This window comes from Crassostrea angulata, chromosome 3, assembly GCF_025612915.1.
Source record: "Crassostrea angulata isolate pt1a10 chromosome 3, ASM2561291v2, whole genome shotgun sequence".
Taxonomy (NCBI): Eukaryota; Metazoa; Mollusca; class Bivalvia; order Ostreida; family Ostreidae; genus Magallana; species Magallana angulata.
The window spans coordinates 25812775-25884863 of NC_069113.1; the positions used below are offsets into that span (position 1 = coordinate 25812775).

A 72089-nucleotide genomic window follows, 5' to 3' on the forward strand; every position below is an offset into this window, starting at 1 on the left:
TATGTCTCCTGGTTTTGGAAGACATATGAATCTTCTAACAATCTAAAATAACATGGAAGCAAACCTCTATTGCAGAAAATGAATAAATAAAAAATAAAAATCTGTGACAGCCAACTCCTGGTATTGTTTAAGTCAATAAAAATAAAAAAACCAGTCACAATATGTGCAATCCACAAGTAAGCTATTTTGGTTCAAGTAAATTTAAAAAAAAAATTACGCGAGAAAAATATAATGGTATAAATGTTAAAAGTAATGTAGACTTTCGTAAAAATGGGTGGAGTCGAAATTCGCATTTCTCCAGAGACTGAACTTACCATATACGTACGCCACAGGGCAAATTACGTTGGGATATAAGAGTCGTTATGACATCATCTTTTTACCTGTCAAACTTTCCTACTGTCAGGTTTTGCAGAGATGCATAATCATAGAATATATTAAAAACCCAAGTATATATTAACAATTCGAGCGAGATACGAGAGGAAAACATTTCAGCAATATCACCGGTCATGGCGGCTCTAAGATTTTTTCTCGTTTTGGCCATTTTCTTTACACAATGCATGTGTCAGAATAATATTTTAGAAATGTACATAAGAACAACCATTAATAATGCTTTCATGAACTGTCGTTCAATGGTCAATCCGGGACTTGCTGTGTCCGTAGTGAAAGATGGAAAGGTCGTCTTCACCCATGCACTCGGGGTCAAGAATAGAAACGTTCCGAGTATGCCGGTCACCACGAATACCATGTTTGGAATAGGGGCACTTTCTCAGGCCTTTGCAAATGTGTTGACCCTTGCTACTATGAATAGGAGCGAGAAGTTACGGTAAGTCTTTTTTGAAACGATGCGCCAAAATATCCGAAAAAAAATTGATTGGATGTTGGGATTAGTTATCTCAATATGTTCCGACCCAATTATAAAAAATCTACTTTGGGCTTAAGAATATTTTAAAAGGACACCTTATATTGATCGTATACAGTTTTACGAAATACTTAATGATAAAAAAGAATAGAAACATTTTAATGGGACCTTGGACTTTCGGTAGGACGAAATTATATATTTCTTGCATCAAAACAAGTTAAAAATGAAGCTGGTTTCGAGTTAATATTGCGTAGTCTTAGCCCAAAAGCCAAGAATATATAGTTGATTTCAAAGAGCCATGGTTAAGTGGCCAGCAATGAAATAGACAGGCCTCTCTCACATTGACACCACTGCCCAAAGTGATTAAACATGTTATATCATGTTGTGCTTTTCTGTTTAGGACCCAGTTTAAACCTATTTATTTTAGATTTTAAAGACACCCAATCTTGCATTATAAAAATTCTAATAAAGCAACTGATTATACTTCGTCGGTATCAGTTGGGTATTACATTTACAGAAAAAATCGTTTTATCATGCAATTTTATTTGCAATGTCTGCAACCGTTCAATATCTATGAACAAACAAGCTTTGCACCCTTTTGATTAATTTTTAAAAATCATATACACGTTGAGAAAAGAACGTGAATTACTATATAATCTTGGTGATTGAAAGCCAGAATGCTTTTGATCCCGGACACATTTTAAAGTATTGCCATATAATGCAGTTGACATGGCAATTTTTGAATTTTATGCCCGTTTTATCCTTAGTGACAGTTTTTTTTATTACCCTCTGATGTTTTAACCTCTTAATAAAAACTGTAAACATTTAGAGAAAAAATACTTCATCAATTGGTATATATGTATTATTTTTTATCTGCTTAAAAAATAACAGTAAATATACAGATCCTTTTAGAGCTGAACTGTTTCGGTTTAAACTTTTAAAATCGTAAAAACAAAGTAAGTTATAAGAACTTGGGTTCGAACCATTTGCATATATTTATGCAATGAAACATGTTCAAACCAAACTTTTAAAACTTGATTTTTCCATCAAAGCATAGAATATCAAAAATTTAATATGCTAATCCATTAATAATTTTTCATGTCTTTACTTATTTTGAATTGTTCATTACAAACTTACTTTATCAAATTAATGTAGAATTGCATTTATTTACTTAAAATTATCATTCAATACTTTTCTTTTCATCTAATTTATCATTGTTAAAACAGTTTTGAATTTGTCAACACTGAATAAATTAGATTTTTTGTCGAAGCTAAAATATAAATATATGTTTTTTTCCCTTGAAGTTAAGTCATTTCTTATGTTAAGATATTGATGCACTGTCTGAATAAAAAATTTCGGCGCCTTTTGTTTTTCTAAAGGATATGTTTTTTTTCTCACATGTTTTAAAAAAAAATGTTTGTAGACCTCTAACTTCCTATGTTTGACCCTCTTTGTTCAAATATACAATACGCCTTAAAGCGATTGTATAATGCCGTGTCGAAATGAAGCCGTTTTGGAAGATTCGTAATTAATTCAACACGACAGCTGAACATTAATGGACATTTATCTTTCACGCAATTACCATCTTGTTCGTTTAAAGAAAATGGCTCGCTTGTTCTCGCTAGTCTCTTTCTTCCATCTCATAAGTTTTCTCTTTTGCAGCATTATAAAACTTTCTTCCATCTATATGGTTGAAATATATGTATGCGTGTATGCTTACTCTGAATAAATCATTAAAGTTTTTACTTGTCACTGACGTCATATAAAAAAGTCACTGTGCCAAACAAATAAGGCCATTGCAAGTTTTTTCTTTGTTTAGCGTTCACCCAAAACTCAAAAACCTGTCTTTCTATCAGGAAAAAAACACAAACCTTAGAAAAAAACACAACTTTAAAGGTTCAACAAAATAAAATTTGTTATATACTTTGAAGTATTTTCTTCATTTTGTAACAAAAATATAAAAATAACAAATACCTACTATATGATTTCCATTTTTAATGTTTTTATATTTGATTTCTGATCCGGATTTTGAAATGCGATCCTGAGCCCGACATATGAAAAAGCGATCTAATTTTAGGAACAGCAATTGTGTTTTTTTTTTTTATTTTTACACCTCAAAACCAATCCGTCCGAGGACGCTAAACATAGAAAAAACTTTAAGGCATATGTGACAGTAAAAAGAAAATACACCCCTTCCTCGAAATTAAATAAGCAACAACAATCCCCCAACCCGTCGTGTAAAAAAAGTTCAGGGCAAACAAAATAAAGAAAAATAGATTAAATTCTATTCATCTATTTTTTTCATACAGGCAAAAGGGCATTGACACAACATTAAGAGACTTATTCAATCACAAAGCACTTTTCAAACACTCATACCTGCGATCCAGATATGCCACACTTTTGGATCTGATGACGCACAGAATGGGATTCGAAAACCATAAATATCTTCGTCTGGACAACTCTACGACACCAGATCAACTCATGGTGTATGTTCCACATTCACGAATTTGGTTTCAATTTTTTTTTTGCATGCGTATTTCGTATTCAACATTTTTTATATCGATTATTGTTGTTGATGTTTTACAGCTGCAAAGAAATCAACATCTTCTATCTGCAGGTGTTAAAATGCCAAAAAAATATTACAATACACAATACATGTACTCTCTGATTTGTAGCGACATACATGCATGTAAGAAAAAACACTGAAAATGTAAAATACCGGCAGGAAAATTAATGGAAAGCTAAACAAAAATATACATGTTTACATATTTACGTATTTCAGGAGAGTGCACCAAATTGATCCCAAAGGAAGGTTCCGCGATAGTTACTACTACAACGATTTAATGTATGGAATCATTGCCAAACTGACCGAGGACATCAGCGGCAGCCAGTGGGAGACTCTGGTCACCGCAGAGATACTTAATCGGCTCGGAATGACATCCACCAGCTTTTTCACATCCCCAGCCTTTAATCCGTTCTTACAGGACGTGGCCCAGGGATACGTTAAAGACAACGCAGCTCTGTACCCCGTTTCATATGAGTTTTTAAAGTGAGAGTTTGCACTTGTAATTCATATAAAAAACCGCCCGACCCTTCTTCCCCAACAAAAATTGAGGGGAAGGGGGGGGGGGGGGTATTAGGTTTGCTTCGTTGACTGATGGATGTTGAATATACATGTTCTCTCATAACTGTATGGGAAAGGCAAAGCAAAACGCGACATGTAATCTATTTTTTTAAATTGTAAAAGAAGGCGATATTTTTAGGATTTTTTGAAAACTGTCTTTTGAATTGTGAGTATTTAAATGATAAAAGCTGTGCTCTTTTTCAGGGAATGGACCCGGTTCTGTGGAGATTCTTGTGTCTTAAGCAGTGCTAACGACATGGCCAGGTTCATGATATTCTTATTAGGAAACGGAACTGCCCCAGGATCAATGATACCTCTTGTTTCTGACGACGAATTTTCAAACATGTTTAAACCTTGGAACAGACTTCAATCACCCAGCATAGAAGAATATTTCTCAAAGGCACAGGGAGTACCGGTTTCCCGCACTCATTCCGGCGTCGCTCTTGGTTTCAAAACTGGACAGTATAGAGGTAGAGTATACTTGCACATGCGGGGATGAAGAGGGGTGGGGGATCGGGGTCCAAGAAGAAAATTTAAAATTCACATCGTTAAACTATAAAAAAAAAAACACGCTTTGGGCTCTCTTGGCAAACAAATTTATCCCTCAGAACCCCAACCCCGAAAACATTTTTCGGATCTACGTACGTTGTAATTCATTATCACAGATTAAAGGCGCCTAATAGGCGGAACAACATTTAATTGTGTAATTTAACACAACAATTCTTTAATACAATGACATTTCAGGCTGGAACATTCTGGAACAGACCGGGGACCTGTTTGGCTACAGCACAATGATGACCCTGTTCCCACAAACAAAACTAGGAATTTTCATTGCCATGACAGGCGAAGACGATAAGGACTTTTTCCGGACTACCCTTAGTTCCTACATTGCCGACATATACCACAAAGAAACACCCTGGTTGAATTCTACCCTCCTCTGTGCATTCCCACTTCCTTGGAAAGCAGCCCCTGTACCGAAACCAGAACCTGTGATAACAGAAGTCCCTCTTACAAGACCAATTAGCGATTTCGTTGGACAGTATGTAAATAACTTATACGGCACAGTATATGTTGTAGACAATATGGGACAACTCGAGTTACACTACGGATTTGTAAAATTTATTTTAAAGCGAAAGGAATCCTCGAAGCCAAGATTTTACATGATTCCTACAGGAGCTGCAGAACATCTAATCGACATAGACACGTTGAAATTTAGCGAACAAAGAATTACTAACCTTATTGATGGTGTCAATATAGACAAGTTTGAAGATTCTGATTTCAAAAAAGTGGGCGTACCCGCTCCTCCGAGCGTTCCCACAATATAATTGGGCAGCCCACCGCCACGGCTTTAAAGAGACTATGATATTGCTGAAATTGTTGTTGAGAGTGATTTAATTATATGAATAAAGTACATGTTGTCAATTTTACTTAACTAAAAATGTGGGTTGTAAACAACTCTTTAAAAAAAATATGGAGAACATAAGGAACAGTATCTTTTAAAAGTGTTGTTTCTTTGGGTATACTTTAACCATAGGTATTGGTTAAAAACAGGTCAAGGTTGCATAAAATGATGATACTGGAGTATACATATATGTATCTGTAGTGTCCCGATAATTTCTAATTGGGCGAGTTTTTTTTGGTTTTTTTAATTTTTTTTTTTTATTTTTTTTTTGGGGGGGGGGGCTCAATATGTGGAAAGCAGATTGATGGATAAAACATTTACCGAATTGAGAATGTAGTTGCATGTATCCAGTCAGTGTTTTGAATCCACAAGTGGACATCGAGACAGTTTCTGTGTTGAGGCTAAAAAATTTGATACTTAAATCAAATTTGTATTTTTTTCAATGGCACTGTCCACTTTGCAACATACATAGGATTCCATTGATGATAACTGTGTAATGACATCTAGAATAAGAATTGAAATGAATTTATTGGACGATGATTATCTTGTTTAATGTGAAATAAAAATACCAGGTCACAACTATATTTCTACTGTTCCAATAACTTTTTTTTATCAAACATGAGTCTGTTTACGTTGTATTATTTGAACTTAAAAATGTTTTATAGAAAATGCATGTATTTTTATATTATGAAAACACGTTTGGCCCAACATTTCTCAATTTTCTTAATGATGTGTTTTATATAGAACAGTATGAAAGTGGATAACAGAAAGTGAATAAGTTCATCTGCATACAAATGATTTGTGTTTAATGATGCAAAAACCAAGAGAAATTCACGTACGTGAATCAATATCATCCCTCACAAGCTCGACATCATCTAAATAAATACAGTACATAGGTAAATATTCACCCCCGTTTTATTTTCGCACCTTCCGCTTATCCGCCTTCATTGTCAGGGGCGAATTTAAGACTGGGCGAATTCCGATGTCTCATAATATCTATCGTTATACACAACTGTGTCTGTGCGAATTCAAGACGGGTAGAAAATATTACCAAGTGTAGAATAAAGTGTAAAATAACACTATATACAGTATCTAGAAGTCAAACATTAAGCTGTAATTAAACGACTCTTATTCCACGTGTCAAATTTTTGACACAAGGTTTGTAATTGTTCCTTGGATACTGTAACATATTCAAGATTTTATGAAATAATTGAATGTTGTTACGATTATTGAAAAATTTCCCCTAGTCTTTTATATGTCCGGAATGATACTGTACCGTTTTAAAATTTGCGAATAATAGCACAGTTTTTCTTAGCATAAGAGTAAGTGATCTTACTGAATTATCCCATTTCAATTGTAACGAATTTTTATTTTAAGTTAAAGGAGAACGCCATATACAATACCATATACATGTACATAGATAAGTTATGAATGCAACCAACACAATACCGATGACAGCTGAATGTTGGCCGAAAATTATCCTTTCGCGTACACGATTAAAATAAAAAACAACAACATCACATTGCACGTTTATAGCATCTTCTTGACGTGTTTAAACTACTTAAATGTGTATAACAGAATACTTGTATTGATATCTTATAGACTCTATTCCAAACTTTATAATTATTTACTGCATCGAAATGTCAAATATTTTCAAAACGGCTCAGACTTATGTCCACTTTGTATAGAAGGTGGATTCTGGGTATGTTGCTTGATGAAATCTCCAACTGTTTGATGTTCTAATCGACCATTGCCTACAATGTATGTCACTTGATGCTATTTTCAACTTTTGCCTATAAAAAAGCCTACGGTGGTTTCGAAATAACTCCAAAATAAGTAACACCCAAAGAAGAAACTGAAATTATAAGATTGTCCATCCAACAATCTTTAATGTTGTTACTAAACTGGGCAATAATAATAATCCTTTCTGTCGAAAAATATCAATAAAAAGCATTTTGGTGACAATAAAAGTGTCATCACGTACGTTTACAAGAACAGCAATAAACATCAATTTTGGTCCCTGTCAAATTAAGGTACACAGATAAAATTAGGTTTAGTGCAATTGTCAATTCTAAATTGAACTAAGCGCAACAGTACAGGTTTTATTATCAGGACAATAAACTGTCAGATCCTGTTAAATAGAGCTTTATGTAATCCCCGTGTCAACCATTCTTCATCGGCGATACTGAAAAAAATTTTTCTAGAAAAAAAAATAATTAAAAAGTCTACGTGTTCATGTCAGAGTTATTTGTTTAAAGGTAATAAAATCTAAGACGTAACAATGAGAAGAGTCACGTTGTTGCGGTCATTTCCATGAAGCCGCAAAAGCAATTAAATTTTAATCTACATAAAATTACAATATACTAAGTAATGAAAACAGAACCATTAGCGCTCTCTATGTCCGCTCAAGCTTCTTTTGCAGTTCTTAAATATAACCTCTTAATTTTATAAAAATTCATTTAAGAGTGATTTTCGGAACACTGTAAAGTTTGATTACCGGTATATTACATAACTTTGTCTAGATGAATTAATTTTGACAGCCGTTCTAAATTCGAACATGGTGCATGAATAAGAAGAATTAACTTGACATAATGGTGTATCGAAAAAATGACGTAAATATGCAAAATATTCAGATTAATCGCACATCACACACACACACTGATGACTTCCTTACAATCATTAAAACAATACATAACGGTAAATTAATCAAAAGGGAATACACTATTTTTTAACATTATGAGGATTTTATTCTTGTTTCTAACTGTTTCTTTTACGGCAGTAGTCGCAGAAAACTACAACAAGACGAAAATCCATTACACTTTAGGATCCGCCTATAAAAAATGTCGGCAGGCAAAAAATCCAGGAATGGTAGCATTCGTGGTGAAAGATGGACAGGTAGTGTTTTCAGAAGCATTTGGTGTAAAGAATCTCGAAACCAACCAACCGATGACCACCAGTGCACAGTTTGGAATCGGGTCACTGACCAAGATCTTCGCCAACTTGCTAATCCAGAAGTACTTCGGCGAGGATTCCAGGTAATGCGTGAGAGAGACAGTTCAAATACAGAAAGTTAAAACATTATGATAATTTGCAAAGAAATACATATTTTAAAATCACATGTTATACAGTTTTTAAGAATACAATTATATTCTCTGTGAGCTGGCTCTATGTCTGCAAATTCCATTCGAGCCTTTTTAACAAGACCTTGGGATTTCAGTAGAATGTAACAATCCATTTCTTGCGTCAAAACAAGTTAAAATGACGCTGGTTTCAAGCGAAATATACACTGATTGCGTAATCTTCGCTAAAAAGTCAGACAAATCCTGTTGATTTCAAAGAGCCATTACTGAGTGGCCTACAATGAAATAGACAGGCCTACGTCACATTGCCGTTTGACACAACTACCTAAAGTCAAAGCTCTTGTTAAAATGGTTCTCAAAGGATGGGAAAATACACAAGTTTTGGCGAAGAGAAAAATATAAAGTTTAACACAAAATGTATCTTGATGTTATTTTGATCGGTTCACTTATACCGATGGCTTATATGTGTATGTGACATCATATCTTGATAAAAGTAATTAAAACAAAATAAAGTAGACGTATATTACAACACATGTGCTATACATTTCTTTAAAGTGATATATGTAGTGACCTTGATGATGTCTCAATTATCATGCACATGTATATCAATTATTGATTTTTTTGTCTTGTTTGTAATAAGCATGTGTTTTGCAGATATAGCCTGATTACAACATTGAGGCTTCTTTTCGGTAAAAATAACTTATTCGAAAATTCCGAACTGCGTACACACTTTTCGAACACGCTCGATTTGATGGCTCACAGAATGGGGTTCCGAAGTCACAATTACCTACGACTGGACGATTCGCTGCACCGGGGGAACGTTTTAGAGTGAGTTTAATTAAAATCTTTTCAACTTATCAACAAGCCCAAACATTGCTATGAAAAGGAAGATAACTCTCAAATGTTGTTACATGTTTAAAACATTTGGGAAGATCTGTAAGTCCAACTAAATATGCATGTAAAAATGCGGGGAAGGGGAATGGGGTGGGTCAAACGCAATTTTGGTGAAAAGAGTCCAATTATTTTCCCAAAAAACTCTAGACTATACAAAATGTATGCCCTCTCAGAACTTTACTACACTAGGTCCAGCAAAATCTTTGATATCATTTGAAATTTAATTTTAAGCCCTTTCAGATAATAGCATAAATAAAGTGTCCCGGGGCTTTTATAGGTCAATCTTGCAGTTGTTTGTAACTGACGCTCTACATAAAAAAATCAACCCTAACCCCTACAATTTTATCTAGTGTTTTTATATTATTTAAAATATTCCCCGATTACAACATTTATTTTTAAAACTGGTATTTTTACTTCAAAATGAGATTTCAGCCAATTGCGTAACGCTTACCCATTTATTCCTAAGTGTTCATTATCTTTTCTCCGGTGTTGACATCCGGTGTTTAATTTGGGACTCTCGTTCCCATATTTTGTTTATGTCTGATGTAAAGAAGATTGAAAATCACACATTTTAGTGTTTTGTTTTGTTTTTTGTTTTTTTTTTCCGATGCAGCATTTGTTTCTGTTCAATTCTAGTAGTATTCTGTGTATCAACAAGTTTTATGGCTAATTTTTGAAAATTTAATTGGAATATTTTTGATCGCTAAAATCGGTATATGCTGAAATGGGGATTTAAAACAAATAAGCTGATACATATCTCACTCTAAAGTATAAATTATTTATGCAAGTACATCGTAATCATTATTTTTTCTATAATTTTGATTTTAGCCGGATACGAAAATTCCATCCTCGTGGAGGATTCCGGGATAGCTTTTACTACAATAACGTACTGTACGGACTTCTGACTGATATTGGTGAACGGCTCGGTGGAAAGTCCTGGGAAGAACTAGTCCAACAAGAGTTCTACAGTCCCACTGGAATGAACAACTCCTCTTTCTTTACGACACTAGATCCAAACTCAATAAATATCGCCACGGGATACAAAGATGACAATGGCGATCTTTACCCGACATCATTTGAGTTGCTAAGGTAATTAACACGGCTTGTGGGTTTCTTCGTTTCGCGTTTCTTATTCTAAGACATCCTTCAAAAACTGTCAGAATAGAATCTTGTTTAAGCTTTGGTGTTTTATTGGTTTTCAGGAAATGGACGGAACTATGTGGTGCTGCATGTATTACAACCAGCGCAGACGACATGGGTCAATTCATGAAACTCCTGTTGAATGATGGCGTCACGGAGTCCGGCAAACGGCTGGTCGGACATGAGGAAATGAAGGACATGTTCCGGTCTTGGAACATCCCACGTTCATCAAAGCTTGATAAATACTTCTCTGTTATAAAGGGAGTGCCGTTTTCAAGAGAGTACACTGGATATGCTCTGGGATTGAAGACAGGTTTCTATAGAGGTATGAACATTTGTTTTCCCTGCTGATTCAAAATAAATCTGATTTGTTTTAACAGTATGGACAGTTACTTTGTTTTCACATGTAAACTGCAATCAAATTCGATAATGTCGTATTATCTACATATTATGTATGTTAACATAGCGCTGTATGAGGCGTAGGAAGGTATTACAGTTGTCAATTGATATTCAAAGTGAATATATAATGACGGTTTTCTTATTAATCATAATTGATATTGTGAATGCTTTGACCGCGGTGGTATAAGAGGCGGTTGTACATGTACCATTAACATCATTGAAAACAGTGGCATTTAATAAGAGTTTTTTGGTTTTGTTTTTTAAGATCGCAGAATACTTGAGGAAACGGGCGACATATTTGGATACAGTTCTATACTCACACTCTTTCCAGACGAAAACCTCGGAATCTTCGTCGCCATGTCGGGCGAAGATGACGATGAATTGTTCCGAATTACAGCTAGCTCTTACATGGCTGACGTCGTGAATGGTCAAGAGCCATGGTTGAACGCCTCTTCTTTGTGTACTTTCCCAGAACCGTTCATGAAACCAAAAACTAAAAAAGGAAAACGTGCAATCAAAGAAGTTTCACTCGGTCGACCGGCAAATGACTTCGCTGGAATATATCGCAACGACTTGTATGGGGACATAGCAATCGCAGAAAATAACGGCTCACTTCAGTTACAATATGGATACGTGGTATTTGACTTAATTAGGAGAGGTTCTAAGTCTTATAGATTTTACATGATAAGTACAGGAATTGCAGCACATGCTTTTAAAAGACGATCTCTAGAATTTAAAGCCAGTGACCCGGAGAAACCAAACTCTATCGACATTGCCAGTCTCCCACATTTTGAGGACAGTGACTTCATACGACAACCACACCTCACTGTTGGTATGTTTGTAAGTACTTTGCGCATTCAGCGACAGTTATATGTGAAATAATGTCAGTTTCAACCTTAACAGCTTAATCAAATACACAGGTATTTTCAAAAACAATCTCAATTCAGGTAATATTTCTTTTGTGAAACAAAAACTCTTTCAAGTTTCTATAAATTAAAGTCGCTTAAACTCCCGATTCAATTATCGTAGTATTCTATATAGTATGGTTTCAGCAATAATACATGTATTAGATCCCTATATCCTTTTTCCCCCCTCAACTAATAATTTTTGTAGCTGTATCCCAATAAATTGATTAACTCTTGCATGCACGAGAGGTAATGCATGTAAGTAGTGTGGATTACACTGGACACACTGGGCATATTTAAAGATGGTTTTTTTTTAACAAAGCAAAGGTTGTGGAAGATAAAACAACCAGAGAAGGGATTCTGGACAGCACTCTAAGGACCACCTTTAAATCTTGTCGGTGGAACCAGAACCCCAGCATGGCGGTAACCGTGGTCAAGGACGGGAAACAAGTCTTCTCCCAGGCGTACGGCCACAAAGACATTGAATCCAGGGAACCAGTAATCAACACAACCATGTTCGGAATAGGGTCACTGACCAAAGTATTCGCCAACCTCCTTGTTCAAAAGTTTATGAGCAACTTTTCTAGGTAGTACTTACGTTGTATTTCCCCTGCGACCCATGCATGAACTTTGATACAAAATTACTGGGTTTTTTTTTAAATGCGTGAACATTATAGCCACCCCTCTCCAAGGTCATTTGCATCGGTAATTGTGTTGTCAATTTTTAAACTGAAATTTACAAAATTATTATACATGTAGATATATAGTTTCTAATAAATTGATGACAACCTGTTCGAATTAGAATTTTTCGACTCTTGTATGAATGCACCAATCTTTTTAAACACCAGACATTTCTTAAGTGTAAAAGATGTACCAAGTAACGTCTTTCCTGCATTAGGTACAGTATTTTCACTCAATAGGTACGACATGAACACCACTCTCCGGCACCTGTTCGGCAACAAGGAGATGTTCAAGCACTCCTTCCTGTTGTCCCAGTTCGTGAACACCCTGGATCTGATGTCTCACAGAACCGGACTTCCGGCCTACAACTACCTCCGGCTGGACGATAAACTCCGGCGAGACAACATAATGGAGTATGATCGGAGTTATTCTCTTGTTCGTTATGCCATTTCAATAAGATTTTACAGTTCTCATTTTTTTTTAGAAAGTATAATCAGTAATTTATTCAATAAACCGATGTTAAATGTACATGTACATTCCCCGTCCATCTATTTTGCCATTTTTGCATTTAGACACAATATATAACAGTTGTACTAAACCGAAATCTTCAAAGGTGGATTTGGTTAAAGGGATAAACGCCGTGTATGATTAACTTTTTCGTTTTTAATTTACATTTCTCATAATCTACATTCCAATGCATAATTTATGCCAGTTTTCTCTCAGTTCGTCAAAGTTGCAATTAAACCTTCTCAAGAAATAGTTTTATCTCAAAATTGCATTAGAATGATCGAAGGATTTTAAACTTATATGATGTTTGCTTCTATTGCATGTCGTTATTTCAGACGAATTCAACTTCTTAAGGAGGGGGGTGGATTTCGGGAGCAGTTTAAAGTAAACAACCTTATGTATGGTATCATCACTTTCATGGCCGAAAGAATTGGCGGAAGTTCATGGGAGAAGTTGATCAAAAAGGAATTGTTAGATCCAATTGGAATGAACAATACGTCATTTTTTACACTGCTAGAACCAATGGCTGAAAACATCGCAACAGGCTACATACAGGATGAGGGTGTGTTGCGGCCAGTGTCCTTTGAATTTCTACGGTAAATCTCCGGAAAAGAAATTCTATAAAAGTTTGGAGTTTTAGTTTGAAATAGATAAGTTTGTCTTGAAATATTCAATGCATGACAAAAATTTCACTTTCGTATACATTGTAGTAGGATCACATTTAAATTGCAAATGAATATTCTTCATTGGTTTTTTTTTTGCAAGTTCTTACAAAAATTGGAACGATAATAATAATTACAATGCGTCTTCCTGTATATTTCAGACGGTGGACTGAATTGTGTGGTGCGGCATGTATAATAGCTAGCGCTGACGACATGGCAAAATTTATGAACTTCTTGTTGAACGGTGGAAAGACGGAATCGGGCCTCAGGCTGGTGGACGAAGAAAAGATAAAAGAGCTTTTCTTGCCATGGATACACCTACAGAAGTCGGATATACAGGAATATTTCGAAAAGTCCCGAGGTGTTCCATTCTCCAGAAAGTATTACGGATATGGCTTAGGATTCAATATTGGAACGTATCGAGGTTACTTATTTTATTTTGTTGGATTTTTTGTTTTATACTTGGTATTCATACAGTACCCTGCAGCGAAGCGAGCAGAAATTTCTCTGTACTTGGCTGAAGTTAATTCTTTCCTTCTTGGCACCTCTTTTCCTTAACATGAGATTATGAAAAATACATGACATTTCCATTTATTTGTGTTGTTGGATGGTATGCCACTGCATGGTACCTAATGCATACATATTTTTATTGATGTGTTAAAAGGTCAGGTTATTTATAGTTTTCTCACTATACACAAGATGCACGATTGCCAACACTTTTATGTGAATCAAATCTAATTTCAGATCATCGTATCCTAGAAGAAACGGGAAACATTTTCGGTTATCGTTCTTTGATGACTCTTTTTCCTGATAAAAACCTGGGTATATTTATTTCCACGACGGGTGAAGACGACGACGAATTGTTCCGTATTTCCGTCAGTTCCTACATTGCTGACCTTTACAACGAGGAAGAACCGTGGCTCAATTCCACCCTACTGTGTAGCTTTCCCCGGCCCTTTATGGCTCACTCCCCAAAAAGACGTTCACGTTACCTCCCAAGCGATGTTCCTCTAGGTCGGCCGATAGGGGACTATACAGGAACATATCATGACGAAGTATTCCGTGACATTACGGTCACAACAGAAAATAACCAATTAAAATTGACTTACGGTTACGTGACATTTGAATTACGAAAAAGGGCGGGAAAATCTGAAAAATTCTATATGATAGCAGAAGGATCGGCTCAATATGCTCTAAAACCAAGGACAGTGGAATTCCGGGAAACCGATGCCAACAGAACAGGGTACATTAACGTACTCTTTATTAAGAGCTTTGAGGATAGTGAATTCTTTAAAGTACCGGAAATTGATACGACGTCCATTGGAATATGGCGGTGATGAAATTTTTCAATGACATTACATGTGATTCTTTTGTCATATTTCGTCAACACCTTAAAGCATTCAATTTTATATGCATATATAAATTCAAATTGTTTTTATCACGGTTGAAGATAAACAAAAACTATGAGCAGGTTAACTTAGGTAGTGTGAAAATCATAAACATTTTCATGATATGTTAGATATTTTATATGTTTTAAGAGGATATAGCATAGGCTATTACAATTCAATTTCTTTTAATTATTTACTGATTTTGCATTTATTTGCCCCCCCCCCCCAAAAAAAAAAAAAAATTCCTCCTCCAACACCCTCTGAACATTTATTTACTTATCAGACTCGAGTCCATTTCAAAAGACATATATCACACAAATGTATATACATGTAAAGTTGGTGTATTTTGTATAGAAGAGTTATACATGCGTTTTAATAAATACCCTAAATTACAACTTTCTGTGAATAATAATTATTCTAGATCTTCTTGTTTGCCAGACATACTCATTATATTACAAGCTACCTTTAATTACTGCCCATTTGTTGTTGTTTTGTTTTTTTTTGGTTTGTGTAAATAAACCTTTCATTTTGAATTAGTGTGTAAATAGACAGCCGTATAAGTGTTTTTCGAAGGTAGGTGGGGAAAACTCGACTTTAACTACGACCCCCCCCCCCCCCTCCTTTTCCAAGACAAATTGTCACCGGCAATTTATAAAACATGTATGTTGCAAATGTCTATTTAGAAGCTAATATGTTTTGCGATTAATCTTTTATAAATAGGCTTTTTCAATTGAAATTATTGCACAAACAACTTTAAAAAAAAAACGTTTGAAAAATAAGTTTGATAACACTGAGCAGTACTTTGACCGAGGTAAAAATCACAAAGACCGTCTCATGCATTACATGAACTCTGTGACCCAAATATTTTCCTGTTTATACACATTGTATATAAAACTGTCCTCAAAGTTTAATGGACCTGTCAAACGTCCATTTAGATGCCGGGCCGTTCACATGCTTGAAAGAACAACAACAAAATACCAGTATAAGAGAGAGAGAGAGAGAGAGAGAGAGAGAGAGAGAGAGAGAGAGAGAGAGAGTAACTGTGTACCAATTGAAAAACTAATACTACCCTAATTATTTATCATCCTTCAAGATGTATAATAAATCAAGGAGTAGTTTTAGCGAATGCGGTAAACAATACAAACTTACTAAGACTTTCCGAATTTTATTAGCATCACGAGAGTGAGAGAGAGAGAGAGAGAGAGAGAGGCGTTTATAAGTCACTGTAATCTGCACGTCTGCACATTCAAAGAACATCTGTACAAACTATGACGACTGTCTGAAAGTCTTCATCGGTCACTCACCATGCCAGCAGTTACACAGACCCTGGAGGACCCCCACAGCTTGTTTATACAACGACTCCCAAATGATGCGCTAACAATAGAGGGTAATTTACCTCGGCGATGGGAAATTTACACGGGTTATCAAATAAACCATCCAAAATGCTGATGATATTTTGATTTCCTTCTGTATATCGTTTTCGGGTCGAGATACCGCGAGATGAGGTGATCATGTGAACATATGAATACTACAGACATAAAAAAAAAACCTCATCGTGACGCTGCATACGTCCTTACCGTGACTCCAGAACATACCTATTTACAAGATGAAGGAATGCGCTGATTTTTTGGTAGACAAATAACGATCTTATTGGGTCGGAAGAAGGTAACGAATCTTGCGATATATCTCTCATACTTGGAATCACTGACTGCAGTCGTTGCCTATCAGACGGTACAAAGGTCGGAGGGAGAGGTGAACCGAGATAAAGAACTTAAAAAAAAAATGCATGTGCGTTCTCTATTCTAAGGACATTCAGCACCAAGATGTTCGGGTACTCGTTCCTGGTTTTAATTGTTCTCTGCACAACCAATGCACGTGCGCGCGCTGACAGTAATGCGCTTTCGAACGAAATTACTGAAATAATTGAAAACACTATGAAATGTCGGAACAACCCCGCTCTTGCCATTTCTGTTGTCAAAGATGGGAGTGTTGTGTATTCTCGCGGATTTGGTTCCAGGGATTTGGATCATCAAGTAAACGTGACCAGCTCTACAGTGTTTGGGGTGGCTTCTTTGTCCAAAGCATTTGCCGCCACCTTGATACTAAAGTTACTGAAGGAAAATCGCAAGTACGATTTTTTTTAGTACGATTTTTAAAATATATCAGAAATGTACATACGCGTGCATAAAATTGATTAGTTTACACGTTTATTAATTATAGAAACTTAAAACATTTTTATGAATTATTAACTGAATTGTAGCAAAGGGAACTAAAGAATGAACAGTTTCTAACGTGTATCAAATTTTATTAATCTTGCAGTACTCTTTCTGTAGTGTTTATTATATATTGTATATATTGCTTGCAGGTCCATTCTGATAGGACTACATATTTTTATTATCAAGTAACCTCATTATATCACGTGTTTGTTGACAGTAGAAGACAATTTGTTATTTCCCAACCCACGGCCAACCACCAACCCCAAACACGTGAATGCATATGAACGCGCACAATACTGCAACTAATGAATGGGGGTGATAAAAATCAGCGAAATTGAAGACAATTTTGTAAAGTAATGGATACGGGTCATTTCAGGCCGAATATAATTAGCGATTGAAATACTTGGATGTTTCATCGGGCACGTTATGTACAAGGCTAGAAAACGTTTATCAGCATCGTGTGCGACAATCAATACTTAAGCGTTGATTTAACCTTGACGAAGATTGATGAGTTTGGATGGAAATCCGAATATTAATATTATTCCAAAGATTGTGCAGTTTCCTTCGATATGAAAAGACACATTAGTCATAAATGTAATATATTATTTTTATCATGTTCACTGGCAAGTTAATATATTTATAAATATAAAAAAATTATATAAATAAATAAATTAATGAATAAATATAAATAGTTCGATATCAATAGTGATCTCTGTTAAATGCAGTATACATATTTCAATTTATATTCTTACCACACGAGGTTTTTTTTTAAAGGAATTACAATTCATTGAATTTTATCTGTTAAAACTTCTTTGTTTTTCAGCTTCGAAATTCCAACATATTGATTCATGCATAAATTGACTGTAAAGTAGCCTTTTGGTAGATCTATATCTACACAGTTTTTGATAAGCGGTGCACTAGATCAATCGTCCTCTACATATACTGACCAAAGTCGACCCCTTGGTTTGTTATGCTATAGCTTCTTGCTATCTTATCTTTTTTTTTTCACCTAATGAACTTTGCAGAATAAATATCCAAAAGTAAAGATTGTCAGAAAATTATCTGTAAGACATACATTCTTTGAACCCATAGCTTTAGCCTCCAAAGGCGATAACATGAGAGATAGTGGGGGGGGGGGGGTACTACATGTGAAAATCTCCATAGATTTAGCAAAATACAGCGTGAATTATAAAATTTTCGTAATATCAATTTCTAAGGGATCGATTTAAAAAATAATGAAATTAATTTAAGAGTTGATTTCTTTGATAAAACTACAAATTGAAGTACTCGGCGTAAAAGTAAACGTTGTATTGCGAAACATAGTAAGAGAGTCTATTAAATGTATTTGAGACGTAAAATTTTAACGGAAATCAACGTTAAAATGGATAACACCAAGATAAAATATTTGAACAGCGCAAAACATATTTGGATCCCTTCAATTTTCTGTGACTATTTTCGGAGGAAAGCACACTTTTTCAATCACCTTAACCTATTTCCTATCTAGCCCACGATTAAACTATGCAACGCTAAATTACCTCTTGATGCTCTTTCGACGACCGCCAAAATAACCGCATGGGGTTTCAACGTGAATGCTATCCCACTCCTATTTTACAAGTACCCCTTCGTCATCTAAAATACATATCTCTCTAGTACCGGCATTGCTCGCAAGAAAATAATTTGCTCGAATGTTTTAAAATTTACCATTGTTATTTAGTGTGTGTGTGTGTGTGTGTGTGTGTGTGTGTGTGTGTGTGTGTGTGTGTATATATATATATATATATATATATATATATATATATATATATATATATATATATATATATATATATATATATATATATCAACTTCATAATGTCAAAAATTAACAAGGTATATTTAAAACAGCTGAAAAACACTCTCTGGTTAAAAACGCTTTTACTACGGTTATGTCATGGATACAAAGTGGCCCTTTATTTCTTTTAAAAGATCATCACGGATGTTTTATAGTTGTGTACATGGAACATGTATACGTTTACCATGTTTATTCGAAGAGATATCAAATCGTTATCGTTACCCGAAATTAAAACTTTGAGATACTCAAAAGCGTTATTGTTTTCAGACGATGCAGAACTTGCACGTATTGCGAACTGTATGGACTTTTGCATGAAAAAAACTCTTCCTTCGAAATATATATGTACAGGAAATTTTCTGAATATTATAGGTACAATGTGGACACACCACTTCGTGTCGTGTTTAACGATGATAACTTGTTCAAAGACGATCTTCTTTCCCGGCATGCCACTATCCGGGATTTGCTATCTCACCGCATGGGGATCCCTGGTAACAACGCCATTCGATTGGATACCAATTTAACCCGGGAAAATTTAATTCAGTAAGATTTGTAGATGATGTAACTGATACTGAATTCTCAGTCAAGCCATCAATGTATGTTAAAAGCACAAGTTAAAAGAAATAAATAGACATATTTATATTTACTGCATATAGTACTAGTTTTGGAGGAAAAACACAAGAGTTTTTATTTTGTGATCTCGAACACATTTTATTTCTAAAAATTCCTTTAAATGAAAAGTTGCTCTACACATGTTCATGAAATAAATTGTCATATATATCATAAACGGTAACAGAATATTATTGTTGTTTACGTATATGATTTTAAAATATATGAATCATTGACGGTATTATGAATATTTCAGGAGGTTAAAATATCTGGAGAACACAGGCAGGTTTAGAGACAGTTTTTACTACAGTAATCTTATGTACGGACTATTGACCCGGATAGCCGAGATGATTGGCGGGAAACAATGGGAAGTGTTGGTCAAAGAGCACATCTTTGACCCGCTAGAAATGACGTCATCAAACTTTGCAACAACTGCAGATCCTGAAAAACTTGAACTAGCCATAGGCTATAATGATGACTATGGTGACCTAAAAAAAGTGCCCTGGCAGTTATCCAAGTATGATCTACCTGTAATATTGTAAATCTGTGCATTAAGAGATGGAATTTAATCTGATATACATGTATTGCTTAGTTTAAATGACTATATGTAACGCGATAGATATTTGCATGTTTGATTATTCAGGCCTCAAAATTATGGTAATCGGACCATTCTGAATTTGAACTCTAAATTATTTTGACTAATGATTAAATAATACATATTAGGTACAATGTATTAGTTGCACAAATGAGATACCGTCCTTTTCATTGGGCCATGCAATAGAAAGATATACTTGTATAAACGTATAATTTGGTTAAGTTGATGACAAGATCTTAATTTCGAATTTCATCTTTTTTCCTATTGTGCGAAAATTCTCATGGTGATACATTTTATTCATGCATGATACATCGTATGTTTTATTGACAATTCATATAAGAACTTTAAAACTGCATCAATAGAAGTCTATAATATAATAGCACTTTTGCAGATTCTGGGGACATTTGTGTGGGTCGGGTTGTGTTCTGAGTACAGCAGATGATATGGCAAAATGGATGCTGTTTCATCTGAATGGTGGCAAAACTAAAAACGGAAGACAACTCCTACCGAAAAGTGCACTGTCTGTGTCGCATTCCCCGCAGCTAAGAGTATCTGGCAGCACAATATCAAAATATTACACTCGACCAATGACCCCAGTTACCTTAAGTGAAGACTCTTATGGAATGGGTTGGAAAATGGGATACTACAGAGGTAGGATGTAGTGATATATCACAGAATTGCGTTAAAAAAGTGTGTAACAGTGCTTAAGGGTTGAGTTTTTTAAATCTCATACGTGTGTTGTATCGGCAAGCCTTGCGAATTTATCTATATGATTTCAATACGTTGATGAAAGCAAAATATAAAATCACACAATATACTAGTATATAGTCGATTAATACACGTGCACGTGGTTAATTAAAGGATCTTACTGCTCGATTTAGACCGAAAGCATTAGAAAAGTAATGTTAGATATAATGTAATGTTGGATACATGTACCAGCTGTTAATTAGAATCAATCTTAACAACTGGCACCAAAAGGACGAAAAAGCAGTACCATGCTGAATGTTCTGTCATGCTGAATATTAACAAGAACCAACTTTTTATTATTGCTTTGAATGCTTTCAGTACAACTCGTAGCGTTCAGAAAGCCCGACCATCACAGTTGATACAATTTTGAACACACCTTCAGATTAAAACCCGGAAGCACATTTTATTAGTACCTGAAGGAAAAGGGGTTTAATTAATTCACTGTTGATTGATGTTTTAATAATCCTGGTACCGGCTAATGCTATCTGAACATGTTTTGAAAAAAATTACAATTGTATTCGGAACTGAAAAGATTTTTAAAAATATAATTCTTACAAGTAGAATTTCAATTTTTTTATTATAATTTTTTTTTGCATAGGATACAAAATTCTCTCTCATACCGGAAGTACATACGGATACAAGGCCAAACTCACGCTGTTTCCGGACAAAGATTTTGGTGTCTTCATTGCAATGACCGGAGATGATCCAAGTTACCTATACCGGTCAAATATCCACAGCCTTGTCTCAGACTTGTACTTGGGCGAGAAACCCTGGCTGAATGCTACGATAATATGCTCATATCCAGAACCGTTCCGCACCAAATCAATTTCATCCAGACCCCAAATTGACACAACTCGAACCCCTGCTCGGAACAGCAGTGACTATTTAGGCGTGTACAAGAACACGCCTTATGGTTATGTAACGGTCACGAAGGACAACAATCAACTCAAGTTAAACTACGGGTTAGGTCAATTTGACCTGTATGCTAAAACAACCAAGGACGAATTCTATATTCATTCTGTCGGTCTGTCTTTTGGAATGTATAATTATAAAAATCTAAAGTTCATCCAATCATCAGATGGAACTATATCTGCCGTTGAGATCTCGGCTTTCGAGTATAGAAGTCCTCCGGTTTTTACAAGAATTTCTGACTCACCGGTCAATAGTGCATTTTCGCTCAATATATGTTTCGCATCTTTATTCCATCATGTTTTGATAGTTTTTATCTCTATTATTGTATTTTGACGCTTTTAAAAGCGCGTTCTTCTGTAGTTATTTTATCAGAGAACTTTTGAGAGAGAAAAAATGAAATTAACTCGCGTATCCTTTAGTTTTGCATTGTTCAAATCATCGGTTCGGATTATTATCTGGAGTCGACATACCTGTAGATGGGAGAGGGTTTGGGACGATGACTTTTAAAGCGTTACATTCATATTTAGCCTACATGACTGTCTCTTCTGTGAAGAGTGGTATAGCAGGTTCTTTTAAAATAAAATACATGTATTCGAAGTCGTTTTTTTGGTTCTCTTTTAATCTCTATTAATAAAAGTATAACTGGTTTATATATATTTACATATTCCGAGTATGATAACTTTGATTTCCTTTATTTCTAACGAAAACATTATATAAATAGTGCCTGTTTGGGAGGGTAACAGTTGAAATTGACACCCCTAGAAAACCATCGACAATGGTTTTCGAGGGGTGTCGATTTCAACTGTTATCCTCCCAAACAGGCACTATTTATTTTGTTATACTGATTGTCTTAATTTTTACGAAAATTTTACTGCTTTTATAATAGGAATAACGTGAATTCTACAGCGAACCGTACGCGCATAATTTTCGCGCATGTAACAATTTTTAATGTTACCCGTTGCTAAGTGTGTTGCTAGCACTGAGGGTAATAGAACGGATTATGAACTGCGTCTTAACCAATCAGATTTCAGTATTTAACATGAAAGTATAACAATATTATCTTATAGCTCTATAAAAACAAACAGGACTGAAATCTACACGCCTCGTTTATCGATTGATCGAAACTTACAGTGACTCAAGACAAATAACGGACTGTATGAAATAATCATGATAATGTCGGACTCAAATTCCAAAAGAAGACGATTTGGCTGTTTCATATAGCTAATGTACTGATGTATATTAACAGTAATGTAGTGAATTTTACTTATTTTTTACAATCAATTTATTAATTTGTTAAAAAAAGATGTAAATATAAACAATAAAATGCTTTCTTTGATGACTCATACGGCTTCTGACGGTAGCGTTCATTTCAGGAAAAAATGACATAACCCGCTATCACTTAAAGGGACTTGGACATGATTTTTTTTTTCAAAATTTATTTTTTCATTTTAATGTCTAAAATGGTCAATATGGATGTTTTAATTGCTTAGTCAAATTTTGAAAGTCAAAATATCGAGTTACAAGCAAGTTACAGAGGTTAGAATTCTTTGTTCTGTAAACAAAGCTCTTGACCTGTTAATGTTTACATGTGTATTGTATTGGTATAAGTTTCAATCTAATGTTGTTTTTTGTTGTAGATAAAATTATTTATGAACATATTGAATCAGTTTATCTTGTTTTCCTCAAGTTATTTTGTCAATTTTTACATTATTTTTAAAGAAATATGACTCGAGCTTTGTTTACAAAATAGCAACTTCTTTCTCTGTATCTCACTTGTAACTTGATTTCTAAAATTGATTTTTTGTAAATCGTCTAAAAAACACAAATTAATCATTTTAAACATAAGAATTAAAAATATATTTTTTTCATCTCAAATCGTGTCTAGGCCCCTTTAATTACTAAAAAATTGTTACATGTAATACTTTTTGATCTAGTAAGTAAATATATACATTCATTGCTAACGGATTTTTTTTCTCGAATAAAAACAACATACATTCTTCTACAGTAAATACATGCAAGAAGGATAATTTATTATTAAAAAGAATGATTTGTAGGTATAAAATATGTACACCATTGTAACAGAAACATATCACTTCTTATACATGTTACATCAACTCATTAGCAACCACTGAAAAAACATTTACCCCCCCCCCTCGCTCTCTCTCTCTCTCTCTCTCTCTCTCTCTCTCTCTCTGGTTTGAGAACATCTCATCCGCCTTTTTTATTTACAGTCTAGCACTGATTTCCATCGTTTGCTTGAATACACATCCTTTGTGCTTTTTGTTGCTGCAATCTCTAATTGAACCAGTTGGTTATTGTCCAAGACATATTGAGCAAGTGGGTATACATAATATGTATTATACATGCGTGTTGTAAATCACTGCGATCGCCTTGCATATATTGTTTTGACGTCCGGACATTCGGACAGGCATGCGTTTTCTCCGACAATCGTCGCTTTGCAGGAAAGTTGAGGTTTCAAAATCCTTTAAAACGTAGGAGAGTTTTAAGGCACCCCCTTGAAAGGCAGTTCGTATCTCATCTTAGACCAGAAGAACTTGTCGTCTGGACAGAGCACGCGTTTACCCTCCATTCGAGACTTCCATGGGTCCAATTTTATTTTTTCTCGCACGCTCTCGTTCCATAACAAATATATGACACGTCCATGCAGATTGTCGCTCGCTCGATGTTCTATTTCTGCTTGATCTGCCTCAAAGATATTCTTTTCATCATTGAAAAAATCATTAGTTAGTATAAACACTATTCGTCTGCATTGTTTCATATGGGTGACTAATTCATCGTACATATCTGTACCAGCATTGAGATCTCGCTCGAAATAAAAGACTTTGAACTTTCTTTTTTGATTTTCTTCCAGTTTGCGAAGGAACTTTGATTTCACCCATTGTCTAGCCTGTAAGTCGTGTTCGTAATGAGATACATAGATGTCGTATTGACGTGGTTCTTCCAAATCCACGCGATACTTGTCGGCAGGGTGCACTCCGAAGAGTCGAAACATCAGAACCTTTGTCTCGTACGGACACCGTCTGGCCGTGACGACTGCCCCGATGATTATTGCGATGAGGATGCCAACGACGACACTGATTATAATGATGAGGTTCTCAAAGCTGCATTTGAGCAAAGAATCGGTGATGTCGCGTATAAAATAACGCTCGCTGCCGTCATCGTATTCACACTGGGCATTGTAAGCAGGAGCGTTTGAATCCAGATTTAACCACTGGGCCATCCAAGTCATGTTGCAGTTACACTCAAAGCGATTGGAACCGATGCGAACCTTATCCGTCTTGAAATACTGGATTTCTTTCGGCACATATTTGAGATAATTATGTGAGAGATCTAGATATTGTCTGTCAGACATGGACGTGAGAGCTTTTGGATCAATATGTACTAGTTTGTTGAAGGAGAGAGTTAGATTTACGAGTTGTGGAAGGTAATCCCTTTGTTCTAGTAACACGATGTAGTGTCCATCCAGATGTAAGGATATCTTGCCGTTCTTGGACGTTGGAAGAGTTAAAGGGAGTGTGTTCATTGGTTGTTGGTTAGAACCGTACATGAAACTACAGTTCACGTGAAGATATCCATAATAAGGCCGCTCCTGACAGATACAGCCGTCGGGACAGTTTTCGGTGACGTTACACACAAACTGCTCAAGGGGAATATCATGAAGGAAATCTTCTTGAGACAAGGAATCAGGAGAGTTACACCGGTATCGGAACTCTTCCACTCTATAGAAATAAAACAGCGAATCGCGCAAATAAGATGCAAACGGATATACATTACAGTCACAGAAAAAAGGGTTTTCAGAAGCATTGATTTTAAAAGACAAGTATTCTACGAATGTATTTCCTTGGAAACCCGGATTGTATATATGTACAACATCATCAATATGAATGTTTGTTATGTTGTTAAAACTTAACTTGACGTCGTACTCAAAGGGCGAAACCAGATCGTATGTCCAGTTAGGCGAGTTCCGGAATTCCGATATATGATTGTATTCGAGGTCAAACACCAAATCCTCGCCGTCCGTTGGGTCCGTTTCCGGTATAAATGGCCATGGTTCTCCGTATGTTAGAGCATTATGGGAAACGTTTACAGTTTGTAAAACTCGGAGGTTCCTTGAGAAAGCGTCTGGTCCGATAAAGGAAATGTTGTTAAACTGGAGCTCAATTACCTTTACGTTGTCCAGATATTCAAAAGTTCCGTCCTCAATACGTTCGAGACGATTATTTGCGATGTTGAAAGACTCCAACCCTCTTTTGTATTCCAGTAAAAATGGTGACAGCACGGAAATATAATTCCCTGATAACGATAAAGATTTCAGGTTATAGAAATCTTCTAATGCATTGTGGGAAACCTCTTCTATTCCTAAGTCATCCATTAAGAGATGGTGAACACTTTTGTCGCAATTGCTCAACGTGTCGTTTGAAACAATCTTCATCCTTGTAAGAAATTTCAGAGTTGTTTCATTGTTTCCTGTCCACTGTGGGACGGGACACATGTCACATAAACCAAATAGAAACATCAACATTAAGAATACAGATAGGCTAGAAAGCATCGATATTCCTATCCGCATCATGGTGAAGTGTCAAACGTGGAACACCTAATTGAAAGGGAATATGTATTTTCATGTTTTTAAATACCCAGCGCTGGGTTTTTTTTGTCAGACTTGGGGGAATTCCCAAAAGTTCCAACATTGATCTTAATTGGTTACTGTTAGCACTAATACTCTTTTTGAATTTAAAGTTCATGTCTACACATTTAAAAGACTTTACAAATAACACGAAAACAGTTCTTGGTGTCGAATTATACGATTTTAAATAAAATGGGACCAATTTACATAAATTAATTTATGTCAGGTATGTAGTGAATAGACAATATTCCTTCTTAACGTATATGTTTCGCAATATAAATGGGAATGCTGACTCTTGGGTAAGAGAAACCTCTGAAATCCACAACTTGCCCCAACCCGATATTTTGAATACAATATAAGTACATGTAGCTACCCGCTATAGCCCCCTGTTAACCATGTCTTTCACTAAGAAAGGATAGTGATCTATAACATCATTCTTCCTTATGAATTCGAATATACCTTTATGTGCGCTTAATAAGTTATGCATTAAGTTTTAGATAAATATGCCTAAACTTACTGGTGTTAAATGAACTAAATAACGGTTATTTTATCCCCCCAATCCTCATTTTTTCTCTCAAGTTTTACACTGGGAGACACGGCGTATGGATAGTGTCGTGTGTAAATACATGTAGACGTTATCACTCGAAATATACCACGCGTAGTGGTGTAATCACTTCCTAATAAAAGTTGCAATTATAAAAATAAGGAACAATCAGAGCCTCATATTTACACTCAGTTATTTTTAAAAAAAGATTTTGATCTGTATATCAGCATACGATGGTTATAAATTGGTTTTCATAACTACATTGTAAGATGAAAAAATTTATGGATTGAGAGCACTCTGCTTTAAATATCCAACAAAAAACAAAAAAAATCTCTGAGATTCTTTTAAACATTTTACTTAGAACTCAATTTTTTTTGCTGCTTTGTGTTTGTAATTCAACTATTTACAGCTGAATGTGTTTTAGAAGTTTTTCCTTAAAGTTTCGTCACTCGTGAAATTTAAATAAGTTTGTAGTTGACAAACTAGATCATTCCGATTATAAATTTTAGAATTCCCAAATGTCTATTTTTAGATTGATTAAACCATTGGCTATTGATTGAGTCTTTGGTATACTATGAAAAGCTCTCCGAGTTAATCAGAGATATACATTGTATGATTAAATTTTAAATGAATTTTCATTGGCTCTTGTGAATTGGCCTGTTGATTTATCCGTTTAGTATACATCTTCACAATTCTTTAATAAAACAATACATTCTAAAATTTCTCGACTCGTATAAATGAATATTAACATATTACCAAGGCTTATAGACACGTGCACAAAACGTGACATCAATCTTCATCAGAGGTATCAAATTATTCACATCTTTCAAAGATTGTCTTTTATATTACGTGTCAATGTGAAATTGGTCTCATTACTTGAACTTTAAATTTCAAATTCTGCCGACAAGTCCCATTCTCCTATATCTCAGGTCTCCTTTGTTGTTCAAACAACCTTAGTCAATATACATTTATTGCATGATGATGAGAGCGATCTATTCCCTAAAGGAAAGTGATATTTCCCGAAGGCATTGTTCTGGCGGAACAAATCTTCATATATCCCAAACAATTATTAAATTAACTAACTAATTAATTCAAATAAATTGTTCATAACACCAAACGACATAACGTTAATACAACATAATTCGCGTTCAACTATAATAATTTAACTCTAAACACGCCAAAACGTCGTGCATGGTTAACTTTCTATGTTATTTTCCCCTTTTTCGTTCAAAAATGTATTTGAATTTGTTTTCTGATAAACTGATGAAAAATTTAGATTTAAGTGTGTGCATTAACGTTGTATGCCCAATCCTCGCTTTTTTATTCCAATAAAATGAAGAAAAAACTCCCGAAATTTTCAAAGGGTTGGAATAAGATATTTATTCCCCGGAAGACACATGACGTTTTGCTCACTCTGTCACGGGACTGTCTAGACCAATCAAATAGTGCGTTATAAAGAAATATTATAATGAGATATATATCTAATAATAAGTTTTGTTCCACAGAGAGTTTGATATCGTGTATTTAAAGTAATCAAAAACTTGCAAGACTTGGGAAAAAGACGGTTAGATCTTAATAAACAAGATGGAGTCACCGAAATTGATGACAACGAGAAATTATAAAGCATCTAGAAAATTTAAAACTTTCAGCATAACAAGAAAACTAACTTTTAATTTTTAATAACGAGTTAAGATTCAGTTTATCTTCTACAATTGATTTGGCAATCGTGAATTGAAGTTTATACGACTTCACAGACTCCAACCCTTACTTTAACGGAAACCCTGTCCTTTTTAAATAAATATTTCATGGTTATTTGTGTATATATGATACTTAGAGTAAAAAAAAAATGTTACCATTCTGCGTTTTACAATTAACTCCATATTCTCCAAGGAAAATCAAAAATTGTTTTTAAGTGTGCATCCAACTTATAGATTCTAAGAGATTGTTTTGTATCTATTGAGCAAATGAAATCGATCAAACTTAGTTTTCATTGAAAAACCAAAGTCGGTTTTTATTATTAGAACATGAAGTGGTTGCAGAGATAACTTTCACAGAAAAATTCTATCATTAGACACTTAAAGACCTTTTTTCATCGGTCAATCTGTAAGAAAAATTAAAATCAAAGTTTGTTTAATATGTAACCAATCTTTTCTGGAGAAGAATACGCTTTGTTTAAGGCAAAAGCATTTGTTTAAAACAATCTTCAATTTTAGGATTCAAGACGTCAGTCTTTACAAAACGCAACACATATACCTGTGATACTTTTCTTTCAGACAGTAATTATAAATGCAGACACATGGAACGGAAATACATTCAATTGGGGTTTCATTTAATATAAACACCAACTAAGTATGAACGCTTCTTTAAAACATAAATCATTTGCTTTGGTACATGTATTAAAAGTTTTTTTTTAAACAAAGTTTTGCTAACAATTTTTTATATCATTTTTTTAAAAATATTTATGAGGTAAGAGAAGCCTGACCGACCGTGGGATTCCGATGATGACTTTTCTTTTGCTTGTAAATACCCGCCGCTAGTTTCGGGGGGATTTCTTGTTTTAACATTGTTTATTTCAATTGTTTTTCCCTTAGAACTAATAATTATTCGAAGTCTAAGTTCTTGTTCAGTAATGATATTCACGTTGAAAAGACTATACAAATAACAAAAAACATTGCTTTTCTTCTTAATATGAACATATTTTTGTTTGTCAAAAACAACCATAGATGCGTTTGAAGCAAAAAGCAATTAACTAAAATTATGTCTTTCAAACTAAACAAAAATAACTTTCTTTAAGATAATAAGATTATATCTGAGGCTAGAAAAGCAACTGGCATGAAATTTGAACCATGAATTTCAGTAAGTGATTAGTTGATCGCCTGATAAAAACAATAAGTGCTGAATTACAATTGTTGAATTTTTTTGTCTAGAAACAATAATAATTTCTTGCCCTTGATTTTTATTAAGTTGGACCTTGGGAGGTCAGTGGTTTTCTGTAGGATTTTCAATGATTTGATCATTTGAAGACGGAAGATATTCACTGCCTGCAGTGTTCTTAATAATTTGATGTGCCAAAAAATTGCCAGTGTCAGCGGCAATGAGACTTGATCAGACATGACATACTGTAAATGTGAAACCACGTGGTCTCAGTGTTTTGGTAATTTAACCAACGGACAATTATGTAGCATCAATTATAATCCAAAGTTCTGAACGATCTCACATTCGTATAAACGCTGAACGATTGTTGTTTGATCTGGAAATAATTATGAAAATAAAGCATCCACTATTATAACTTATAAATATGCACTTAAAATTTTTGTAAGTAGTCACCCTGATAACAGAATAAGTTAAAAGTTATGAAATGAAATAATAAAAATTCACAATAATAGCACAGATAAAATTAAACAAGGATGATTGAAATCAGCAACCCCTTGATGAAACCTCGGTACAGGAAATTAGTGTTTTATAGCAGCACTTTTTGCAATTTAGATTAGTATATAGTGATAGTCTGAAGTGAGTGAAGAAAATCTGATAATTTTCGACCAGCAAAAAAACCCCCCCAAAAAAACCAAAAAAAAAAAAACCCCAGAGACGTTGGAATGTTGATGTGTGAATAGTTCGTACGGCAGGTTGTATCAAATTTTCGTATCGTCCTTGATATTGCTTTGAAACTTTGGCAGTACGTATAAAAAGTCATTTAAACATAATCTTTGAATGCCATCAACAACCAACAACAATTCGAAAGCCCTGGAGTAAATTCAACCAAACTGGAGGTGCTCATGATATCCATCAAAGTCCCAGGTCTCCATTCGGAGCAACAGGTCAAGACCCGACACCTCCTATATAACTGCTTAAGAGTTATTTGAAAATCTGCCACCCCAACGGCAAGACAAACGGACAAACGAATGTGTTTATTTCATATGATCAATATATTATAATGTTTGAACACTTGGAATTTTGGTTTAGTGATTATAACTCAGACAGACAAGCTGATAAAGCATAATTCATGAAAAGAACCCTGAATGGGCAATTGATTATTAACAAATTATTTTTAATACTTTTTTTTTAAATAGATTTTTAACAGTTTCATGGTTGTATTGTGCATTCAATTTGTTATTATAAAGATTCATATTTATTTTACTGAATAACACAACATATGGCAAAAATGAAGTAAATAAGTGAATATGTTTAAAACAAATAAAGGTACAATTTTTGTTAAGGAAAGGAGAGGACTAATTATAATAAACGATATTTCCATGTTCAAAGCACTCCGCTTACATTAAATCAGTGACTAGTATGCATCTAATCTCTTCAGTAATCTATCAAAGCAACCAATCTTAAATCGCCGAAAACAACGAAATATTACATGAATCACCAAACCTTAAAAAAAAAATATACAAAATTTTAAATACATATCATTGTCTCTTATTTTACCGATAATCTAATTAAGCTAATTATAGACAAAGTTGTTATTTCATGAGATGGATAGTAGACTCGTCAGTGGTTAGGATATATTTCTAAAGCTTTCAGCATGACGTAAATGTGCTCTCAATTTCAAAATTCATTTCAACGATCAGTTTTTACTCATGAAATAATATTCATTTTAAAAATGTCAACTCAGCGCTTAGATATCAAAGAATAACATTCTTCCTTTTACCGGTGACCTTTTTCCGTGGGTGAATTTCGACATTGAGAATTGTATAGGTATGAATAGTAGGTTCATCTTAATATAAATTTGCACTTCAATGTCCTAATTTAAGTTAAACGGGACAGAGACAACATTAAAATTTCGGAGACACATCAAAGACCTTTTGAGCGGATCTTGTTAACAAAATTAAATATCGTTGAACACTCGGTGTATTTTTTGCTTCTGGATTAAAGTGTAGATTTAATATAATCGATATTTTATTTGATTGTGTGGGGGTCTTTCGAAATATGAATCTTTATGAATAAAAGAACACTGTTCTCTCATTGGTCAACCAGGATAATACAGTATAAGATCATCTTCCATTAACACCGTCTCCTTATTGGTCAATCAGGAACATACATTATACGATCATAAATCGATCAGGAATATATATCTTATCTACCTTTCGTCGATGATCTACTAATTTAAGCCTATTCATATTTAATCTTCTTTTGGAGAAGAATATAAACTAGCAAGTAGTGCATGTGGACAAGGCTTGTTTTGGGGTAACAAATCATTTTAAATATCGAAATAGGTGGACATGTTTTAAACATACAATAAATTTACCCGTAAAAATATTGGCAGAACCATCGTTTCATGCTTGCGAAAATGACTTTTTAAGACTTCTAGAGGATGAAATACATTTGCAAAAAAGCAATTGTTTATAAAAAAAAAATTCATAATTATATTCGACCTATCATTTTAGCTATCAGTTTACTCATAAAACATATTCATTTTTAAAAAAATACCAACTCAGCGCATATATGATTTCAAAGAATAATAGTCTTCCTTGTATGGAAGACCTTTTTCCTTTGGGGGAATATCGAAATTTAGAATTGTATAGTTATGAAAAGCAGGATTGGTAAAGCATTCATCTCAACATTTTGCACTCCAGTGTCCTTATTTAAAGGGAACAAGAACAACATTCAAATTTCAGAGGCATTAAAAAGATCTTTTGAGCGGATCATGTCAACAAAATTAGAAATCGTTGAACACTCAATACTGTTTGTTTTGCTTCTGAATAAGAGTGCAATTTTAATACAATAGACGTTAAATTTGATGGTGTAAGGATTCTTTACAATACATTGAATATATGTTAATACATGTAAAAGAACACTATCCTCTTATTGGTCAACCAGTATTAGACATTATAAGATCATCTTTCATTAACACTGTCCTCTCATTGGCCAACCAGGATTAGACATCATACAATCATAAATTGGTCAGGACTATAGATCCTATCGATTTACTGAAATTAAGCCTGCTTATAATTAATCTTCTTTTGGAGAAGAATTTATACCAGCAATTATTGGGCATGAACAAGGCTTGTTTTGAGGTAATATAATTATCATTTTAAAGATCGAAATAAAAAAGACATATTTTAAACATACAAGAAACAAGAAATGTACAATCGTTTTGTGCTTGCAAAAATGACTCTATTAGACTTCTAGCATCTTCCCAAGTCAAGGGTTTCTGATAGGCTCTGCTCTACATGTATATAGGGCGGAGCGGATCAGAAACCGATGGACTTCTAGAGTATGAAATAAATTTTGAAAAAGTACAATTGCTTATTTTATAAAAATCAATTGTTTTACATGTATGTTTTTTTTATTTTCGAAGTTTTATTTTACTTATCCGTCTACTTTTTTATTGCAGATTTTATCAGCCTAGTTTAATGATAAAACTACATAAGTGATTGCACTTTAAAAACCAAGAATGTATGCTAAATTCTTGTCACCAAAGTCCTTACAATAATATAGGTCGTGTCATTCGTGGGGAAAATAATACACAAACAAAGTATATTTTTAATTATGAAAAAAACCTGTTCAATTTATTTTTTTGTATCGAAATGTCGTTTTTTATATTTATGTCTTGTGCAAATTAAAGAATGTATTGTAATGTATTTGTACACTCCTTGACATCTCATCGCTTAGATGCTATCAAAGAATAATAATCTAAGACTTCCTTTAACAGAAGACCTTTTTCCTTGGGGTGAATATCGAAAATTTGAATTTGTTTAGTACGGAATTAAAGGATTGGTAGAGAATTCATCACAACATAAATTTGCACCTCAGTGTCCTAATCTAAACAAAACGGGACAAACAACAACCTTCCAAACTCGAAGGATTTGAGCAAACCTTGTCAACAAACTAAAATATCATTGAACACTCGGTGTTGTTTGTTTTGCTTCTGGACTAAATTGTAATTTTAACACAATAGAACTTATATCTAGTTGTGAAGGGATCTTTTAAAAAGAGAAAAAATTTTTGTGATTAAAGAACACTGTCCTCTCATCGGTCAGACATTATAAGATCATCTCTCTTAAATCAGTCAGGATTATACGTCTTATCGACCTTTCATCGCTGGTTTACTGAAGTTAAGCCTATTTATATTTAATCTTCTTTTAGAGAAAAATATATGCATATGTACTAGCAAGAAGAGTACATGGGCAATGCTTGTTTTAGTGTAACAAATCATTTTAAAGATCGAAATAAAGGTTTATTGTTTTTAACATTCAGACATGTACCTTTAAAATTATTTGCAAAACCATCACTAAATTCTCGCGGAGATGACTCTTTTAGACTTTTTGAAAATGAAGAAATATCGTTTTAAATGTTTGTTTTTTTATTTTTGAAATATATTTTTTTACCTTTTTTTCACACATTTTTAGTAATCTAGTTTTGTGTTAAAATTTCATAAGATTTTGCAATTTACGTAAGTTTTAAAAATAAATAAAATAAAATATGACAAACCATTTGCGAAGATAAATAATATCCATGAGCAGAAAATAGGCGCTCCAATATATGAACATGCCCTTGTACCAATATCTGTGAGATGTTTTAAGTTTCAATCATCTTCATTTTCAGAGGATTCTATTAAACATTTCTCATTTATTAAACGTGTTTCAAAAACAAGGCTTGTTTACAGAGATAGTTTATTGCAAAAAATACAAAAAGAGAAGAAAATACAGAATAATAGAAAAATATAACAACGGTTGGTTTAAGACTAATGTGACAATTGATATTAGACATTGCAAAAATACAGTTTACATGGCAAATAAGATTTATACATGCTTCTAAAATGATATCTTTAACATTTTTATAACGAAGTTACATATATGTGTCATTGTATCGAAAAATATAATTGACACGACAATGAATACAGCACTGCAATCTGATACAACTGCAGAATAGCAGTCGATATGATCAGCGCTGGACAAAAAGTAATTAATGGAGACGTAAAAGAAATTAGTATGTGAGCAAATACACTTGGAAATAGATATGAATCTTCTTATAAGGAAAGATATGAACAGTGCGACATTTAAGTCCGGACATGACAAGGTCCGGGCTTTTAGCTACCCTTTCCGTTGGACATAGCTTACTTTTGTTTATATATCTTGGTGGGACATTTTTCTTTGATCCTATCATGTCAGTATGAATGTACACATTGCTCTAGTTTCCTTATAATTGTCTCTCAAATATCAAAATCCCATGGGATTTTGGTGGGATTTTTCATCCCATCTCAAACCCCACCAAAATCCCATGGGAGAAAAAAATCTTTGTGGGATATTAACTCCCGTGGGATTTTTTCTCCCATCTTTGGTGTTGATAGGATAATTAATCCTATAAAAGGCTTTTATAGGATTTAAAATCCTATGAATGACCATGTTGGGATATTTTATCCCAGAGGATAAAAAGTCCTCTAAATATATCATCTTGATTGATTGTATGTTGGGGTTAACTAAACACTTATGATTCAATTGTCTGATCCTATAGTCTAGTAAAAGCAATATTTAAACAACCAATGTATTAATTTATTAGATAATGTCATTATATCCATCTAATGAATTACACATGCTAAATTATATGTACCATCAATAACATATTCTTCTTGAAATGACTTAATAGAGCTTATAACAATAAGATTTAACAAATTCTGAGAAAATAAATACCAAAAATTACCAATTCTATTGAATATAAATGAAAATATTTCTGTTTATGTAAACCTATAAACTCTTGCTTATCACTGCTGCAAGGAGACTCATTTTTGTTTTAAATTTTGATTTGATACTGTACATCAGGTGAACCGGCATGACCCAAGGAACAAGAATATATATGATTTATGGGCGGGGATCTCAACTGTTTTCAAGATATTTGGGCACTTCCTGTTCAAGGGGGGGGGGGGGGGGAGGGGGGGGGGTCATGACCACCCTTGGGGCCCATGACCTATATACTATTTGATGCTCCTTGACACAAGGAACAAGAATTTATTTGGTTTAGGGGTGGGGATCTCAACCGTTTTCGAGATATTTGGACACTTCCTGTTCAATGGGGGTCAGGACAACCCCCAGGGCCCATAACCTACATACCATTTGATGCCCCTTAACACAAAGAACAAGAATATAAGTAGTTTGGGGTTGGGGATCTCATAGGAATTTAATGAGATATCTAAATCAGGGCACTTCCTGTTTCAGGGGTAGACGGAACCACCCCCATATGGCCATAACCTATATACCATATGATGCCCCATTGCACAAGGAACAAGAATTTATATGGTTTAGGGATGAGGAGTCACGGTTTTTTAGATATTAAGTAATTTCTCAAACCTCGGGGTTGAGGAATATATAAAGTCCCCAGAGATCATATCTATAATGTACCATGTATTGACCATAATTAACACTCAATATATTTAGCATTTGAAAAATCCATGTCAATATCTTTAACGGTTTTCAAGTGATAACCATTTACAATATAGTGTATAATTTTTCCCTACGGATTCAGTGTTAGACCCCACCCCTATTTGACCCCCAAAACTATGGTTGCCCAACCCCAATTTAAAAACAATAAATTTAAAATTTAAAACAGGGTATGCAGGCCTATCATATTCTAGATCTAGAGTTGTGTACAACTCTGTTCATGCAGCCATCTCTGAGAAAAGCGATGGACAAGTTCAGAGGCAAGAAAGAAGAAAAAGAAGAAACCGCTAGCTGTCAAAAACAATGTCTCCAAACTTCTTTTGGGAGACTTGATTACAAAAGGTACAATGTAAACAATTATTTTTATATACATACAGAAGGAGAGTTTATTAATACTCCCTCTTCAGTTACATGTGTAGAATGGCCACCACTTGAGTAAAATTTGGCCTACCCAGAAAGTTGGAATTTTCCTATTCTGATGACAATTTATAGGCTTAAGTTAATTACTGAGATAAGAATAAATTAATACTTTTAAAACAGTTTTTATCAATTTAATCATTAAATTTATAAATCTGCAGTGAAGTTGCTCTCTGGTTTTATGAAATACCAATAAGAAACCTGACAAATTATAAACCCATTTTTTTTTAAAGAATAATTTCTTTCAAATGTAGTACAAATGTAATTACATGTAAACAAATGTAGTTATTATAGTATCAACCTTAAAAACCCAAGTGTGTGTATCCTGTGCAAAAGTGATATTTAAGATGTTTTTACATTAGTTAAAAAATCATCTCCCTTCTTTCATTACGTATACATGTATGATATGTAAAGGTACACTTGACCTTCAAATAACATCTAGCTACTATAATTACAGTACTACTATTGAAACGAACAAGAATCAACATATTTTTACCCTTTTATTGTATATATATATGCGTCAAAAATGTAGAAATACATGTAAAAATTGAACATTTTTCATGAAATTCTTATACATGTATATATATCCATCTCCAGCGTAACCCTGTTGTGTTTTAATTTTATCTAAATAAAAGGTAGGTATATCATACTTGCAGGTCCTACTGTTTATTAAAAGGAGACTAGAAACCAGAGTAGATAAGATATTCACTAAATATGATTGTTAACTTCCATTTTCATGGAAACAAAAAAAAAACACATGCAGGATGGCATGTCTAAGTTGTGAATAAAAATGCTACAAATCATCCAATTTACCAAAAAAGAGCAATTTCTTAGCATCAGTGATGATTATTTCAAACATGTGTAAGAAATGACCCAAGAAAATTGCAACAAGTTTCATAATATATTAGGTAAAATATTTCAAACTATAAATGCTTTTTCTGACAATCAAAATATGGGGAGTGTAATACATGTAAGAGTATTTCTAAGTGATTTGATGCTTTAATTTATCATGGTAATATTATGTAGATGTATGTAGTACTGAATAAGGTTTCTTATTCAAGGAGGTTGAACAACAATTGATGTCTAAAAGATTAAGTTAATATGTTTTACTAAAGGAGAGCCTCATGAATCTGTGTTAAATAGAGGAGTGGGGAAATGGTAGGTTCACTTAAATGGCTATATTTTTCTTAAACCTCAATGGAATTGGCAATATGATGCATATTTTTTCTCAGAATTGCATAAGCTTTCTAATTTCATCTTTTCATAGAATTTTAGTGTAAATTAAAGAGAGCAAGTCAGACAGTTTTGGATAATAATGGGAGTAACCCCCTCCTAAATTATTATAATTTTTTAAAATAAAATAATTAGTTTAAAGATATTAATTGTTCCTCTTGAGTTGGGAATTGTAACTTATTTTTTAAAAAAGTGTTCACCCAATGGGTACTTAATACTAAGGAAGTTTTTGTCCCATGCTTTTCCTTTATGAAAAAAGTCATTGTCCCATGCCTGTTAAATGAACTGGGTCCCATCATTGTGATAAATTTAAGGTTCTAAAAAATTATAGCTCATACAGCCTCAAAATATTAGATTTGCTCATCTGACTTATATTGGAATCATTATTATATGATTGACATTTATTAGTCAAGATTGTTTTAAAATATTTACTGAATGGCGGATCAGAGGCTAGAACCCATAATGCATTAATTTCTTAAATAACATTTATTTATCATGCAGTTGTATTATGTTGGTCTCAGTGGTACTTTTATGGATATTGTGAGGTTATACTACAAACACTTAAATGTTTATTCAATAGTTATGTTACATATTATATTTTTCCTAATACTCTACTCAACAATGCTCAATGAGCTTAAATAAAGCTCTTAATACATACCAGGTACATGTATTTTTAACCAGTGAACCCTAATGTTCAACAACTCTCTCTCTCTCTCTCTCTCTCTCTCCTAATGAATGATTTCGGTTTGTTTCAAAGTTAATTATGAACATGAACCAGTGAACCCTAATGTTCAACAACTCTCTCTCTCTCTCTCTCTCTCTCTCCTAATGAATGATTTCGGTTTGTTTCAAAGTTAATTATGAACATGATTATATATACCGGGTATGTTCTCTTTCTCTCTCTCTCTCTCTGAAATTTTTTGGCCATAGGTTTTAAAGGATTAATTCTGATTTTTAACTTGCAGTTACCTACATGTTGTACTTACCGGTAATTATTTCTGATCGACTTCTTCTATTCATTGACAAGATGTTTTAGTAACTAAAAGCCTTGTATTTATGTTACTCATTATTTACTGAAGTTGTTGTCTTTCTGAGCAGTCATATGGTATATCATGTACATAAATTGTTGTTTGACAATACACGTATTAAAATGTACATGTAGTAGTGTGACAAGGACTATTCATAAAAGTACAATGTATATTCTAGATGATGTAGATATACTGGCAGCCTATGAAAATTATATGCCCCCATGTACTTCATGTATATATTAACTCATTTTATTAGCAAACAGCTAATAAACAGAACATGAACTAAGATGGCAAATGGATATATCCACATTAAATACTCCTAAATTAAGAACATACAAACTATCAAAGGAAAATGTTTGCCTAGAAAATAACATCTCAATGAACATTCCTAAACATATTGTTATCTAGATCAACAATGGCACAGTTTCGGTGTGGGGTATACTACCCCTGAAAATAGAGACTGCACAATTTCAGGGTGAACATGAAAACTCTGTAGACGAAATACATGTAGAGGACACATTCCAATTTCTTCTAAAATGAACTTAGATTACAATCTCAGAAAAAAACTATATCAAATTGTTATTTTTCCAAATAATCTCTCTAATTTCTCTAGTTTCTAAATTCAAACTCTCATTTGTAATTTTCCAAGACATTAGCTGCAAATTTTATTCATTCTTCATTTTAATTAAGACAAATTAAGTTCTTGCCCATGCATAAAATCATAACTTAGTGTTAACAGTGACTTATCATAGGTCCAATGGGCAGGTGTTTGATTTATGTAATTGTATACTACTCAGTTGTAAAAGATACACGTCACAATAATAAATGATTTACTTACTTACATATAACTTAAATCATTCAACGGACTTATATAAAAATTGGTAAGACTATCTTAGATGTCAAGCTCATTCAATTAAGTTATTCAAGTTTTTACAATCATCATATGGTATATGATATATATTACATCAAATTAATAATTTTTGGTAAAAATATGCTTTGCATAAAGACATTAATAATTGATAATTTTATACACATGTATAATATTTTTGGAAGAATATAAGTTGACATATTAGTTTACTTTGTAAGAGGAGTAGTAAAATAATTTGACTATAACGACAGAAACGGTTCCTGAAAAATGTCTTCACCCCCCTCCCCCCCCCCCCCCCCCCCCCAAAATGAGAGAATGCAACATGTACTAATGACAAAATTGAAATATGGATCTGTTCATATTACTTATAAATATTTCCTTAAAATGAAAATAATACAAGTGTAGTAACAAAACTGTATTTAAACTTTATCAATATAGATCAATGCATATAGTTTTGTGAATGCAATGATTTGTATTACATTGACTATCTACTCTTTCAACATTTTATTACTTGCACATTCATTTTATTTATAATATCATTTTAATAACTTTTAAATATTGTGTTGAAGTCAATTACAAATAAGCTTTACATGTGCCAGCTGTGTACATGTAGCATTAAAAGTCTTTGTTGTGTTCATTATGAATTTCTCATAGATAAGTCAACTGACCAAGGAGACACATTCTGTGTATACCTAATTACTATCCCATTGTCCTAAAGCATCTACCAATTCACATGGCAGTATCTACAGGTGTCAGTCTGTGTATATTAATTAGCACCCTATTGTTCTACAAAGAAGAGAGATATACACGTGTAAGACACGTGCGAGCAGATACCAGATTGAACAGAAACACGTGACACAGGTGAACTCGCTCGAGGCTAAAATTGGATGAAGAAAATAATTAAGAACATACATGTACTTACTGCTCATGATAGCAAAATTATTCCCCTCGTTTGTCTTCACTCCACTTCCGAGTTTTGGAAACTGGCTGTGAACCAGTTTATCAAGTTGCATGATAAAATTGAAATTTGGCACATACAAGGATTTAATTATGAATCTTTATATTAATTTTGGATTGTTTTTCATCCATTTTTAAGGTTCTGTGTTTTTTTTTACTGGAAGTTCAGAAGCGAGAAATTTTTACCGAACACTTATCATTAAGGTCTTCCGTCTCTACGAAATCAAACACGGTTTTTATGACGTGAATGTAAACATTATTAACCAACTTTAATCGTTACTATCAATATTAATGAATTATTGAATTAATTAATCAGATAGCTTTTGGCATAAGATATTTATGTGGATCAATGCGACATATATCATTTTAAGTAAATTGGTAGTTTTCTTGCCAGTGAGACACCAGCGTCCCTGGTTTTGCTAGGCCCGTTACAATGCCATCCCGAAACGAAGATTATTATATTCACATTTTGCCAATCAATACAAGTGTGCGTAAGTTTTAAAACACTGTTAATTATCGGGCTTCTTAACATGTATTAAACGGGATGCCACAAATTTGGGCTGATCATTCAATTAAATTATTTCGTGTAAAACCAAGTTAAATGCAATACATGCATGATTTTGAGAATCATTTTCAAGAATGAACAAGTGCTTCGGCTATAATGAAAAAAATATCATTGGTTTCTAATTAGAACATATAAAGGATAACGAATTTCAAAGCTAATGCTAAGCTGAGTATCAAACCGGCAGTGACAAAACGTGTATCATTGACCGGACGGACCCCCTTGAAAATTAAAATTTACATAAAGAAATATCGAAAATATGCCTCTGACCCCCTGGCAAACTAAAATGTCACTCCTAACCCCCCCCCCCCTCCTCCCCAAGGAAAAAAACTGGATCGGTGCATTCCATGTCAGGCGGTGATATACATAAATGTCCCTGGTAGTACTATAAAACATCAAAAAGTAATTATTCAAATTTTGAATAAAGAACCATAACAAGGGGTGAAATACTCTATATTTTTAAGTATATATTATTCCGAGGAAAAAATTAGCTTTACTTTTATTGATTTTCAGTTTTTTTCCTTTTTTAAAAGATAGCCTTACCTTATATTAAAAAAAAAAACAGTGGCTGCGCGGAGGGCGATGTAAGTAGCACTTTTGCACTACCGTGGGATCAAATCACACTCGCGGCACTGCTTTTTCTCCAAAATTTCTTCATAACTAATACAAGTTTATAATTGAGAGCAAAATTAATCACAAGCTAAGTAACTTGAGAGAAAACAAAAATCTAGACAAAAACACTTACTTGTGTGCTGTGAACACAATGACCTCCTCGATATACATGTACATGCATAACGACATGAATATTAAATATACACAGATAAACAAAGCAAATATATAGGAATTGGTGAATAATATATTTACTAATTCAGCATCACAAATAAAGCTCTATGAAATGGAGTATTTATGGCATGAATGCTAGCAGTTTGATATTATAGAAAATTATTTGTTGTACTTACATAATATAACTATAATTAAGGCGACATATTTAACATTATTTTATTAATTTGCTTATTCAACATGCGGAAGAGAGGTTATGAGATCAACAGGAAGCTAATTACCTTAAAAAGCATTACAAAATAAATTCGATTTTGCAGTCAAAAATTTAAAAAATTGATATAGCTCTGATGTTTTTACCTATCTAGTTACTTAAAGTATTGTAGCTTTAGAAATTTGTATGCGTAATTATTTTGTTGCAATGAAGTTTCTTTTTAAAGGATTTTGGCTATTCTCGTCGCCTTTTTTACCGATGATTACGATATCTTAAATGCTTGCATGGACAGATTGATGTTCATTATTCAGTTGTTGATTACATAATCTCCCTTCACACATGATTGACCCGAAACGATGGCACAGGTAAACTAACGAAGCTACTGCTCCAGACACGTGTGTGTCTGGGGTATGTATACACATGGTACACGAGTCTGGTGAACAAAGAGGAGGTTTCACACCTCTAGACTAGTAAATTGATTTGTGTATAATTAGCTACTCGATTATTAACAGCTAAAACAGAAATCAAATTAGACTGTGTAAAATAAGCATTCATTAGCTAATACACGGGTATAGTCCGTCAATCAGTGGTCAAAGAATCATGCATGAGACTTTCAAAAAGAAACTAATGTTCAAAATATGCCTTAATTGTTACTTATCTTTTTAAAAATGACAAAACTCACAATTCAGCAATTTAAACCTTGTTTAAAAAATGCAATCAAGTAATAATGAAGTAATAATTTCGAAAGTAATTACGTCCCTGGTCTTAATTTCTTGTCCAATAAAGAACACCTTTCTTTCGAGCGCTATAGTCAGCAATTTAACTCCAAATAGCTTAAGTAAATTGTTATACTGACACTGAATCATTATTAGAACTGAAAGAAACTTTAACATATCTTGACAAAGGATGTAAATAAGTGTAAAATAAAATTCCATTATCGTATTTTCAAAGAAGTTACGAGACACACACTTCATCATGCGGCCATCTTGGACTTTCTCCTTGATCCGTTCATAATCCCTCGATTGTTTGTTAAAATGTGCATGCTATTTTGATTGTTATAAGTCCGAAATCAATATTAAAATGAATAATCGGGCAATATTGTGTTATTTCGGGCAGGTAGCATCGTTTTTGACCCCCCCCCCCTTAATTAAAAAACGACGCTACCTGCCTGAAATTACATCTCAGACTCATCCAAAAAATCTTGACAAGCAAACAAAAAAATAAAAAAATAAAGGGGACATTGAAAATCTTCTATATCTTTATCCGTGGGGAGGGCGGGAGCTGGCGTGGTATATATCTGTAACTTCAATTTCACTCTTAATTTCTTTAATTAATACTTACATACTCCCCCAAAAAGTAGGGGGGGGGGAGGCTCCATGATAATTAAATTTTTTATATGTAAACATGGTAAATGCAAGCCCCCCCCCCCCCCCCCGACCGATGCTTCGTGTCTGATTTTTAGGTCTCATACGAGGAATAGACCCCCACGTCACCTTTTACAAAACATATAAATTTATCAATATCATTATTAATGTCATGAAAAAAACATCCGAAAAATGTTTAAAAAATAGGTTTCTTATAACAATAGTGCCTTGATTGATTGTCAATTTGCTACATAGAATACACATGTGATGCAAAATGTGTCACATATTTGACTAAATTTATGAAGCAAACGTTAACAAGTTTCCGAATTCGGCATTTTTGTTCGATAAAATATGGGTTTAAACTCAAACAACAGTATATTTAGTCATTCAGTGTTGATAAGAAAATTTTAAAAAAATGTCCATATATCGAAAAAGCAACGCAAGAAAACAAACAGTTATCATACGATATTCTTGTTTCTCATATTATAGTAGTTGACCCCGTGACGCCACAGTTCATCCCGCGCCAAAAATCGTTCTGAAGGTGTGAAATCGGGTTTTCCCCAAATATCTCGAAAAGTACTTATGCGACCGCAGTAAAATTTTCAGGATGTTTTTACACATAGATCTCCATTATATCAAAAATTGACCGCACTATACATGTAGGTAGTCTAGATACCGTTTGTCCCTGGTATACTTTGAAGCAGTACTTAAGCAAGCAAATAATGAGAGAGAGAGAGAGAGAGAGAGAGAGAGAGAGAGAGAGAGAGAGAGAGAGAGAGAGAGATTTCAAAAAATGAAACATTTGGTAAATGATTAATTCATTTATAATTTCATTTATAGGGAAATAATATTGTAACCAGTAAATTGAATTTTAAACAAAAATTTCACTTTTGTGTTATCCTAGAACCGTACATCGCGGATTTAATTACAGGTAACAAGTCTTAAACATCCGGGGATATAATTACATGTATATACAATACGAACCACCGAGGGGTAAGAATATTAATCAAGGTGACAGTCTGGCAATTTATAATTACGGGTTGATGTTTGCAACATTGCCACCTTTGGTCTTCTGTACTATGTATGTGCATGTATTTTTAAAATACACTTATTTGATCTACTGTTTGCAGGTAATATACACAAGTACAGAAACTCGCTCAAGCTGAGCTCAGTGCAACCAACCTATAGAAATAGCGTTTGTGAAATTTATTAAACTTAGCGACAATTTGAAGTCTTGTTACCTTCTTACATGTATCTGTGACAGGATTGCATTTAAATATTACTTAACTTTCAGTAAGATTATTAATACTTACTTTTATTGTCGATGATCAGATTTACGGGTAGATTTTTAGTAATGTTTTCTTCTATTATAGTCTCCCGCTTTCATGTCAGGTATTTGTACGTTTATAACATAAGCAAAATATAACGACGTTTCTGATTGGTTCTAATAATTTATTTTACATTCGGAAAGTTTCGTAGTTTTACATAATCATTTGGAAAACACCAGTTCGAGCTATATTTACATTCAGTCATTTTGATTGGCTAAGAGAAACACACCCCCAGAGCGGTGTATTTAAAGTCAGGTTTTGCCTTAGTCCGGCAGTTGACGTGGAATCTTCTCTAAGGTTCGAGTCAACTCACTCCCCTGGGTAGATAGGTGGGCCCCAGTCTCCGTTTCCTGTCTCGTTCATCGTTTCGTTCATAGTCTCGTTTATAACTCAATTCTCCCTTCCGTTTCATTTATGCTAAATTTAACTTGGGAAACCTGTTAGGTTAGTTGTGTATTTCATTCAGTCCGTGCGGGGTGGTACTTATAATTTGTTCGGGTTTCTTGGACATAACATTAACTATAAGGTAGGCTTAGTAATTTATCTATTTGGTTAGGATGGTGAATTTAATGTTAGTATTCCTAGATATTTTTCATTGTGAATATCATTTTTGTGTGTCTCATTTCATGCTCATTATTAAATATATTGAAAACCTTTACACTTGTTTTCGTTCACATTGAAATTGGAATAAAGGTACTTGTTTATTTAAAGTAAACGCAAATATCTGACAGAGTGATTGAGCGTTAATATTAATTTCTAGATTCTTTACATTATTATGGAGTTTTAAATTTAGACTTAGAAAACAGACGGATTTGAGACTGACTTAACTTAAGCGACTATAGACTTAAGAATATCATGGAACTCCTGGTATAAATTAAAGTTAAAACCACTATACGATTACATTGGTGCCGTGACCAGGATATTACTTAACTTTCAGTAAGATTATTAATACTTACTTTTATTGTCGATGATCAGATTTACGGGTAGATTTTTAGTAATGTTTTCTTCTATTATAGTCTCCCGCTTTCATGTCAGGTATTTGTACGTTTATAACATAAGCAAAATATAACGACGTTTCTGATTGGTTCTAATAATTTATTTTACATTCGGAAAGTTTCGTAGTTTTACATAATCATTTGGAAAACACCAGTTCGAGCTATATTTACATTCAGTCATTTTGATTGGCTAAGAGAAACACACCCCCAGAGCGGTGTATTTAAAGTCAGGTTTTGCCTTAGTCCGGCAGTTGACGTGGAATCTTCTCTAAGGTTCGAGTCAACTCACTCCCCTGGGTAGATAGGTGGGCCCCAGTCTCCGTTTCCTGTCTCGTTCATCGTTTCGTTCATAGTCTCGTTTATAACTCAATTCTCCCTTCCGTTTCATTTATGCTAAATTTAACTTGGGAAACCTGTTAGGTTAGTTGTGTATTTCATTCAGTCCGTGCGGGGTGGTACTTATAATTTGTTCGGGTTTCTTGGACATAACATTAACTATAAGGTAGGCTTAGTAATTTATCTATTTGGTTAGGACGGTGAATTTAATGTTAGTATTCCTAGATATTTTTCATTGTGAATATCATTTTTGTGTGTCTCATTTCATGCTCATTATTAAATATATTGAAAACCTTTACACTTGTTTTCGTTCACATTGAAATTGGAATAAAGGTACTTGTTTATTTAAAGTAAACGCAAATATCTGACAGAGTGATTGAGCGTTAATATTAATTTCTAGATTCTTTACATTATTATGGAGTTTTAAATTTAGACTTAGAAAACAGACGGATTTGAGACTGACTTAACTTAAGCGACTATAGACTTAAGAATATCATGGAACTCCTGGTATAAATTAAAGTTAAAACCACTATACGATTACATTGGTGCCGTGACTTAACTCTGGAACCGACAGGCTAGTTCCTGCCAGAGAACGATAATAGAACCTGGGTGAAGTACTTAGTTTGATTTTGTTTAGATTTTTGTGTTTTTGCTCTTTTATTAGAATTTTTTGGACATGCATACATATGGTCCTACGTCTTCTAGGAAAAGGTGTAACCTTTTTACTGATAATGTAAAGTGTAGAGTTTTTCAATGAAAGTTGGGGAGTGTATTCATTACACTGACAACTTTTAACTGGTGTTATTGAAAGTCGTAGCTTTTCCTTCTCTTAAAGCGGATGTAATACAGGTCTAGCAGAGTTTTCTTGCGTTATCCATGCCCAATGAGAGTGAAGTATGTGGTCTACATGTTTAGTATATCTAGGCTTGGAAGTTCTAAAAGTTTATTTGCTCTAGATATATGGTCATAGGGTTAGACGGGAGAGGAGACTGGTGGCATTCCCCTGTATATTTATAACTTATTACCATCCTAGTAACATCAACCAAATAAAATCGTAATTAAAAAGAAGTAAACATAAATAAATACATTAGTAGGCCCCCTTATTGTTAATTATTTTTATTGCATATCATCACTTTAAGGAAGGTAATGCTTACTGTCCCCGTCTAGTAACTGTCCTGCAGTTCATATGGTTCAGAAAAGGAATTCGTGTTTCTTAATTTGTAAATATGCAGTACTTTGGCATTTAAGATATCTTGGAATTTGTTGTAGTACGAGTTATTTTTCATTAATGCCGATTTTTTCATCAGTTAGGGAAGGCATCGATTACTTTTGAAATTTTGATTTTCTTTGAAATTTTTGTTGATTAATGTTTGTTTTAAACATTGCAAAACTATTGGAATTTGTCAGGTTTATTGAGAGAATTTTTATGTGTAGAAATACAGTGTGAGATATTGTTTGGATTAGTAGTTCGTTCTCTTTGACAATAAGTTTGATAAATTTCAAGTTAAATACAGGTTCGAATCAATTCGGGAATTGATTGAGGTGTAAGTACAATATAGTGGAGAAATTAGGGGCCCCAGTGAGTAAAATATTGTACAGCTTGTCGTGGGATAAGTTTTTATTTAGAGAACCTGTATCCGCCCCAGGTATACATTGTATCTTCGATATGCTGATCACTGTTCACTACTGTGGCTGTGTGATGGTATTGTGGTCAGGTGGACTATGGAGGAAGTTATTGAAAAATGCTTCAAACAAACGGAATGTAGTATATTCTTATGCTGCAGGAGGCCGTAGAGAAGCAGGGCCATGATACGAGTGCATATGTATATTCTGTTGACAGCATAAGTAATCTGCATTTTACTAACTGATTATTAGATAGATATGTGTATACTCTATAGGATACTTATGTATTAATTACATGTTCTATATTTTTTTATTACCAGATTCTGTTTTATATCTATACGGGTGTCCTAGATGAGGTAGCATACGGTATCCTAAACCTTGATTTGCGTGCAGATTGCCTGGAAGTCCGGAAATCAGGAGATTCTCTTCGCTTATCAAGTGTTGATGGAGACAGAAGAAATTTCATGTGTAGAAAACAGATACCACGGGGAAAAAAAATACCAGTGCCTGAATTGATTTAAAGACTCGTGAATTGGAGGTTCAGCCGTCGAGGAGTTCGATAACGACGTACTGTAGAGATACTGCGGGAGCGGAATTATACGGATTGAGAAAAATAGTGATGTCCTCAGTTTCAACAGTGATGAAATATCTGTGTGTTGTAATATAATGAATGTACCAAGTATTTGTGAAAAGTGAATATCGTCGTAGTCTATATATTTGATTTTGAATATGACGTACGTCATTATTTTGTGAACTTCCAGCATGATGCATTTGATTTGAAGATATTTCAGTGACTTGAAAGTTAAAGAAATTCTGTGGACCTTGTGTTAAATGATGCTTGTCTTTGTTATTATATTTACGTTTTTTTTTACCATACCTCAATATCTTATTCAAGATATTTCGGTTTTGGGGTGGGGGGAGTGTGATAGGATTATATTTAGCATGGTCACATGTCAAGCACATGTTCGTCTATAGCTTATGCAAAACGTATCGATAAATATGATTGGTTGTATCATTCGGAAAGTGTCTGTGTTATTCATAATGATGTGGGGAAAAGCTAGTTCGAGTTATAAATACATATAGTCGTTCTGATTGGTTAAGAGAAACAGACCCCCAAAGCGCGCTGTATATAAAGTCGGGATTTGCCTTAGTCCGGCAGTTGACGTGGAATCTTCTCTAAGGTTCGAGTCAGCTCACTTCCCCGGGTAGATGGGTGGGCTCCAGTCTCCGTTTCCCGTCTCGGTCATTATCTCGCTAAGTGTTTTGTTTATTGTCCCGTAAATTTCCATTGTGCAGCATGCTAGGCATTTAGTCCGTGCTAAGTGGGTTTGTATTAGGTTTGGGTAACTTGGACTTTAAATTAACTTTAAGGCAGGCTTACATATATGTTGTAACTTGGTAAGGATGGTGATAACGGGAAGTTTGTATAACTGTATATTTGTGTATATGACATTTGCTCATTAATAAATCTATGGTACCATAACAAGTGTTTTCATTTACATGTAGCTGGAACTTGGGCTAGAGTTAGTGTGATTTTGAAATGCTCGTAAATATCTGACAGAGTGATTGAGCGTTGATATAAATTTCTAGAACCTTCACATTATTATGGAGTTTTGGATTTAGACTAAGAAAACTGACAGATTTTTAAATTGAGACTGGCTTAACTTAAGCGACTAAAGACTTAAGAATATCATTGAACTCTTGGTATAAATTAAAGTTAAAACCACTATACGATTACATTGGTGCCGTGACGTTATAAAAACCACTATACGATTACATATCAAAACAACAACAATCACATTGAAAAAAAAACCCAAACAGTCTCACTTTAATGACTTAATTAAACTACAAAACTTGATACAGTTATTTTAGCATGATTTTGAAGTCAATATAAAACATTTTTTTCTCCCAAATGTTATATTTTACTCTCTTTTATTAAAAAAAAAATCCGTTCAATGGGTAACAATGCGGCGTAGACAATCGCCGTTATTGACGATGTGGTGATGTGGTTCTTGTTCTGTGCACCTGACTCCATGAAACATGATATGAGATTGTCTTAGTATTCCGAATTCTTTTAAAGGGGGGGGAGGGTATTTAACAATCGGGTTCGTAATTCAACACAATTATTACACTCCAAGATGGAAACTAGGAACATCACTGGGAACATCAGTCTGATCAGAGTTGAGAAATGACTACATGAAGTTTATGAGCATTAGATATGAAAAAACGTCATCATTGGGTAAACATTTGGTTGCTTACAATCTGCATAAAGTATTTTTTAAGCGTTGCATTAGTACTGCACAGCAACAAAGGTCATTGTTATCTGCTGAGGTAAAGAACTGCACCTGTTAGACGCTCACCATCTATACATCATTGTGCCAAATATTCATCTCTTTTCGGGATGGATTTTTTATACACTGATTTTAGGTGGGAAGCGCCTATGGTAATTACAAGAAAGAGCTATATAATATGTAATGAAATTATAAGTTCCTAAGAGATAGATAACAAGAAAGTCTAATTAGATGGATTAAAAATGAAGAACCAAATAATAACTATTAATTGAGGATTAGAATCTTTATTTTATAGCAAACATGCACCTACAGTATTTTGGAAAATCAACACAATACATTCTCACATGCCTTTAAAAGATTAATATCAGATGAAAACATGAAATGTTTGTACAGTTCTTGATCCAATCAATTACTATGAGACAGAGTTTAATGTTATGTGAAAATTAAGGTGAAATAACAAAAGAAAATAATTAATTATGAGAAATCATGAGAAAAATATCTGTGATATATGGGAACATTTATCCTATGTGAAAAATCATGGGATATATCCCATTTTCTTTATTTTGTGGGATTTTTTGTCCTATATGGGAGAATTTATCCCACCTTTTAACAATTGTGGGATTTTTTCTCCCACATGGGACAATTTATCCCACAGTACTTTTTCTCCCATGGGATTTTGGTGGGGTTTGAGATGGGATGAAAAATCCCACCAAAATCCCATGGGATTTTGATATTTGAGAGACAATTATAAGAAAACTAGAGCAATGTGTACATTCATGCTGACATGATAGGATCAAAGTAAAATGTCCCACCAAGATATATAAACAAAAGTAAGCTATGTCCAACGGAAAGGGTAGCTAAAAGCCCGGACCTTGTCATGTCCGGACTTAAATGTCGCACTGTTTATATGATTTATATATGATTTATAGTATAAAGTTATTGCATCAGCATCATTCAGTTGGAATGGGCTCTTGGTCCTATTCAGAGAGTATTCCTGAAAATTAAGATATTTTGATATTTTGAAAGCGATGTTGGTATTTCAATGATCGATGATAATGATGGCGAATAAACATTTTTTCCAATTTTTATCTTTTATCTGAGATGCAATTTTTAACATATAGCAAAGACGATTAAATGGATTAGTTAAAAATGAATAACTTGCTATAAATATGGATTTTGGGAGACGAATCTACATTAAAAAGGTATGTATGTATAGGCATTCAATCCGTACCCCAAACCTATAACACACATGATATGAAGAATTCGTAAGTTGGTGAGAAGATGTACATGCAACTGTTATAATATTTGCTCTCTCTCTCTCTCTCTCTCTCTCTCTCTCTCTCTATTCCGAACAACATCAGATATCACCTTTCGGGAAATAGTAAAATAATTGTTTTCATTAATTTCTAACTTGTATTGCTTGTAAAAATGGCTTATTTAAAAGATTCGTGGGGGAGGGGTGGTGGGTTGAAAAAAAAAACGAGAACCGAGACTATCAAGAAGCCTGAAGGGAAGTTTAACCCTGGGGGACTGAGACAGCCCTGAGTGACCCTGAAGTTTGCACTGAGGTTTTAAAGAAACCCAGGGAGACTTTTGGGTTTGTACTGTGGGTAATGAGTAAACTGTCACAGTTTCGGACTATTTTTAATTATTGTGTAAATAAATATTTTTGGACTTTGTGTAAATTGCTACAAAAACTATTTTTCTATTTCGACAACTAATTTAAAAAAAACTTCTAAATTCTGCACTGCCTCAATCCCACCTGAGGCACGGTCATGCCATGGACAATTAATCTTTTAATTCACTTCTGTTTATGTTTATTGACACTTTTTTTTTTTTTAATTAACATTTATTCATTGTATTTTCATAAACACTTTTAAGATATATACAGGTTTTACAATGAAATTTTTTTTCCTTTCACCACCCATTCATACATGCACACACATTCACATAAGTAAAGTAATATGCTTTAAAATTTACACAGGTAAATGAAATAAATTAATCAATTACTGCTCTTGATACTAAAAAAAATATATATAAAATATAACACAACTAGTTTTGTTCAAAAATATTTTTCCAGAGCAACCACTGGTTATCAAAAATTAATAATTTTGAATTGTGTATTGCTACACACCTTTCAATGTAATATTGACACTTTATCTTTTATCTTATCCATCCTTTAATGTACCTGCAGCTAAAATGTTAAGAGTCACTCAATAGCTGTTCGATAATTGATTTTTTTTTTTTTTACATCTGTACTTATTGTTAATTCTTCATTGTGTTATTGCATTGTTAACTATAAATGATTTTGAATTGTGAATTATAGTTAGTTGGAATCGGACCTTCGGTGCTGATGCATACCAAACTCATGTAAAAGTATATTCCATGCCAAGTCTAGATAAAAGTTTGAAAACTAAAACGCGTGTTGGCTTGTTGGAGGTTTCATTAGGCTGGGTCCAACAACAAGAGAATAAGCAAGCTCAAAGTCGGCCCAGTATTAGTCCTGTACGGGAGAGAGCGCCCCCTAATATTTGTTTGAAGGTAAAAACACCCGGGGCTGCAACATATATTTTGTATTAGTCAGATCCTGGACCCATACAACAGTTTAGCGAGTTTCCCGAGACTCAGAGTTTACTGATGAAGAAGACGATTTAAACGATATTCAACATGGAAAATTCTTTCCGACCGCAGTGGAAACAGAAGTTCAGCTTCCCCTCATGTCAGCTTCCATGCGGAATGTGCGGAAACGTGCATCCCAACGTTTCATGTTTCTCATACAACTGGAAGTGCTACCGATGTCACAGAATTTGACATTGTTCCCGAATGTGTTTTACACAGATGAAGAAGCCAACAAGAACTGTTGAAAAAGGAGCTGGTTCTAGCGGTAAAAAGACGCGAGATATAAAACGACTGGGCAGATATCTCGAAAATAAACGTGTTTAGCGAAATGTCCTTTCAGTTCACTTCGTCACAATCAATTTCATTCTTTGTTTGATACCTTAAGTATTCTACGAACTGAGCTGTACAACATTTAGATTAAGCTACGCATGTCAAATCAACTTACGAAGAGTATGACTGAAAAGATACGAAGTGCCAGTCTGAGATCGCAGGTATTCAAAACGAAAATACGGATTTGAAAAGAAAAAGTTACAAGAAAACTCGAAACGTTCTGACATTAATATGTATGTAAAGAAAATTCGTAAACTAGAAGAGGACGCTCAAGGAGACAAGGTTATAATGGAATTAATGGACAGAAAACTAAAGGAGATAGGTAAAGAACATTATGACTGTAATGAAAATTTAGACGGAGGCTGACAGGACAACCAAACAGTTGAAGGAACAAGACAACGCCATGCTGCAGACTATTAGGCATTCACACATTGGGGTGTCTTCTTATTTAGCAAACATTTATAAATATCCATTTTGATATTATAGCTGTAGCGCTACATTGTAGATACCTACATCCCTCACAGCGGCGCAGGTGTTATATGTGTGAACATGTCACCGTGTATTCATTGGTGTTTATCCATGATGAAACGATTGATTGCCGTGATCTCGTGTACTCTCAGTCAAACCTCAGGGTCACTCAGGGTTTTTTTGTGGGTTTTTTTATCACCGTAATGTGGGTAGATAATTGGGCAATGAAAGATTGTGTATTTTCGGGAGATGGGAGTTGGAGCATGGTTGAGATATTGGAACTGTTAGATGGTTGAAGGATGGGATGCTTCAAATATGGGAGATGATGAATGGTTGGAGGATCGAATTAATGGGTGGTTTTGGGACGAAAGCTTTGGGCAAGGCGGTGTTGAACGTCTACACTGTACTTACCCTTGGAAACAAATTTTGGATCTGCATTTGCAAAATTTGGACAGAGGCCAAAAATGATAACGAGATACTAACCTGCCATGCATGCAGTCATAAAGCAAGCAAAACATCCGGATATCAGGGCCCGGATGGAGACACGCACTATATCCTCTTTCCGATCCGGCGCAATGGCTGTCAATGCCCCTATCATGATTCCTAGAGCTGTGATATTGGAAAATCCACAGAGAGCATACGTTGTCACCACAACTGAATGTTCCTTTAAAGTAAATTTACAAAAATGGTAAGTGTATTAAAAATCATCAAATTTTTATTTAAAAAAATAAAATTTTATTAACATTCTTAAATTGATATGATTGTACACATGGCAAAATACAATGTGTCTACGGATGTAAAGTGAAGTGTCGAACCATATTACTGTGATTGTTGCTGTCTAAAACAATTTAAATTGCAATCGTTTCCATGCTTCAATGTAAGTATGATTAAGTGCACCAAATTATATTACTCTGTGTTTTTAGAGTACTACAGAGTTTTTGACCTGAACTGTTGACTTGAACTATGATATGGGCAAAAAAAAAATGTTTTGTTTCTTTTTTGAGATGTGGGAGATTGAGGGAGGGGAGGTTTGTTATTGACTTACCGAGATGACCCCACCCGTCAGCGTCTGATTTCTATCGAGCAGAAAAACGTCACAGTTGGATGTTCTCGTCCATGGCCCATCATAAGACTCAAATATCTGGTTATTTTTAATGACTTTCCCTAAGTCTTCATACGCTAAAAATTCGTTGATGAACGTTTTAATTCCAACCATTCTGGCAACGACACAGCAGTCACGTGACTCTATTCCCATCAAGAACACAAGCGGCCAAAATAAGAAGGAACAAATCAGCTACAATGTCATGTAAGAACAGAATTATATATAGATAAAAAAACATATGGAACGCCTCATGTCGATGATCTACATTAAATGATTATGCTTCAACATTACCTTTTGATACTTTTTCTTTCAACACTGTAACTTTAACATTATATGCTGATGCTCTAAAATTATAGGCTGTTACTTTGATTTATTTTATTTTATTGCGCCAGCATATAAAGACAAAGTATCAGCATGTAAGGTTGAAGAATCATCATATAATGAAGATCATCTTCACCAGGCAGCTGGGGTGTTTCATTAATTTATACAAATACATATACAGTATATACGTATCTCTAACATTTTGAAATTATATATATATATATATATATATATGTCATTTAAAAAACTGAAAATTTTTGTTTGTCATTAATAAACTAACATACCAAGATACATTCGTAAATTCAAAATTTTAAAAATTATTAATTACACATCAATAAGGGCAGCGTACTCATAAGCAAGAATTGATCTAATTTAAAAGTGTCAAAAATGATAATTACCTGAAAAGTCAGATTCGGATATTCTGGGGGTATGAGTCCTACCCGCTCCCCTATCCAGATTAAGGTAGCGTTGACAAAGCCCAGCAGAGAGAAGAATGCAATAACACTGGCTATAATGTACGCTACTATCGGCAGAGCTGTAATGGCGCCGATGGAAGCAGCATCAACGATGTTTCTTCCTTCCCTAGTTTTGGGCATGCAGATTGTAAGATTTTACAACTGTTACATGCAATCAAAGTATGTAGTAACTTTATGTTTAGTGACATATGTGATTACTCTCTCTCTCTCTCTCTCTCTCTCTCTCTCTCTCTCTCTGAATAACATTTTGTACTCGTACTCTATACAATATTTTTTATAGACGGCTACCACATTACAATACACATTCATGAATGCCCTATTGCAACTTGTATTTAACTTGTACTGTAAATACGACGTCGAAAAGAAAATTGAAGGCGTTTCCAAAAAAAAAAATCATCACGAAAGCAGTATGTTACACCAGAAAAGTAGACAGCTTCAAAATTCATTTGGTGTTCGAATCACCATTATAAAGTCTGATTAAAACAATCTTGATTCTCCTTACACTCGTCAGGGCCTGACAGATATTGATAAGAGGTACCTTTTTGGAAATTCTATTGTAGACAGAAAATTTTATTCATGCTTATTTAATTTCTATCTTAATGGTACCTTCAGTATTAAAGAGTTTCAACTCTTATAAAACAAATAAAAGCAAGTCTGTGATTGTTTGGGGTTTATTTAGATTACGAAATTATAGGTCGTGTGAAAACGACCTCTTAACGTTACCTGTCTGTCAGACCCTGATAAGTGTACGGAGAAAGGGGTTGATTTAATTAGACTGCCTTGTACCGTTTTATTACGCATGCATCGTTCGAAGTGTCTCGTTTGGTTTCTTTAGATTCTGGCCAAAACAACTTGGATATAGCGAGTGCAGCGGGTGCTGACATGACACTAGCCGAAAGCAGGTGGTTGGCAGGAGCCTGTATGGACAGAAGGAAATCAAAGTACTGAAGTACTGAAAGCCGGGCTCTTTTGGTGTGTCTTAAGCATATTGTGTAGTAAAGACAAAATCTCTCTCTCTGTCTCTCTGTCTCTCTCTCTCATGCTTTTAATGTCGGCAAAGCATCAGAGAGCGACCACATTTTGTAAGCGGCTATAAACAAAAAATAAGTCTGTTTAGTAGAAGTTAAAAAGTTCAACAGTTGCTGCCTTGAATTTTGCAACAAGCATTATATATTCAATCCCCATTTCTTCATCGTGCAGCAAAGTAGTTCTTGGAAATTCATGCGCATTGTATGAGTTCAAAATGCATAGTAATGTTTTAAAAACACGTTATTAATAAGAAAACTAAACTAGAGCAAAGCTCGTGGCAAAGCCACGAGTAGGTCTTCCGTTGTTGCTGCGGGTTAAAAATATATGTAATATGGTGTCAAACGATTATAATGACTAAACTTTCAGTTCTGCTTTTGCTATAAAAACGTGTTGTGATTGAAAGCCTGTATATAAAATGTGTTTTGAACAAGACAGGAAGAAAATGTTTTAGGAAAACTATTTGTCGAACACAGTCTGTGTAATCGTTTCAAAAATTCTATAAAATGTGAGATGTTTAATGGCGAGTTAAATTTTAAAAGGGTAGCAAGCATTGTTATAAACAGTATGTACTCATGATTCATGTCAGGAATTGCAGTTTTTTTTAAAACCTAACCCGCCTACAAAACACGTAACCTTTTCTCTAAGATAACTTGTTTATTTAAATCTTTCTAAATTTTTGAAGACTATTTGCAAGTTTAAAATTGTTACGTGCTGACAAAATTTAGTAATTAGTCAAAATTGATGGCATCTTTGAGATTTTCTTCAGGGAAATGTGTGTCGTCTGATATTATTTAATGATACGAGTAGATTTGGACATTCAAAATAATATATAATCAGCTAATAAAAAAGATGAGCGGGAGAATTTATGCAAAGGCGAGCATCTAACTTTTACACCAGATGGTGCTGTTTCATAGAGACACCGCTATTTAATGTGAATTTAATAACCTTATATACAGAAATGAATTTTACTTCTCTCGACGATGTAATAATATGCAAAATCCTTATTTTTATGTCAGTGGGTTGACTAATTAAATTAAAAAAAAAACAACTTCAATTGCGCTTGCGTAAATTGGAATTCTGGGAAGGAATTAGACAGTCCGTGTTAGAGAAATTCGAAGAAGTTATGAAACTGGTCAGTGTCTAGATCAAACTGTGCATTGATGTATTAAAAGACTATCATTGGTATCGTCTGTAGCCATGGTCCGGAATCCGTATGTGCAGTCATACATTGTATGTACATCGATACACCTATACCTCCTCACCTATAGCCATACAAATGAGGGTGCAACCTTCATATACACAAGCATATTAGTATTATAATTCTGGAAACTATTTATCTTGTATTTAATATATTGGGTATTCATTGTTCACATAAAAGCCACCTATATTCCACTGGCTGTAGCTAACCTTGTAAGTAAATTAAGTTGCATTACAACCTCATAATACACAACTTCAATTAAAAGTTGTTTTTTTTTAAATCAATTTCCATACCATTAGCAATAAATAAAATTCCCAATAACGCACATCTATCTCACTTAAGTGTAACTTTGAGAAGCGCATATATTTTTGGGAGGCAGATATATCGCTATATTATAGCCTGCAAGTCAAGTGAATTATCATGGTCTTTCAAAGAAATAAGAAATCCGTCGACAGTTGCAGTACTTTGATGATTTCTATGGCGAACGACTGCATTGCATAATGTAGTCGTATTTCCCAAGAAAAAAATTGTCTTTGTCTTCAAACTTTTAATTATAATATATCATGAATTATTATGTTCATAACTATAAAAGTTTAGCGTGATCAACAGGTTAATTTATTAGCCACATTCTTAGGTTACGATTTCACATCTTTAATGTGAAGATGATTGACTTAGAATAATAGTCTTATTGTTTATAAAAGCACCCTTCCAGTTGTTACTCAATTACATATGTTCTGAGTTGTGTGCGCTGAAGCGACACAAGATCTTCGGTCGCACGTGGCGATTGAATTAACACAGACTGACCGAATAAACACACGGGTGGGAAAATTAAACACGTTGAGGAGAAAATGTTACACATGAGAAGAAGTCACCAAAAATGATTTTCCACAGATCTGGATATCTTTTCGCCAATTTAAAAAAATCCAGCGCGAGCACTTGTCAGAGGGGCGGGAGGAGGGGGGGACACAGCACTGAGTTCGCTTCCACACTGAAACGAACAACCATGTAGAAAAACTACAGAGTGATTAATATGTGACTGATATAATCTATTAATCTTAAGTTGTTTAAAACTCATGTGAATATTCTTTTAAATAATCATCAAATGCCTCAATTCAGGACAATTCAGGACATTCTTTTATCGTGCTAGCACCTACCGCAAACATGTACATGTAACATGGAACTTTGATTATAATTTGATTTGATTTTTAAACTACCTTGTACGCTATCGTATAATTAAATCAATGCTTAATCAACTGTACAAGTAAAATTTTATTTATTTTCGTCTTAAATCTATATAATAGTTGAAAACATAATAAAATATACTTCTGTCCGTGCAAAATATGAAACATGAACGCGTGATAAGGTACATATAGAAGAACACGAGCCGACCGCAGATCACTTGTCCACTCGCGCTGGATCTCCTCGGCCATGTGCGAGGGATAATCATCATTTAATATTTGGGGGGGGGGGGGGGGGGTTAAATTTTTTTAGATATACAAACCAACCATTAATTTATGTCTGACTATGTTTCCGATTTGGAGTAATATCTTTCATTAATATTCAGTTACACTCAAATGTTTAATTAAATAAATACAAGATGGACAAACTTTTATAATATGAAATTAAAACAGTTCTTGTATTTACGGCTATATAAACTTAAACACGTTTATCTTCATTTAAGTGTGTGTCGCGGTGTGCGAATCCTATGTATTAGATAACCGCTTACCGCTAGTAGTGCAGCCGTGGCTGATCGGCCGTGGACGAAGGATAGATTACGTAAAGGTACAACGCACAGACACGCACATCTCAGAACCCAGGAAGATTTGAAAAGTTTGCCGTATAAAGACCATGTTCTATCAAATAGACGTTCTTTATTTTAAACTTAAAACCCACAATTGATCTATGTCTGATATTGCTTTAGATTGAGAATGACATTGCTTTTATTAATTAACTGAACGATTTCTTCATTGACACCCAATCGTTTAGTCCATAAACTTTTATGTGTAATCAAAACTACAACAATTTTTGAGTTCGCGACTAAATAAACTCATTTGTGAGAGACGCAACTCTCGTGTATTAGATAACCGCTGACCGCTAGGTAACCCAGCCGCGACCATGGTGACCGATTTTCTCGGCCGCGGGCGAGGAAGAGTTTCGTTAACTTGGCCAAATGCCGCGAGTACTGGTCAACACGTATTACTTTTTACCCGAATATTATGCACTACCCGAACACAAAAACAGTTTTATGAGATCAATAAAGGCACAAACAACATTTTTTGCAGCGACGCCCATATCGAAAAATTTACCGTTTTAGAGTTATGAAGCAAAGACTTTTAAGGGATCTAGACCCCTCATTTTAGGGGCTAGTCCCTTTTTTATGGTATCAAATGAAAGCTCTTAATATTCTGCACAACTTTTATTCTATATGTGTCTAGAAAAAATTTACAACTAAAAAGTTATTGAGCAAAGATATAAGCAAAATTTAACATTTTTTGAAACATAAATTTCGATGTAATTTTTCAAGCAGTATACGTGTGTTAATCAAACATGTAAAACTAGGAGGACAACGTTCAAGATGTCTACATTAAAGATTTGTAAATTAAAACTACTTGCTACGGATCTACTCGGAGCCTTTGCAGGTACACGAGACCCACTAAAAAAATATTCAAAGGGGAATAACTCAAAACCGGAAGTAGCGATTTCACCATATTTTTTGCTATAGTAAGCTATTGTCATTTACAATAAACCCTGAAAATTTGAATAAAATCTAAAGACAAACAAGCGAGATATTACAGTTTAAAGAAACGTCTAGAAGAAAAAGAAGAAGAACTAGAGCAAAGCTCGTTGCAAAGCAACGAGTGGGTCTTCCGGTAATGTCAAAAGTAAAGCTAGAAGTTCCTGTAAAAAGCAGGGCTCTTAAACCAACATAAGAAACTAAAGACGAAAAACCGAATTATTCTTGGTACGAATTAACAAAATCCGAATGATTCCAAGTACGAATTAACAAAGCTTATCGATTTCAGGAACGACTTAGCAAATACAAATCCGAATGTGTAAAAGTACGATTCAACAATTATCGAATAATTTTAGGTACGAGTTAATTTAAGTCTGAACATAAAACTATTTTCTTAACCAAGAATGTGGAATCAAAATGTCCGGAAAAATCAATTTTTAAACCCCTATATCTCTGTATTGCATCGTCCGATTTTAGAACGGATTTCAGTTTTGAATAATGAATAATAAGCTCTTATTTTCTGTTATTATGATTAATAACAAATTATAGCAAAAATAAGTTATTATGAAAAGTCTTCGTAGCCCCTTTGGCCCCTTATTTGAGGAGTCACTCCTTTTTTCTTGATATCAAATGAAAGGTCTTGTAAATATAAACATATTTTGTTCTACATGTATTCACGAACTGTTGACCGTTCTAGAGATATCCGAACAATTGTGTTTTAGGGGCCGACCCTTAAACTCCTTACCAGGGCCACCAACATAAATGTTTTAGATACCATATCGTTAAGAACATTATTTTAAGCATTTTTTGTTCTATAGTGCTTATCAAAATATTTCTCCTTTTCTAGATATTAATGATCAAAGTTTTGGACATATGGCCCCTTGAAACCCCTAATTACGTATCATATGACATATGTATGGTACCGTATAGATAAACAGATGTACAATGAACTTTTTTGGTTCTATAATTGATAACAAATTTTTTTTCAGTTAAGAGTTATTATAAAAAGAATTTACAGCCCTCTTGGCCCCTTATTTGAGGGGCCAGCCCCTTTTTCTTGATATCAAATAAAAGGTCTTGTAAATATAAACGCATTTTGTTCAACAAGTGTTCAGAAATTGTTGACCGTTCTAAAGATATCTGAACAAATGTGTTTTAGGGGCCGACCCTTAAAATCCTTACTGGGACCACCAACAAATTTTTTTTAGGGAGCATATTGTTAAGAACATTATTTTAAGCATTTTTTGTTCTATAATGCTTATCAAAATATTTCTCCTTTTCTAGATATTTAAGACCAAAATTTCGGACTTTTGGCCCCTTAAAGCCCCTAATGACATAACATATGACTTAGACATGGTACTGTTTAGATAAACAGATGTACAATAAACATTTTTGGTTCTATAATTGATAAAAAATTATTTTTCAGTAAAGAGTTATTGCAAAAATACTTTAGAGCCCTTTTGGCCCCTAATTAGAGGGGCCAGCCCCTTTTTTCTGAAATCAAACAAAAGATCTAGTTAATCTAAACAACTTTTGCATTACATGTCTTAACAAAATATTTACACATTAAAAGTTAGGGCCGAAAATGTGCGAAAATTTCGTGAAAAAAATTGGTGCTAATTTTCGAGCTCGGGCGAGCTTCGCCGCCTTGCTCATTTTTCAAAATATAAGATAAATAGGATCATCTATAAACATTTATCTACTATCCCTGAAAGTTTCATATTTCTATCGCAATTGGTTTTTGAGAAGTTACGTGGACAAAATGGTCCTTAAAAATTTACTAAATCCTCAAGATCTCAAACCGGAAGTGACGTCATCAGCCAGAAATTTTATAATATCAAGTACGTTTGATGCTCAATACGTCCTGTAAATTTCATGCAAATCGGTCGAGTGGTTCACGAGCAATAGCGTTCGAAAAAAGTCAGAAAAAAAATAAAAAATAAAATAATAATAAGGAAAAGAAACAATAGAATAACAAGAGGGTCTTCCGTCGGAAACGGAAGACCCTAAAAATAATAATGAAGAATTTCCAACAGAATCAGTACAAGGTCTTCCGTTGGAAACGGAAGACCTTAAAAAGATAGACAATTCATTCGAAATTTAAAAAAAGAAACAAAATGCCAACACTTTTGACAAAACGTGGCTCTTTGTGTAACTATTTGGTATAGCGGAAGCTTTACCTTGACGCTGTTTGGTTTTTTGTTTATTTGTGCTATTTATAGTAACATTGGCGATTGGCCTGCCTATAGCCAGGACTCTGCTTTCAGCAGAGCCCGGCTAAAAAACCATTATCTTTCATGAAATCAGGTATGTATCAATTTAATTATTTACTAGTTGCTGCATGTTATGCTTTCTCGTACATTAACTTTGATGTTCAAGTATCCGTACCCCAAACAAAACGTAGACGACAAGGGTACTTCCGGCGACAGTCGCGAAACCATTCGTCATCACAGTGTGGAGCTCTGATAGCGTCATCTTGTCAAAAAGAGGCCTCACTAAGGTCGTTGTTTCAGCCTAAGAAAAACTGATTGCCATTATCAGAAATGACGAAGACTATGAGTACCATGGTCAATCTAAAGTTTTATTAGTTTGTTTTAATTAGATTTTTCCAAATTTATTTGTTTGTATTATCTATTTTTCCTTCTTTTTTTATTTTAGCACTAGCTGTAGATAAATTTGTGTAATAAAAGAGTTTACATTTTATGGAATTTAACGGAAAATAATTTGATATTATACCAGACACACTTTGTATTATTATGATATACATAATTATCAATATTGAGTAAGAATTATCATACAAGGAGCCTTTTATCGTTATTGTTATCGTCTGATATAACGAAGCCAATTCAACTCAACACTGCGCATGCGTGTACTCACCCATCCCACGAACACATTAACGGCCGCATGTAGGGACTCCATTGCCGAGGTTCCTAAGCTGTACTGCATAATTAGCGCCATTTTTTCGATAAGAACTTGCATCCATCCCAAAAAGTACAGAATTGAGATTACTGCACTGAAGAAGAATATTACTGACATCACCTAAAATCAAATAGTTTTATTCATGTTAAATACCTGTAATGCAAGATCATATACTGGTATAACGACTAGTACGTAAAATTTGACTCATACGGTACGGTACCTTGTAACTTTTAATGAGTCAAATTTTAAGAATACCTTTATCATTTTAAAGGAAAACAAAGATATAGAAATCAACAGAAATAGTATACATGTACATGTACATGTATCTTTAAAAAAATGGTGAGAGCTGTGTACAAATTGTTTGAGACTTTGTTCTTTTGTACCTTAAATGCGAAAAAGTGATCGGTAAATTTTTCACCAAACACAAATATTGCGCCAACATCGGTGTGATCAAGGAATTCTGTCACCCTTTTTCCCAGCCAATCAAAGAGGTCATAACCCCAACTCGTCTGGAGTACTATCAACGCAAAAACCAATTGCAGCAGGTAGCCCCACAGAACTGGTCGCCATGATACCTAAAGAGTAACGCAAGGATCTTTTTGAAATTAGCTGATGTAATATGTCAACTTACATGTATGTAACGATTTATTTCCCACATGCACCTGGCGTTATATATTTTTCTCATGATAAAACAAATATAGGCCTACTTAGGTAGGGGCATCGTCTCAAGCCGCGAGTTTTGTGTCCATTGTGGAAATAGAATGGACACAAAACCCGTCACGGTGGCGTGAGACGATGAGGTAGGGGGTACTTGCATATAATTTACTATGACAAAAATAAATAACGTCATGTGCATGTTAAATTATATACTAGTAACATGTACGTTCACTCACTTTTAGGAGATATATCCAAACTACAGTTATCATGATAAATTAGGTCTTAAAAGTCTTAAAAGAGTGTACAAAGAAAGGCTAAATTTACCTGAGCGGGATCTTTTGAAAAGAAGAAGAGGCAAAAAGTAAAGATGGCAATGCCGCTGACGGGTACGAGTCTGTATGGATCCCGCCGGATGACGGTAGCAATAATGACCACAATGACCACAACGGCGACGTAAGCTGTGACTAAACTATCAAAACCATGTAAAAATTTTGTATTGAAACAAAAACTTTAACAAAAAAATTGAAAAAGAACTGTACGCGATCGCAATGTTGTATTATACATAATTTATTGCATGATTGAGAGAAAGATAAAAAGATGTATTCTTTCAAGGAAAATCATATTTCCGACGGCTACCCCGGAGGAAAATATGATTTTTCTTGGAGAGTATATCTTTTATCGGCCGAAGGTTTTGTAAATCAATAACGTATTGAATGCTTACCAGTTTCTTTATGGTAGTTTTCTGATAAAATGGGGTTTAAAACAATTTTTAAAAAAAATTAATCATTTGATAACATTGTATGCTTATCCTCAGGATTTTTCATATGCATGGAATAAAGAATCACTTGTCTTTCGAAGGGTGGGGTATAATTAAAAAAGTGACGATGACGTGGGAAAATGAAGTTTTATTGCCCTGACACGTGATTGCCTCCAACCAATCAGATAACCTGTTATAGAGAATTATAGTAATGCGGTACAATGTATAATATAAAACAAGTCATTATATTTCAACGAATACCGCTATTTATCCTGTCATCAAAAAGCAGCAAATCGTATTCATGGCAATTTCAATATTATACCTACGACAAAAAAATGTTTAAGACAACAAAAATGTTTTGAATAGATAAATTATTATGTAATCCGGAAATACCAAAAGCTTATTCATATTGAATAGATGTGTGTCAAGGCCGTAACTTTATCCTAAAACTGGTGGGACCACAGAATTTATTAACATAAAATAAATAGTTCTAAATAAATCTTACATGAATGCAGTAGATTTCTACTATCCCGATATGTCAAAATATGAGTTTGAAGAGAACTGTATGGACTTTTTGACAACCAAAGCTCTTTGAAAATGACAATAGTAGAACATAGAACCATTTTAACAGGAACTTGGACTTTAGGTAGTTGTGTCAAACAACAATGTGACGTAGGTCTGTCTGTTGCATTGTAGGCCACTCAGTCATGGCTCTTTGAAATCAACAAGATTTGTCTGGCTTCTGAGCTAATGCTACGCAATCGGTGTATATTTCGCTTGAAACCAGTGTCATTTTAACTTGTTTTGACGCAAGAAATAGATAGTTACATCCTACTGAAAGTCCAAAGCCTTGTTAAAATGGTTCTAATATTGGAAATTACTTACTTAATTAATTAACTAATTAATTACTTACCGTAACATTACTTTCCTGGTCCTCTTACTAGGATATTTACGTTCTTTATGTAAAGTGTTGAAATAAGCTTCAACTCGGTTTCCAAACATCCTCTTCATTGTATGTATTGCATAGAAAAATAAGACAAGCAGTGTAAACACAAGTAAGCGAATCGAACCCTCGTCGCCGAACCGGTAAACCATAGCGCCAACGAAGTATGCGAAATAGCACAGAAGTAGTAAAGTGTATATTGCCAATTTCAACTTTTTTCCATGGCTCTTTATAAATCTGTCCAAGGATTTTCGAACCCGGACCACGGGACCAAGGGGTGAGCAGTTTTGCAGCCATTCCGGTGGGACGTATTGGTAATTTACAATCACTTCTGGACGATCTGTAGATTCCGTTGTTGCTGTATCGATATTGCCATCGTCAACCTGTATCACAAATCAGATTTCACCATTCGCTGATCGAAATATAATTATCATACATGTACTTTCTTTATTCTTTATAAGGGCTTAAACATTTCAAAGACGCAGTTATTTTGATTCAGCAATAAAGGAACTATTCGGTTCAGATGGGAATCAAAATAGTTATTTTTCAATAAAACACAAAAATACTTTTTTGATATCATTATTACAAACATACAAACAAGTATATCCAATTCATTTTATTTTTTACGTGACAATTCTATTGGGGTAAGTCTACAGACACAAAATCCTCCGTTATATGCATTTTCTGTCTTGGGTAACCTACATATACAGGCATTCTCACAAAAATTTATCTGCATTTTATGTAATATATTTACATTTAACAATTATGATTACCCCTATTTCTTACGGAAATTAATTGTAATTCACGGCTTTCTAGAAACCGAAAGGACTGAAATCTCCTCGCCCTGCTTATCAATTGGTCGACACTTTCATGGACCGCAGAAAAATCGAAGACGGCACGAAATAATCATGATTATGTCAGACTCAAAATCCCATATAAGAAGATTTGGCTGTTTCTTTTATTTAACCTTCTGATGATGCACAATGACAATAATTTAGTTAACTCCACTAAGTTTTTGCGATCAATTCATTAATCTGTTAAAAAAAAGAGAAGATGTTAATATAAATCATAAAATGCTTTCTTTGATGGTTCCTGCATGCAGGAAATGAAAGTAGCGAATACTGTTACTATAGTGTTAGTAGACAAACTATACATAAGATACTTTCGTAGGTTATGTTTTTTCTGTTACATGTATGTCGCTGCCTTCATATCCCGCAATAATCACCCAAGAAACCATTGTTGTGTTTAAATGTTGCATTTGGGAAAATACTGTCATAAAGCATCGAATCATTTCATAATGTAAGAGTTGAATCTAAATCGTTAGAGATTTTCAGGCACGTAGCATCCGGGGGGGGGGGGGGGGGGCGCAGCAAACTTAAGATTTTACCTAAATTTAGATACAAAAAATTGAATTAATATGGAGTTGTCCTCCCCCTTTATAGGACCATGTAAAAAATTGAATTGAAAATAAGGAAATATACAGTGTAATTGAAGATATAGGTATACTCGCTCCCCCCCCCCCCCTCCCCACGGATTAGGTTTTTCAGAAACTTGTGAAGTTATTGTTTTTTGCTTGTCAAGATTTTTGGATAAGTGAAGTCTCCCCCCCCCCCCCCCTCCACTTTCAAAAACGATGCTACGTGCTTGATTTTGACAAATTTTTTCTAAAGAAGACTTATCCGCGTATTGTAGTTTTTAATATGTGATAATACATGTATCTCATAATGGAGACTTGTCAAAGTACATATATATCAGCACGAGTTAGACTAAATGCAGCAATGAATCAAAAACATTACCCTAACGTAATAAGGCGACTATGGAGTCCCGTAGTGAAGGACCCTTGCTTTAATAGACACTGTATGTGCATGTAATGACATTTTCATGAATATATGTCATGACCTTTTCACCCCTTGGTTAAAAGCATGATACTGAATAATCGCTGGTTGGGTGCGACCTCCAGCTAAAGAAGTCGAGCGTTGCAATTCACAAAGGTAAAATACAGGTTAAAATTTTTCCAAATAAAGCATTTTTAGACATATAATGGTCAACGAAAACGAATTCCGAAGAAATGTCATTGCATACAAAATAGAATATTCCTTCAAGGTTTTACTCAAGATGGAAGCATTTACCTGTGTTTCCTGGATTGCTGTCATCTTGAAAGAAATGAAATGTAACGGAAACCCCCGCTGGCGCTTTTTTATTGTGGCGTTTACACGTTGGGACCGAAAAAAGTATTGAAAGGCATTGATTCGAGTCTGTGTGTACATAGTAAACTCGACAAAGAAGGCAGGTCAAATATTTCTGCCCCAACTTCTCATCTTCTGAATTCAAGGGTTCAACACGAAACTGGGGCATGCTTTTTTTCACTACCAACTTCCTTTAGATGATTTTTTCTATGCTGGATATAATTCCATTGAACCGTATGAATTAAAGTTTAGAATATTTTCTGTTTTGCAACGCCATTTAATTTAATGCGCTGTGCATTGCAGAATCGTTTTTTAGAGTTGCGATATCCGTCAAATGCAATACATAAGAAAATTCTGAAGAAGTTTTACAAAGAAAGAATTTCAACAATTTTTTTTTTTTTTTTTGCTGAGGCAATGATTTTATGCAATATGAAATTTTGGATAAAAATCACAACGTGGCGCTTTATGAATTCGTACGCTACATGTAGTACACGATCAAGTGCGTCTTAACTTCACATTTAAACAACCCTCTCCCCCCCCCCCCCCCCAAATTAAAAAAAATCTTGCATTTAAAAGGAAACAAATGAATATCAAAAAATTCATGAGATGCATCCTGTGAAATTGAAAAATCAAATGAAAATCTTTTAAATGGAAAGAAATGTGCTTATACTTTTAATAAAAGAAATTATTTTTCCATAATTCCAATATCATTGACTCTTACTATTCACTATGTATATAAGGTGTATACTGCAGGAAAACATCAATTTTGTAATGAATAAATGGTTACTAACCGATGTATTTCTTTAGCTGCAGGGTTGTAGCTTTCGGTTTGAAAAATATTGAATGGACGACCTAGGAGCCGCAGTGTCTCCCATTGCAAGCCAAAAAAAAAAAACAAACAAACGAAAAAAAAACATGCATTTACGGCGCACAAGAAATCGCGCTAGAATTTAACTGATTAACTTTATTTACAACCAAATTCAGACGGGGAGCTACAGACCTTCAGCAAAGTAAATCTCTCTCTCTCTCTCTCTGCATCATGTTCCAATATTGGCAAGCGTAGCAACAATTGATGAACTAGGATTAAAGCTGCTTGGTCCGAATTTATATCAAATTTTGTTTACACTTTTAAACGTGGATTATGCTAAATATGTGTGTAATAGACATTGTATAATAGACATTGCAGTAGTTTTCGTGGCCAATCAAGCGTTATTTCGCCTTATATCAAATTCGCTACTGACGTCGATGTATGTTACAATTTTTACATCGCTTTTAATAGAGTACAAATTGTCAATTTTAAACATAATGATTCACAACTTTTACCAGGGCACAAAAATATAGTTAGGCCTAATAGTTTCTATCACAAAAAACTAAACACAAACTAGATCTTCGTAAAAATAAAGCAATAACCCCCCCCCCCCCCCCCCCCCCCCCCACACACACACACAAAGATTAGGATTTTTTTCAAATTATAACTTCAAGTACATTCCACCTACCAGTACAGTACTTGAACAATACTTTTTTGATGTTTTAGGCCAGATAATCTTTGTATGGAGAATTTCACAGAGGTGGTCATATTTAAAAGAAACCATTACTCAGGCGATTCCGAACTGTAGCTGCAGGTCTGTAGCTCCCGGTACGAAACTATTGGGATGGTCGACATGGTAGCTACATGTACATGTACAATGCCTTCCTTGTAAAAAAAAAAAAACCCTGTAATTTACGGCGCACAAAATATGCACTACTTTTCGACTAATCTACCTCATTTACGTACCCGTTCTGTGGGGAATAAATAGCACCATTAATTTCTATGGGCAATTACCTACTGATGTTGTCTCTTAACATATTTTAGACTTTCTATAAACACGCTAACCGACCTCAGAAAATGGGGTTTGTCAAAATTCACGTCGAGATTGTACATGTGAAAACTACATCACTTCTTCACTTTACGGGGCTGGTGATGGTGTTTAAAAGAAAAGCAGATGCAAGATTAAAAGTGACGATATCCGTAGTAAAATGTTCGAGAAATGTTTTGGAATCAAAGAGACAAAAATATAGGTTCTCTTTACAATCGTCTTATCCAACAAAACAACTTCTTCTACTACGAAAATTTAAGAACCATGGTACATTTATCATGTACTTTATGTAACACATTCAATATTTTATGATAAAGAAAGATAACTCTTGTTGATTGAAACAACTTTTGTTGCAAAACTCTACAACAAAGCGCTATTCTGAACTAAGAAGCACCGCTTCGTTATGTTTCCTAATATGAATCGACAATGTGTATAACTATATAAAATATAAAATTTCAAAGTACATATGTCTAATTTTACGCTGCAATGGTAAAATTTTGCATTTTTTATTCAGTATATGTTTAATTCTTATAATATCATGATCAGACATCGAAATAATCATTTATTTAAAACATCTAGCTACATTTCATCCTTTCAATTTTGTTTCATTTATATTTATTGATATTGACTTTGTTGAAATCAATGAAAAGAACTATTTTCAAAATGTGGTAATGTTAATGAATAGCAAAGGGACTTTCAACCTTAGTTCTAATTCTAAGTTCAACATAAAATAATTAAATCTTTTTTTATACTTACACGTATACACTATAGAAATATCATGCTCAGATCTAGCGGATACCGGGGTTGGGGGTGGGGGGTTACGGAGTTTCCTAATGGATAATTCGTATATTGAAAAAAAATATATAAAACAATGATTCGGACCACCATTGACAAACGCAATTATCCCTCGGACACCCATCCCCACACGTGAAAAATTGCTGGATCCGCGCATGAATACTAGGAGTTGTTTTAGCTATTGTCGGTACGGTAATTAACAAACGGGCCAACATGTGTATGTACTTTTATTGTTGGTGGTGTGGCGGGGGAGGGGGTGTCACTCTAACTTCAAACCACCCGTTCCGGAAACAAATTGAACTTTGAGAATTTAAAAAAGAATTCCCATAGGTGAAAATGCTAATCTGTATATATGTGTCTATGACTGCCCATGGGTGGGTGAAAGGAGGGGGGGGGGTGTTTCTTTCAAAAAGTTTCAAATCCTATGCTTTGTGAGCGAAGTAATCTCCTGGAGCTTTACAAGTACTTCAGCTCAAATATTATAACAAGGCAATATATATGTTTCCAATTATCGGACCTCGTGGAAATCTTTGCGAATTTCCGGCGTTTTACGATTCTCTAATGTTTTGTGGCTAACACACGAATCCATTTTAATTCATACATGTATATCTACAAAGACGATTAACACTGAAATTTATATTTATTTTATCTCCACGTATGATGGGCTTCGATTCGTTTACTTTATCAAAGAATTTGTTTATCTGTATGGCTACCTAGCTCTTTTGTAGTCGTCCAGTGATAAGGTTTTCATATTAGCCACACAAAAAAAAATCGGTAGTGTGTATACTTGTGTCATGTTGTAAATTTTGAATTTACTGGGTGGGTGTAAATACAAAATTTACAACATGACACTTGAAACTGTATTTTGCCTTCATTCAAAATAAGAAAATTTATTTTTTAGAAAATGGGGGAAACTAAGACAGAGACAGATTTTCAAAGTAATAAAAACATTCAGCTATGATGTATCTTTCAATACAAATGTTATCGTCATTCGAGTTTGGGTCTCTAAAGTAAAGTAACGCGCTGATATTGATGGTAAACATAGTCTCACTATCACAGCTGAGCCTTTGTCTAGATAACTAAATTATTAACATTTTAACATTGTTTTGTATGGATTACTGGATCAGATTAAAAATTTGTACTCTAAAAATCTTATGAAGTTAATGTCCATATGCATGAAAGTTAGCAT

The 72089-nt window shown here is 34.1% G+C and overlaps 5 protein-coding genes across 6 annotated transcripts in view; 3 read left to right on the top strand and 2 right to left on the bottom strand.

Annotated features, from left to right (window-relative positions):
* The first annotated feature begins 448 nt into the window (after window positions 1-448).
* On the top strand, window positions 449-5985 carry LOC128177232 (beta-lactamase-like protein 4). The gene is made up of 5 exons (XM_052843860.1): window positions 449-823; window positions 3169-3345; window positions 3642-3908; window positions 4188-4453; window positions 4728-5985. Exons 1-5 carry the CDS (start codon window positions 507-509, stop codon window positions 5306-5308), a joined length of 1608 nt encoding a protein of 535 aa, XP_052699820.1. The 5' UTR covers window positions 449-506; the 3' UTR covers window positions 5309-5985.
* A 2136-nt stretch (window positions 5986-8121) lies between these two features.
* On the top strand, window positions 8122-15510 carry LOC128176813 (uncharacterized). The gene is made up of 10 exons (XM_052843361.1): window positions 8122-8420; window positions 9120-9293; window positions 10188-10448; window positions 10562-10824; window positions 11164-11730; window positions 12126-12390; window positions 12724-12897; window positions 13327-13587; window positions 13815-14077; window positions 14398-15510. Exons 1-10 carry the CDS (start codon window positions 8122-8124, stop codon window positions 14988-14990), a joined length of 3120 nt encoding a protein of 1039 aa, XP_052699321.1. The 3' UTR covers window positions 14991-15510.
* Window positions 15511-16373: 863 nt separating this feature from the next.
* Window positions 16374-22545, top strand: LOC128177389 (uncharacterized). Its single transcript, XM_052844080.1, has 5 exons — window positions 16374-17169; window positions 19458-19628; window positions 19951-20211; window positions 20681-20940; window positions 21635-22545. The coding sequence occupies exons 1-5, from the start codon at window positions 16865-16867 to the stop codon at window positions 22279-22281; spliced, it is 1644 nt and encodes a 547-aa protein (XP_052700040.1). The 5' UTR covers window positions 16374-16864; the 3' UTR covers window positions 22282-22545.
* A 1416-nt stretch (window positions 22546-23961) lies between these two features.
* On the bottom strand, window positions 23962-26587 carry LOC128177387 (toll-like receptor 3). The gene has a single exon (XM_052844079.1). The coding sequence runs from the start codon at window positions 26537-26539 to the stop codon at window positions 24452-24454; it is 2088 nt and encodes a 695-aa protein (XP_052700039.1). The 5' UTR covers window positions 26540-26587; the 3' UTR covers window positions 23962-24451.
* A 24827-nt stretch (window positions 26588-51414) lies between these two features.
* Window positions 51415-72089, bottom strand: part of LOC128178715 (solute carrier family 28 member 3-like) — a 20783-nt gene continuing 108 nt past the window's right edge. Inside the window, exons 1-11 of one of the 2 annotated variants that reach the window (XM_052846009.1) lie at window positions 68193-68319; window positions 66034-66446; window positions 64688-64832; window positions 64090-64281; window positions 63665-63826; window positions 63176-63301; window positions 56613-56743; window positions 55749-55932; window positions 54973-55221; window positions 54411-54591; window positions 51415-51504 (exon numbers count right to left, since the gene is read on the bottom strand). In XM_052846009.1, coding sequence (XP_052701969.1) covers window positions 51488-51504; window positions 54411-54591; window positions 54973-55221; window positions 55749-55932; window positions 56613-56743; window positions 63176-63301; window positions 63665-63826; window positions 64090-64281; window positions 64688-64832; window positions 66034-66446; window positions 68193-68216 — 1824 coding nt within the window. In that variant the 5' untranslated portion in view covers window positions 68217-68319 and the 3' untranslated portion in view covers window positions 51415-51487. Of the gene's footprint in view, window positions 51505-54410; window positions 54592-54972; window positions 55222-55748; window positions 55933-56612; window positions 56744-63175; window positions 63302-63664; window positions 63827-64089; window positions 64282-64687; window positions 64833-66033; window positions 66447-68192; window positions 68320-72089 lie in introns of those variants that run through there. The other variant, XM_052846011.1, reaches the window with a different exon arrangement.

Coding starts and splice junctions, on each gene's coding strand:
- LOC128176813 (XM_052843361.1), top strand. CDS start 8,122: ATGAGGATTTTATTCTTGTTTCTAACTGTTTCTTTTACGGCAGTAGTC. Junction 8,421..9,119: donor TACTTCGGCGAGGATTCCAG/GTAATGCGTGAG, acceptor TGTGTTTTGCAG/ATATAGCCTGATTACAACAT. Junction 11,731..12,125: donor ACAACCACACCTCACTGTTG/GTATGTTTGTAA, acceptor TTTTTAACAAAG/CAAAGGTTGTGGAAGATAAA.
- LOC128177389 (XM_052844080.1), top strand. CDS start 16,865: ATGTTCGGGTACTCGTTCCTGGTTTTAATTGTTCTCTGCACAACCAAT. Junction 17,170..19,457: donor TTACTGAAGGAAAATCGCAA/GTACGATTTTTT, acceptor TGAATATTATAG/GTACAATGTGGACACACCAC. Junction 20,212..20,680: donor GTGCCCTGGCAGTTATCCAA/GTATGATCTACC, acceptor GCACTTTTGCAG/ATTCTGGGGACATTTGTGTG.
- LOC128177387 (XM_052844079.1), bottom strand. CDS start 26,539: ATGATGCGGATAGGAATATCGATGCTTTCTAGCCTATCTGTATTCTTA.
- LOC128177232 (XM_052843860.1), top strand. CDS start 507: ATGGCGGCTCTAAGATTTTTTCTCGTTTTGGCCATTTTCTTTACACAA. Junction 824..3,168: donor AATAGGAGCGAGAAGTTACG/GTAAGTCTTTTT, acceptor TTTTTCATACAG/GCAAAAGGGCATTGACACAA. Junction 3,346..3,641: donor ACACCAGATCAACTCATGGT/GTATGTTCCACA, acceptor TACGTATTTCAG/GAGAGTGCACCAAATTGATC.